Source organism: Gymnodraco acuticeps, unplaced genomic scaffold, assembly GCF_902827175.1.
Source record: "Gymnodraco acuticeps unplaced genomic scaffold, fGymAcu1.1, whole genome shotgun sequence".
NCBI classification, from domain to species: domain Eukaryota; kingdom Metazoa; phylum Chordata; class Actinopteri; order Perciformes; family Bathydraconidae; genus Gymnodraco; species Gymnodraco acuticeps.
This window is the reverse complement of record NW_022990109.1, coordinates 322,249-388,058: the sequence shown is the minus strand read 5'-3', so window position 1 is coordinate 388,058 and position 65,810 is coordinate 322,249. Positions and strand designations below refer to the sequence as shown.

Here is a 65,810-nt window from a genome sequence, read left to right as displayed (position 1 = left end):
AGATCGTTGTCAGGCTCGACCTCCAGCTGTTTGAAGAGCCGTAAAAAAAAATATATATCAAAACCTGGACAGGATCAGACTGGACTGGATCGGACTGGAAAGTGAAAAAAAGACAAAATTAGAGACTGGATTAGACTGGACTGGAGTATTTCTTTTTTTTTTGTGCGAGCTGTTTATAGCATTAGTCTCATTTGCTTTTAAAAGAACCAATTAAGAGCTTAACTACATTTACTATCAGTTTGTCATTTGATTAATTTGGTAATGTGCACCACCTACAACATTAACATGGGTTACTCAATGTTGCAACCCTGTTTTGTGTCAAAATTGAGTTGTAACCCCTCGATTAATCTAGTGTATCTAGTGCTTAATGTGTGCATTTTGCCAATATAACAGATTTATTTACCAAAAACTGAATGAGATTTCACATTATCTGCGCTGGCTGGTGTCTTGAACCATAAAAACAAGGCATACCAATATATAAATACATCTGTAAAGACATTCTTAACGAGCCTCAATGTCATTTAGCCATATTTTCTCTTAAACCGGAGTGGCATTAGCTGTCTAATTTGTAAAGTACTACGCTAAATGTACGTGCTAGTCATTAAAAACTAACACAGACAGCAGAGGGCAGTGTGCAAATGTTCCTCCTTTTAAATACATGTTTTTATCCAGTTTGCGCAAAGTAAAACGTTTCAAAACTACATATCAAGCTTTCTGAGATTAATATGAAGCTTAGAACCGGATATCTGCAGGTTCAGATGGAATCACTGCATCTCATTACATTACATTCAGCTGGTGCTTTTATCCAAAATCAACAATGACGAAACAAACAAAACAAAAAAGGAAAGATCCTGCAGCCACATTAACTTTTAATAAGTGCTACTGCATTTGTTTCAAATAGGCAAAAAATGTCATGACCTTTTGAAACGTGCGATGCAATTTTAGTTCTTAATTTGATTTTAGCAGGTCTTAAAAATGGTTTACTGGTTAGAGATCGTACCAGTTGTACAGATTCGCACCAAATGGGTGATTTTATTTTGCACTCCACTGATTTATTTTGCCTATTTCCAGTGCAGTCTACGTCTGTCCTCTTTCATTTGAATTGAATCCAGTCCAGTTTCTTCGATATCAGCCGGGTTTCTACTCCTCCTCTGCTTCAGCCTCACAGACACTCCAGTGACAATCCCAGCTCTCCTTTTAGTCCCTTAAAAAAACTAACCCTGTGTGTGTTAGTGTGTGAGTGTGTGAACGACTGTATGAGTGTTGATGTGCGGACAGGCTAATTTAAGGTACGATTCAGTGTACATTTTATTTTTATTTTCTAACGTCAGAGTCTCAGTCTTAAATGAAACTCCTCAGGCTTTCTGCTGTGAGTGACTGCATGTAAAGGGACTTCAATTTGAGCTTTCATTGAACACTTGCCATGTCGGAAAACAAAATATATGTACAGGTTTAATGAGAAACGATGCTAATAAGCTGGGGGAAAAAAAACGAAATGACAAGTGTCTAGTGTCCTTTTATCATGTTTCTAATATAATATAATATGCTGGAACAGGTGACAGCTAATATAAATTAAGGTACTGTAAAGAAAGATTTCACAATGCTGTTGTTAAAGTGGCCGTCGCTATATATGCAGGGGAGCTAAACCCTGAACATGCAAGGTACTACTGACATTTATTTGATAGGAAACAGCCTTTTGGACCATTTTACACTCTAACCCTGCGTTGGCACTCCCAGCACTTTTGAAACGCATACACTGTCGCTGGTATTCGAGCAGAGCAGGACTCAATGTTGCACAGCGGCCATTTTGAATAGTCAAAGTAGAAATTTGCTGACGTATAAAATAGCTCATACAGTAAATGTGTGTTTTGTTTGTTAAATTGGATCATTTGTTGTCAAAAAGCACTGGAATTTAAAGCAAACGGAGGAATTATTGTATTTGTGAGGGACTATTTTCAGTGGCGGATTAATCCACATTTAGCGTACTTGTAAATATTTGGTATAAAATTGGACGACAATGCAGCATCTACAGATGAAGAAGACAATATGTATATATAGAATATCATCTGCCCTATACTTTTTGGGCTATTTCTTGAATAAAACTGCAGATTATTAAACCGTTTTGAGAGTAAAAGCTGTAGTAGCTGCTTACAATTAGCACGAGGCTAGCTAGTAAGCTAAAGACTGCGGCAGCTCACTATAGCTAAAAGTATTCAAGTTTACAAATTCCTTCTCCAAAGTTTAAGGACTTATAGTTACCTCCTACAAGACGTTTGTGTATTTATTTTTTATTGTATTTAATGTGGAAACTACTGAAATTAAGAGCAAAGGATTAGCATAGCATGGGCCGAGGAAGAACCCATTACATTTTGGAGCAAACCATAATCACGGGGGTGGTTACATAGATGTTATTTAACTTATTTTACATTGGCATTTGGCCTTGATGGACGCCTGTGTTCTTTGAGTACCATTTTAATTTCTTATTTGTTTATAATGTTGAGTATAAAGCTTTTTTTTTGAGCTGTTGTTTACTATTGATGCCTCCAAATGGAGTTGTGTTGGTTTGTTCTGGAAAACGTGCCAATGGAAAGGAACCATGACCTTTCTAAAAGCAAATATAGTTGTATTGTTCTTTGAAAAATCACTATTTTGGACAATAAGGCATCTAACACATTCAATCACTTAATTTCCTTTGTCAAAAACACAGGAGTTTCTTTGAATGCAGCATCATTTCTCCACCATGAGTATTCAAAATGGCCGCTGCATTAGCCAGTTGGACAGGTAACGTTACTGTAGATATGATCATTAGCTAGTTAGCTAATTGGCTGCTTTTTAATTTAATGCCACGGTTACTGAATTCCCACTGAGACGACCAATAGTTACCTGAGTGACCAGCCACTGTCCAATCAGAAGTCAGCTTGACCTGAGGAAGGTGTGATCGAATGATTGTTTCCCCTGAAGATGAATTTGTCTTAAACCCCTCTTCCTCTTCTTCCTCCTCTTCCTCTTCTCCACACTGTACTGAAACTGATCCAGTTGCTGTCCACCCACCAGGTTGTGTACAATACTACTGCTATCTGAGAGTTAATATATGAGCGTACAGGAGGCCATAGAGACAGTCTGCTGTTAATTATCACTGTAGAAGAAGAGATGTACGTTGTTGTCTTTAATGTTCAGAATAAACTTCAGTTGGACCAAGACTGCAGCTGATTTATTACACACACACACACACACACACACACACACACACACACACACACACACACACACATTACTTCAGGGGACATTACATTGACTTACATGCACTGGAGACTTATCCTAACCTTAACCAACACATGCCTAACCCTAACCAAGTCTCCACCCTAAAAGTAATGATTCCACTTATGGGGACCTCCATTTTGTCCCCATAAGGGAAGCCAGTCCCCACACTTGACTGTATAAACAGATGTAGGTCCCCTCAAGGATAGTAATGTTAGGACACACACACACACAGTATACGTTTGTACATGAAGAATGAAGATCCATTTTATGTTGTACAAGACACAGTACAAATACACACAGGTGAACAAATGCGCATTTTGGAGAGACAGCCAGTCTAGGGGGAGGGGATATCTGCACATTTACCCTTTAAGACTGTGGTCTATATTTGTGGTTTATTTGGGAAATTATTTAGTTAGCTCACACATATACAGGAATAAGAAAGGAAATAATTGTATTTGTCCCAAAATCACATGTATTATGCCTTGATGTTTCTTTAGAAATTGTTTAAATGGAAAATCCTAGACATTTCCCCTTTTAGACTTCTACAAATTAATCGAGATAAACAAATCTCTGGTTAAAGGTGGGGTAGGTAATTTTGGAGAAACCAGCTCGAGTGCGCTAGAATTTGAAAATACACAACCGGAAAAAATCTGCTACTTCCTCACAGAGCCCCTCCTCCAACACACACGAACGCGCACGTGACCAATGAGGGCACGAGATAAGTTTGTGCCCAGATGGAAGGCTGACAGGCAGGTAGGCCATCCAGTTACTTTAGCCGGGCCGGCTCAGATGATTGGTCGTGCTTTTTACAGCGCCACGGCTTCCACAGATGATATTTTGTTATGGATTTTTTGTCAAAGCACTTAAAATATTCATTGCTATCGGGATGTTACGAGCATTCCATGGAATATAATATATAATATATATAATATAAGTGTCTCGAGCCGGTTTCTCAAACTTACCTACCCCACCTTTAAACCTAAACATGTAACAAATATTTATATTCTTATGCTGTTTATTGTTTTAGCTCTACATGATGCAGTGTGTATTTGTGTTTATCTTTTGCACAATTTAAAGTAAATCCTAAAAAAAATATATGACTGCAAAAGATTATTGGTAAAAGAAAAAAAAATCACATTAAATAAAAATGATTCATTATTAACAAAGAGCATTTACTCTTTATTACAAAAAATGGTAATAATTAAATAAACGAAAAGGTTTATATAGGCAATTATTTCCTATTCATTTATGTATCTTTATTTGTCCACAAGTATTTAAATGTAGTCATTTACTTAGTTAATTGACATTTTTGTTAGTATCTTTTTGGCACTACTATTGCTCCAGACCTTTTAGTGTTTGTTGACACATTCATTTTATAAAAAGGAACACACATGCAGGCTCTATGTATTTCCCAACCAAGGTCTATTTTGATTGACATGACACCTGCAGGGCTAAAAGAAGACTTACAGGATTTTGGGTCAGGTCTATTAACTGAAGTATGTATGTATGGGTCCAGAACATACTCATGTCCCACCCTCTTAATTTAATCAGGGAATAGTCCTTTCTGTAAACATGCAATAAACAAGAATAAAGGGGTGTGAGAAAGTGATCTTCTCGTGTTGTGCTGTCCATGCAGAGAAAGGGGGCGTTTCCTTTTCACAACACACAAAGCCACAAAAACGCCAGATGTTACCCACATTCCTTTCAAAATAAAAGCACCACATAGAATTGCAGTTAAGAAGTAAGTGAAAAACATTGAAGAAAATCCAATTCACCATTAATACTTTTTTAACGTTTCTACTTGAACATTTACTATAATTCTTAATATTTATTGTAATCTATGTCAAGGGCCGTAACGCTTTCAAAAAGACAGATTTTAGTTGAGGCTTTTATTTTGAAAAGCCTAACCGGAGCTAGTCCGTCTTTTTCTGTGTTTCTTGACATCAACATTTGGAGGTTTAAAGAACGGAGCTTTAAAAATGCTTTGAAAACACGGGACAGCTTAAACAAATATATTAGCTAGCTCGCAGATAACCCAACAAACAGCCGGTTAAAAGTCGATGTAATCATTTAAGGTCGACATTAAAAGAGCGTTGTATCTATGCGTTTAGATTATCTACCTAAATGCATTCATTGCGTTTGTTATTTTGGCATTTTGTGCAATTTTAATGCGTTAATATACTATGTTTGTGTGTTAAAATCGGTTAAAACAGAGTAAAACTGCCATGGTGGAGCACAGGGAGCTGCAGGACATTTAGTTCTTTCCCAGAGAGACATTCCTCCTCACTGTTTACCAAAGAGTTACACACTTATATTACACCTATATATATATTATTATTTAAACAATCATGGCTGCTGTATTGCTCAGAAGAGGAACAGGATTATGTGTAAGTATATTTGTTTATGTCCTATATGTTCATAACATGACTTTATGTTGACCTCATGTGTTAAACTATAGATAGCAATGACTTACGCCATAATAAAGTAACTTATGGGAAGTATATTCAATGCATTTAAGGTTATTGCACTTATTGCATGTTTAACTACACTAACACGGTGTGTCACCAAATGTAACATGTACATTTAGGGTACATTTCTCTCAAAGAAGAGAAGTAAGGCCCTTTAACATGAAAATAAGTGAATCTGAAAATGACATATGTACAGGATAAGAGTATACAGTTACATTACATATGCTGTATATTACAATTGACTAGGCTATCTAGAAACATAACCAATATATACGGTTTTATGTAAAATTAACAGTGTATTAAATTCTTAAAAGTCTAACAATACAAACTTGAGAAAATCAGGATTACCTTGTAAATAGTGTGTGTGTGTGTGTGTGTGTGTGTGTGTGTGTGTGTGTGTGTGTGTGTGTGTGTGTGTGTGTGTGTGTGTGTGTGGTGTGTGTGTGTGTGTGTGTGTGTGTGTGTGTGTGTGTGTGTGTGTGTGTGTGTGTGTGTGTGTGTGTGTGTGTGTGTGTGTGTGTGGTGTGTGTGTGTGGTGTGTGTGCAGTGTTTTCACAGGGAGTTGTGCAGAGTTGTATGGAGGTCACAAACTGCACTGTACAGCTTCAAATCTTCAGACAGAAATCCACCACGCAGGACACACATCAGTAAGACACCCAAACACACGTCTGTCTGTCTGTGTGTCTGTGTGTCTGTCTGTCTGTCTGTCTGTCTGTCTGTCTGTCTGTCTGTCTGTGTGTCTGTCTGTCTGTCTGTCTGTCTGTCTGTCTGTCTGTCTGTCTGTCTGTCTGTCTGTCTGTCTGTCTGTCTGTCTGTCTGTCTGTCTGTCTGTCCTGTCTGTCTGTCTGTCTGTCTGTGTGTCTGTGTGTCTGTCTGTCTGTCTGTCTGTCTGTCTGTCTGTCTGTCTGTCTGTCTGTCTGTCTGTCTGTCTGTCTGTCTGTCTGTCTGTCTGTCTGTCTCTCTGTCTGTCTGTCAGGTTTTACTTGTAATCCCCACAGTTATCATTGTATTTTATTCCTCCTACACCAATAATAAGGCTGTGTTCAAATAGTCCTTTTTGCTTAGGAGGTTTCCTTACTGAGTGAAATTATCAAGAATTGTTTTGACTATTATAATATATAAAATGCCACCGTGCTGTATAGGTAAACTTAGGAACAAAACATTGAGAGTTTACAAGTTTTGTACCAAGTGTTGGCAGAATTTATATTCCAATATCGACCATCAATGTCTTGATTAATTAACAAAGTTTCATGGAAAATGAACTGTTAGTGGATTCATGACCAAACACAAGTGTCTGTCAACAAATTAAATACATAAAATCTACTCGATGTGAATATTTCCTTAAAGCAATATCTAAAAGTGCTTTTTGGAACGACACTTTCCAGAAAACAGAGAACCTGGTACTTTTGTTTTTTATAAAGTTTAAATTATTGTCTTTTATTGTGATTGTAGTAATGTGTTTTTATTACATGTACAGCACTTTGGCTCGACCAAAAATCGCTTTTAAATCTACTATATAAATTAAACTTGATTTGATTTCAGAATGTCTTTTTCTACTGAAGTGATTTATTCTCATTTTGTATTTTCCTTTCCTCACAGAGAAGGCTAAGACTCAGCCTGCGGTGGACGTCTTTAAACTCCTGGAGCAAATCTTCTCTTACCGCAGGCCGGGATCAACGCCTCCTGCTGCTCAAGGTCAGCATTCAAGGAGTTGAGTAGAAAGCGAGGGGTGAGAAAGAAAAAAGCTTCAGTCATAGAAAACACTATCACATATTTATTTTATCTTGTCAACGAAGCAGAAAAAGCTGGTTTCGGATTTATACTGGATCATTTCTTCCAGTAGTGTAGAAATCAACGTTAAGAGGGTTTAGTTTCTGAACATTTGTACGAGTCACTTCTTTAAGACTTGTTCATGCATTATTTTTTACTACCTGTATTCCAGACATTGATGACATTACGTTTAGCTGAAGCTTTTATCCAAAGCGACTTATAATCAAAGCGATTTATTATGATGAGACAGATTCAACCCAGGCAAGATTCCTAAAACTGCATTTCTTTTAATGTTTTAAATTTAAACGTAATTAATTTCTCCATGACATTTATGAGAGGGACTGCTCGAAAGTAGGATATTTGGGATATCCATCGTAGCCAGGGTTTACGATCAGTTTTTGGGTGAGTTGTACTGAGGATCAAGTATCACAGCACCGACGGGTGAAAAATAGTGTTTAGGTAACACGGGGTGTTCAGGTAACACTTAAAGACTTTGTTATGGAACGCAAAGCAGAGTAGGGGGCTAGTACACCCTCCTGAGGGTCCGATTGTGGATGTCATGCGAGCATAACATGGTGAAAACAATCAGTCTAAATTAACAATCGGGACGGAAATGTTCGGATTTCCAAAGAGAGGTTCTGAGAATAAATTAAAAATCAAGAACCGAAATAATTGAACTATTCATATCTTAGACTGCACTGTAACTTTTATCTTTTAATGTTTATTTTATTAGCTTTTCTTTTTAATGACTGTTTTTAAATGCCTTTGTCTGAATGTCTTTCATTTTTGTAAAGCACCTTGAATTGCCTGGTGCTGAAAGGTGCTATATAAATAAACTTGCATCAGCTTCATATAATCCAAGGCTTTTGAATTACTACAACATATATATTTTTTTTAATCAGTCTGTATCTCGGCCATGTTAGATAAGGTTACAGTATGTACATTTTAGACAGGAACATATCGGAAAAGCACATTCAACTCCAAATAACATGTTAATGAGTTACTGAGTCAACACACTATTATTACCCTGAATCTGTCAAACATACTGCTTTGTTTCTGACATGTTTTTTCTATGTTTTCCCCCTTCTTCTTGCCCCTTTTATCTCATTGTGTTCCTCTTCTCCACTTCCCCGCAGCTCGACCTACCACACCTCCCACCACCACCTCAAATGTTCCTAATTGTTCAAAGAGAGAACCAGCAGTCTCTCTTGTTTCTTCTACTACCAAACAAGTTTCTGATGATCTTTCCAAAGTGACTGTTCCTGCTAGCAGCACAACATCTGCAGCATTAGCATCAAACACTTCTGCAATAGAAAGCCACACTTTGACTGAAGCAAAGGAAACTAAAGAGGAAACTGACTCAGTCCTGCTCTCATCAGCACACTCACAAGAGACGAACATGGAGACGTCATCTTCTTCAGCTCTTACTGTAGAAACCTCGATAGAAACTGCATTAAAATCAGTAGAGCCTGAAATATCTCCTGTCGAAACACTAGAAGTTAGAGCTGTGTTTGCAATAGATGCTCCAGCTGAAAAAGTGACAGACTCGGAGGTCTCATACAGTACCAAGGAAGAACTTATATCAGGAACAACAGAATCAGTAGAAATAATCAATTCTCCCGTGGAAACACTAGAAACTGGAGCTGCCGTTTCTGAAATGACTCAAAAAGTAGAAACTAACACCACAGACTTGGGTTTTGGTAACCTCTCACACACTGCTGAAGAAATACCTTTAATAGAAACAACAGAATCACCAATAGAAGCCAACCATGTTGCTTTGGAATCACTAGAAACTATACCTCATGTTGTTGAGGGTCCAGTAGAGCCTACAATAGACGTCACAGTACATCTAGCATCTCCAAATGTAGAAACCCAAAGCACAGACTCGGGTTCTGTTAACCTCTGGCACACAGATCAAGAAGAAACGTTAATAGAAACCACTCATTTTAATTTGGAAACAATAGATACTCAAGCTGCTGTAGGTTCAATAGAAACAACAATAGAGGACAAAGCAGACACAACAACTCAACAAATACAAATCCACTTTCCCGTAGAAACACTAGAAACTGAAGCTGCTGTTCTTGAGCATCCAGTACAGAGTTCAATAGATGTCACAGTACATGCTGTAGAAACCAAAAGCACAGACTCAGGAGTCTCATCCAGCACCAAAGAAGAACCTTTAATAGAAACAATAGAACCAGTAGCAGCCATACATGTCCCATTGGAACCAATAGAAACTAAAACTGCTGATGCTGAAGGGTCAGTAGAAACTACTCTGGAAATGCAAACCAACAGCACAGACTTGGGTCTTGTTAATCTCTCACACACTACCAAGGAAGAACCTTTAATAGAAACAATGGAAGCCCACAATCTTTCATTTGTAACACTCGAAACTGAAGCTGCTGTTTCAGAACATCCAGTCGAAACTACAGTAGATGTCACAGCACAAGTAGAGGACCTAAAAGTAGAAACCCAAAGCACAGACTCTGGTCTTGATGACCTCTCGTACACTGCCAAAGAAGAAGCATTAATAGAAAGGACAGTAGAGACCAGTACCTCTGCTTTTTCTGAAGGTCCAATTGAGCCCACAATAGAAACTGAAGAAGCTGGAAACCTCTCACATGCTGCCTTAATCCTAAATGCACAAGACACCTTGCCTTTGAATAATGAATCGAATGTAGAATCATGCTTGGTGAATGTAGACGAGGCTCTGATAGCGTCTTTAAAAAACAAAGAGCACATCCCAACAACATTTTTCGTCGAAGGAGAACTGCTGAAGGAGATTGGAGCGAATGACAAAGCTGCTGTGACAGAAACGGAGAATTTAAGCGACGACGAGCGAGACGTTTTAACCCAAGTTCCTTCCTCTTTTTCGGAGGATCTTCATGGGTTAAAAGGAACTAGTGGCATGTTAGTGAAGGAGCTTCTCTGTCATGTTCCTGCTGAGCTTTCCAAAACTCCTGAAGCAAAAGGAGAGCACACAGAGGAGGAAGAAGCCATGACGCTGGAATCGATAACTTTATCAAAAGTCATGGAGGGATTCGGAGGTCTTGAAGCTCTGTTAGAAACAAGGAATGCACTGGAGGAACAAGCTGAGGTACTCGCCAAAGAGGAGGAGATGAGAGTTGAGACCACACAAGAGGACGTTGTTGTTTACGAGGACACGTCAGAGGAACACATTTTAACGCTGGATTCTATCTCTGAAGCTACAGATGCAATAGAAGCTGAGACCGCTGTCATGCTGGAGGCCATACTTGGTCTTAAACAAGCAGCGAGGCAGCAGGAAGAACGGCAAAATGGTGAATCTATTGTCCAGGAAGCAGAAAAGGAGTCCGTAGGGCAGCAAGCGAGCGTGTTGGACGCTATGGCTGAAGTTGAGGCGTCTCTGGAAACGCTGGAGAACGAGTCTCTGAGCGAAACCACCGATCATCTGGAGATAGAAGCTGATTGTGGAGAGGTGGAGGATATGGAGGCGACTGAGACTCTGAAGATGTCTGAAGATCTGCAGATAGATGTCCTGACGGAGGAGCGGTTCATTTCTGTTTCTGGACACGAGGAAGGAGTAGGCCCTGTTGGTCAGGAGGTCATAAGAGCGGATATTTTGGAGGGTAAGTTCGACTCCTGAAGTTGTAGAGGAACAGGTAGAAGCAAATGAAAAGGGGAGTAGTAAGAAGATACTAGAGATGCAACGATGAATCTGCTGAACGTTGGAAAAGGCGGTTTTTTGACGTGTTTTATTATCATTTCTGCATGACTGTTTGTGTAAGGATTTTACAACCTAGATAACAGCGAGTCATCTTCAAGGATTCAAGGCTTTTTGTCACGACCTTAACACAAACTGGAGAACCCAAATGCACGACCCAGAGACAGTCTTGAATGTAGCAAAACATTTCTTTTTAATTTCTAACAGAAAATCCCTTTTAACAGAGTAGGTACTGGATTAAACAAAAAGCGCTCACAAGGAGGAAAAAAGAAAAGGTAACAAAAAGAGAATTTAAGATGAACTTAAAGGTGGGGTAGGTAAGTTTGAGAAACCGGCTCGAGATACACTTTTTGTTATATTCCATGGAATGCTCTTAACATCCCGATAGCAATGAATATCTGAAAAATGTACCTACCCCACCTTTAAGTCTGCAAAAAATAACAAAATAACAAAACCTGACTAGACTGGAAATGATCCTCTCCTGGCTGAAGCCTGGCACGACCATCCATGGAAACAAACCAGACGAACTGACAGGGGGGAGACAGGACTATTTAAACATGAGGTGAGTGGGAACAGGTGGAAGGCAGACGCTGACAAGGGCGGGAAAAACACATGGGGAGGAAGTAAAAGGGCCTGAAATGAGAGACAAGAGGTAAGTACAAAATAAAACAGGAAATGGAAAATGAGACATGACAATAAACACAGAGACTGACTAGAGAGGAAATGACATAAATAGACAGACATGGCACATAAACATAACTAACTAATTTGAGGAGACACAACACTTTTATTGTCATTCGTACTTAGCTACAGTGTAGATATGTCAATGACAATCTGAGGTCCCAGGCTCCTCCAACAGAGCAACACAATGAAACGGATACAATAGTTAAAATAGTGCAAGTAAATACAAATAAAATAGGGTAGAATCTTGTGAGATTTGGCAGCTGTTTCCTCCTGATAGAAGTCTTTAAATGGTGTTCTTTGACTCCAAAAGACTCTGAGATGGACCCTTTAGAAATACATGTCTTGATTGGAAATGAGACACAACAGGTTTTTGTTAAGCTGTCAAAGAGATTTGGACTGAAACCAAATGAGATGCTTTGCCCTTATCTCTCCTCTCCATTGTTTTAACAAAACAGCTGCTGTAGTTACGGAAGATTTGAAGATGGAGGAGGAAACACACACTGGAGCCCTGAGTGATGAATACGCCTCAGGAACACATGCAGGTGAATACACTTAGAGAAACATGCAGACACAATCACAGCTATAGATCATTCAGAACAAATTACAGAATGTTTTTGGGATTCAACCACCCCATGTGGGTGCTGGAAAGGGTGTCAGATGCTGTGAGTCAATCAGACCCACATTGTTTGAAGCATACTGAGGCCTTCGCTGTATCAAAGTGTTTTATTTGCCTAACTTGACCTATTTCATGAATGTACTTAATTTGCTAAAACCATAAACTTTCTGTCTTTCATTTTTGTAAAGCACTTTGAATTGCCTTGTGTTGAAAGGTGCTGTATAAATGCTGTTGCCTTACTTTGATAATTTAATAATTTAACTAACTAATCATAATCTGGAGTTTTTCAGAATTGTATATTATTGTTTCGTTATAGTTTTGGGTTTTAAAGGTCACCTATTTAGGCAATAATATAGGTCTCAGATTGTCAGATATATATATATAAAAAACATGTCTATGAAGTGTTTTGCTCAAAATACCAAACAGATCACCCATTCTAGCCATGCCTCATATCCCTCTATTTCACTTCCTGTTTCAAAAGTGCTGATTTGGGGTATAAAGCTTTACAAAATAAAAAAATAGATACAAAAAATAAAAGAGGAGGGGTCTGAGCTCATGCGGGACCCGGCAGCTACTGTCTAAACTAAATGCTGCCGTGATGAAACGACATATCATGGATTATCAAGGATTCTCTCTGAAACAGTTTGGAGCTCAAAGGCTTTCTCTCTTGCCGGTTATACCACAAGGTGAGTTCCTTTTTACTTCCTGCTTCTTCACACACATGCTCTCCAGTACAGGTTAGCTCTGAGTGTTAGCGATGCTAATGTAAACACAGACCATATTACGTCCAAAACAGTGGGGCATTGTTTCTGATAGCAACGTTTCTGATTGGGCCGTGGGTCCACATTTTAGATATTACGTCATATCGGACGCAAATCTGGATCAGCTCCGTTGTTCCCCGTTTTTAGAGATTTGGGTACGGAGGAAAAGAGAGAGGGTTTTATTTCCTGACGCTGCGTGAGTTCCCCGACACACCGGGGACACATGTTGATGTATAACAGACATCAAGCAGTGGATTTTGCATGATAGGTCCCCTTTATTAATAGTATTGTTTTTATGTGTTTTTCAGATTTAGATCCGGTACAGAGACTTTTCCTTGAGAAGATCAGAGAATACAACAACATGCACAGGTAGATTGATTGATTGAAAATAAGCAAATACAAGTTAAATTTCCAATTGAAGATAAAACTAAATATAACATCGATATTCATATTAACATAAGAAGTTAGAAAATAAGTAAAATTGTATGGGCTCAGAACAGTCTCATAATACACACATGCACACAGAAGGATTCAAACTTGTATTTCCGGATCCATACTTGTGTTTTTCAATGCACACACAAATGTATTCCGTTTCATATACATGTAAATAAAATCCAAATACAGAAAAAAGTTTTATATATGTATTTTTGATCCTCACTTATTAGTTTCCCGTTTGAATCCTCTGAACCTGCAAACACAAACAGCTTTCTGTGCACGGATCGCTTTGCATTCGTGTGTGGGTTTTTTGAGACTCCCCTGACGGTCAGCCGATTCGTACTTGTAATTGTTTCTATCTATAGCCAATCAGATGTCTCCTTCATTCTAAGCCAATCACATGAGCGCGCCCCCACGAGGGTAAGATTACTTCATATACGCATTTTGCGCAGGCCGGTCAGCTCGCTAAACAGAGGGCGGAGCATCAGGTGATTATGCAGAGCAGCGTGTCTCCATCAGACTCAGCAGCTGATCTGATCTCTCTCTTTCGTCCGGTTATACTTCACTCGCGTTTATGTCCATATCGATCAGATCCAGCTCTCCTGATCGGCCTTTATAGAGAGCACCGATCAAACTATTAAGAGTGAATATCGGCCGATAATGACCGGCGGGGCTCCCCCGCGTTAACAGGTCACTGTCTAGCACTGGCTTCGTAGTGCACTGATCGATTAGGCTAAACTAACCTGTAGCTGCTCCCTCCACACTCACAACAACTTCATACAGACATAAATAAAGCAGCTGTATTCGCCATACAGGAAACACACATTTAAAACGGTTTTGCCTGCCGTTTTTGTGTATACAAGCATTCATCAATGGTTCTGAAAGTGGCGCTGTACCTTAATAATATAAAGGCTTGTATTTGCGTGCATTTCCTGTTCGGAAAGTGGCGCTGTACTGAGAGTGGAGGGTGTCCTGAGATTAGCGCCTGCAGGCAGGCTCCATGGAGCTGTCAGCTCCGGACTGCGCAAAATGCGTACATGAAGCGCTACGTCATGAACGCAATAAATCTACCCTCGTGGGGGCACGCTCATGTGATTGGCTTAGAATTGAGGAGACATCTGATTGGCTATAGATAGAAATAATTACAAGTACGAATCGGGTGAGCGTCAGGGGAGTCTCAAAAAACCCACACACGAATGCACAGCGATCCGTGCACAGAAAGCTGTTTGTGTTTGCAGGTTCAGAGGTTTTAAACGGAAAACAAATAAGTGAGGATCAAAAATACATATGTAAAACCTTTTTCTGTATTTGGATTTTATTTACATGTATATGAAACGGAATACATTTGTGTGTGCATTGAAAAACACAAGTGCGGATCATGAAATACAAGTGTGAATCCTTCTGTGCGCATGTGTTTATTATGAGACTGTTCTGAGCCCATAAAATTGTGCACATGTAATAACATGTATAACATGTATGTTCCAATATAAACATTGGGGGAAATATCCAATAAGCTAACAAGGTGAGAAACAGATTAAGGACACACACACACACACACACACACACACACACACACACACACACACACACACACACACACACACACACACACACACACACACACACACACACACACACACACACACACACACACACACCACACACACACACACACACACACACACACACACACACACACACACACACACACTTGTACTGTTGTAATATATTCATCCTCATCCGTTTTGAAGTTATTTTGTATATATTGACTGTTGTGCCTCTTAATGTGTGTAAACAGTATGTGTCTATGTTTGATTATGTATGTGTATATAATATATATATATATAAGTGGGTGTATGTCGTTCCTTGGGATTGTAAGAAACAGCATTTCTATCTCCCTGTCTGTATCACACGAACAGAAGATTGACATTAAAGTTGATTTTGACTTTTTCCTCTTCCTCTCTACAGGCTGAATGAGGAAGATCCAGATTACGATAAACATCTTTCAGAAGAGAGAGCGAAGCTGCAGAGGTTTTACGGAGGAGGAGATCTGAACAGCTTCCCTCAGTTCAGCTTCAGCGGTGAGAGAGAGCCTCATTCACAGAGACAAATGTACTTTATGCACGAGATGTAGAGGTGTTGAAAATGTGTCAGTGTCAAGATATTCCAGAACATACTTAAATGTGTTTAAAGCGTTGATTGAACATAGCAGCTATTGTTTATGGCATGTAAATGTATTTTAATATCTTCTTCTTTCAGACAGAACATGCAACTCAAAGTGCTTCATGATAAAATATAAAACAACAAATACAATTTTACAGGACTAAAACTGACAAAAAGGTCATTTTAAAATAATTTTAAAATGAATAAATCCAAGTTAAAAGAATGAAATACCATAAATACAAATGCAAAGTATAGAAAATAACATTATAATTATAAAAGCTTAAAAACTAAGGCTATAGTATAACTCCAAATTAAAAGATCCATCCATCTTCTCCCGCTTATCCGTGGTCGGGTCGCCAAGGTATAGTTCCAGCAGAGAGCCCCAAACGTTCCTTTCCCCACATCAACCAGCTCTGACTGGGGGATCCCAAGGCGCTCCCAGGCCAGCGAAGAGATATAATCCCTCCACCTGGTCCTAGGTCTACCCCTCGGTCTCCTCCCAGCTGGACGTGCCTGGAACACCTCCCTAGGGAGGCGCCCAGGTGGCATCCTTACTAGGCGCCCGAACCACCTCAACTGGCTCCTTTCGACGCGAAGGAGGAGCGGTTCAACTCCGAGTCCCTCCCTGATGAACGAACTTCTCACCTTATCCCTAATGGAGACACCAGCCACCCTGCGGAGAAAACCCATCTCGGCCGCTTGTATCCGCGATCTCGTTCTTTTGGTCATGACCCATCCTTCATGACCATAGGTGAGGGGAGGAAGGGAAATGGCCCGGTAGACAGAGAGCTTTGCCTTCTGGCTCAGCTCCCTTTTCGTCACAACGGTGCGGTAAAGCGACTGCAGTACCGCTCCCGCTGCTCCGATTCTCCGGCCCATCTCACGCTCCATTGTTCCCTCACTCGAGAACAAGACCCCGAGATACTTGAACTCCTTCACTTGGGGTAAGGACTCATTCCCTACTTGGAGTGGACAGTCCATCGGTTTCCTGCTGAGAACCATGACTTCAGATTTGGAGGTGCTGATCCTCATCCCAGCCGCTTCACACTCGGTTGCGAACTGATCCAGTGAGTGCTGAAGGTCGCAGACCGATGAAGCCATTAGAACCACATCATCTGCAAAAAGCAGTGGTGCAATCCTTAGTCCACCGAACTGCAGACCCCCTCCCCCATGACTACGCCTCGAAATCCTAACCATGAATATTACAAACAGGATTGGTGACAAAGCGCAGCCCTGGCGGAGGCCAACCCTCACCGGAAATGTGTCCGACTTACTGCCGAGGACCCGGACACAGCTCTCGCTTTGGGAGTACAGAGATTGGATGGCCCTGAGTAGAGACCCCCTCACCCCATACTCCCGCAGCACGTCCCACAGTAACTCCCTGGGAACTCGGTCATACGCCTTCTCCAAGTCTACAAAACACATGTAGACCGGATAAGCGTACTCCCAAGCCCCCTCCAGGATCCTTGCGAGAGTAAAAAGCTGATCCGTCGTTTCACGACCAGGACGGAATCCGCATTGTTCCTCCTCAATCTGAGGTCCGACAATCGGCCTGACCCTCCTTTCAAATTAAAAGAGATTACGTAAATAGGATTAGATGCTATAAACTACCTATAACATCTTTGAAATGCAGCAAAAAGAAAGCAAATGTACAATGATCTTAAACAACTCAACGTTTTTATAGATTTACAGCATTTAAAGTTAGTTATAGTCTTTTGGAGATAGTTTAGTTTTTTCGGAGGGATGTTCGATTAAACAAAACACATTTTCCAAGATATCACAATGACAAACGTTATGGCTGATAATACAATTACTTACTGAGATTATGAATTGTATTTCTTAATATGCATGTTTCACTGCAAGGACTCCTTAAAATATATACAGTGGTGAATATAAATGAATGTATCTTGAAAAGTATCTTAAATATTTTCTGCTGTTTTCTCTTTAGAGCCCGAAATGGACAAGGACTCCAAATGATCCACGACGTCTTCCTCCTACACTTCTTTAACGAACGTCTCTGACAGTTACCACATGTGAGAACAGATTTGAGGCTAGAAGAAGCACATGTTTGTTTGTGTGCCTTTAAAAGGATAATGTAATCTTGTTTGTCTGTACTGTGCAATAATGATAGTAACAAATGATATATTATATTTTATTAAAGCAACACTTTCAAAAGAGAACATGTTTTCTGATTCACAGGATGTGTGTGTGTGTGTGTGTGTGTGTGTGTGTGTGTGTGTGTGTGTGTGTGTGTGTGTGTATGTGTGTGGGTGTGTGTGGTGTGAGTGAATTGCAATGAACGTGTAGCATAAAACAGAAAAGGCCTGGATGAACAACAACACACACACATTTTTTCCATGATCTCACATGCATTTGGCTATATTTCATGTGTTGGCACACACACACACACACACACACACACACACACACACACACACACACACACACACACACACACACACACACACACACACACACACACACACACACACACACACACACACACACACACACACACACACACACACACACACACACACACACACACACACACACACACACACACACACACACACACACACACACACACACACACACACACACACACACACACACACACACACACACACACACACACACACACACACACACACACACACACAAATGGTGAGCTTAGCCACATAACAACATGCTATAAAATGCCATTTTAAAATATTTTATCATTTATTTTTCTCTTCTTTAGAGAGAAGACACATCTGAGTGGTAGATTCATTTGTATATATGATTCGGCATAGTTATTTAATAAGCCTATGTAATTCATACAGAACACAGCGCATACTAATCACCATCAAAGGCATGACTCACATAATACATATTTATTTATTTCCTGATGTATTTATGTACTCTCTTATTTTTTAACTGTTTATTTCAGCTTTATTTATTTCCAAAATGTCACTTTTATCACTGGATTTTCTTTTACTTTTTTATTATTTTTATATATTTTGTATGCATACATTAACTCATGCTTATTTATTATGTCTTTATTCTCATGGCATTCTCAGTCCTCCATAGATTGTAGTGTACAGTGTGTAGAATAGTAAGTGATATGATTATAGACACAATTGTGTTTAGGGCACTTTAACTGCTTTACTGAAGGCATATTGGTTTCGTATAAAATCAATATTTACTTACCTTTGTTGCAGTTCATCTGTACTGAACACATAATAAACTCCAAAGATTTAATCATTGACCTTATCACATGAGTGCAGCACCGCCGCACGCTTTTATCCAATCACAGTCGGAGCTTGAAGCGTATCTCGGCGCTGATTCGCCGAACCGCCTGTCCGTCATGTGTTTAGGGCGTTGCCTTTCTCGGCAGCTGTCAGATGCAGAGCTTCTCCTCTAAAACGGCCGAAAACACGGCAGGACAGATGAATATTGGACACTTGTGAACAAAAACAGTCTTTTAGAAACAAAGGTAAGCACTTAATTTCTTAACAAGTCGTTTTTAGTGATATATAAATGCCAGGTGTTGATGATAAAGCTTCTAACGGTTATTATTCCTGATGTTTTTAGCACCTAGCTAGTGCTAACGGTCACCTGGCAGTTACAATGGAGCAGTTGGATTTGTAGGCTGTTTATCGCATGGATATTAAGTGACGTAACATTGCCGTTAAATAATAAAATAGAGCATTACATGAACCGTTACTGAGCTAACTGTTTCGTTCAGCAAAGGGTTAGAAGGGGGGCACCATGAGACTGTTTATCATCCAGAAACACCCTTATTTACATTAAATATTAATATAATCTGCCTTGTTTTGGGCTCCCTGTAGTGGGAAGTAGGGCTTCACAATTAATCGAAATGTTGTCAAAGTCTCACCATGGACTATTTTTTAATTATATTGATATAGTGTTTAAAAAAGGAGAATTCAGCAGAGTATAAGGGGCACTATGAGAGACTGTTTACCTGGCAGAAACAGCCTATTTGACCGTATATATTAATATAATCTGCCTTTCTTTGGATTCCCTGTAGTGGGGAAGTGTTGTACAATTTATCGAAATGTATAATCATAATATGTTTCTGTTATATTGAGAATAAAGTGTTCCCTTTGTCACTTGTCATACCAATACTACACATATTTTATTGTATTCTATTTCTATAATTTATCTATATTCCATGTACATATTGCTATTGTTATAATAGTTGTATTAAAATAGATTTGTATCTTTATTTGTTGGTCCTTTTCTTACAGTGTAGCTTCTTTAACTGTGTTTATTGTATTTATGTATGCACCAAATACATCAAGGCAAATCCCTTGTATGTGTTAACCTTGCGTATTTTTGTATGCCGACCCGGAAGCGAGCATCTCCCTGGTTCCCTTGACAAAAAGCCAATGGGATTTTTCCATTGGCTTTTGGAATATTGCAGAAAATAAGCTTTGTGGCCAACACATGTTTATGATACTTACACATTTTGTTAAGCAGGAAAACCTCTTTGTGTTAACACTGTTTTTAGGAGCGTTGTACATCGCCACTCATTGTACATCCCTTGTTTCCTCCAGAGTGCTGATCCTCCCCAACCATCTAGCGGACCATCGGACCCCCATCATATCCTCATCATGGAGGCCGCCAACAGCTACGTGCTCATCCACGGGAAGAACATATCCCAAAATACCCTGGCAGGCTCTGCAGCCGGGCCCCACATGTCCATCGATAAGCTGTTCCCGGCTCTCCTCGAGTGCTTTGGCATCATATTGTGTGGCTACATAGCTGGCAGGTAGGCAAAAGCAGTTAACACAATCTCACAGTAAACACAATCTCACAATTTAAAGGGATTATTATAACGCCGATACCTTTAGTGAACAGACTTGCAAGTGATAACTACAACAGTGTTTGTTTCTCTCTGTCACAAGACTTAAATCGCACTTAATTCAAACTCAACACAAACAAAGTAAGTCTAGCGAAAGCCTTCCTGTCTTTCTACTGTTACGACAATCACCACCTTTGTTTTTGTCCACAAACAAACCCCTAATCCACCCAGTTAAATATGAAAATATACGACACGGAGTAGTCTTTCATAGTCTTTTAAGTTGGTGTCACATAATTAGCTAGCATTTCAAGTTTTTGCTATATGCTGGAATGACCAAATCAACATATAAATAGTTATCCGTGAACAACATCTGTGTGTTTATGGCTAATTCTTCCATTTGACCCTACAGGGCAGATATCATCACACAGAGCCAGGCGAAGGGTTTGGGGGCCTTTGTGTCTAAATTCGCTCTTCCAGCTCTGCTCTTTAAAAACATGGTGCTGCTGGACTTTGGAGACGTCATCTGGGCGTTTCTATGGAGCGTCCTGGTCGCTAAGGTTGGTGTCTGACTGTCTGTTTATGTATCTTATTTAATTCACTTAATTAAAAAAATAGCAACCTGTATTCAAGGTCATACAATAAGGCATGTTTTGTTTTCTTTACACTGCCTGTAAATACATACATAGTACATGTAGTGACAAACCAATAACAAGTACACAATATATGTTTTTACTTTCTTTGTTATATCATGGTGTAGGATTTTAAGAAGTCATGTGATTATAACCTACATTTGAGGCTCCTCTCCTGCAACCTAATTTAATTTGTTTTTGTTTCATTGGACTTTTATGTATTTTATTGTTATATTAAGTATGTTGCAGTGTTGGAGAAGCATGCGATTTAAGATTTCCATAGCCCAAACAATTCTGTAGCTGTTGTGTGTATAAACAATAAAGCCTTTGAATGTTTGCATGCTGTGTGTAGGTGACGGTGTTTGCGCTGGTGTGTGTTCTGACTCTGATGGTGGCCAGTCCAGAGTGCAGATACAGCAAGGCGGGTCTATACGCCATCTTTGCTACGCAGAGCAATGACTTCGCCTTAGGATACCCCATAGGTGAGGAAGACACTGATGCTTTCTACTCAAATGCTCTTGAAAATACAGTTTTTAAAGGTCCCCTATCATACAGTTTTTCATCAATATATCACAGGTGTCAGATATATCCAGAGCATGTCTCTGATTGGCTGAAACACCAAGCAGATCATTGCAGCATTACCCATAATCCCCTCTGTTTCAGCCCTGTTTCCAAAGTGCTGATTCTCTGTCTGTTACTTTAGATGAAAATAAGGAGCCCCTCCCCACGCCCCTCTGAGAGACATTTGGTTACAAAGAACTCAATGGTGCTCTAGAGGAGATTCAGGTGATAAGGTGGGGGGGGGGGTTACCTTGGTTGCTGATTGGCTAATGGTTACTCAAGCCAAAATATCGTTATGACATCATAAAGTGGCCAAAATCTGATCAGCTCATTTTCAGACAGGTTTTTATAGAAATGGATCAAAAAGAGAGAGAATCTTTGTTCCTGAAACTTTCAGAGTCTCTTTACATTACATTGCATTTAGCTGTCGCTTTTATCCAAAGAGACTTACAATAAGTGCGTTCGACCAACAAAATACAAAATTGAAGAAAACAGAATCATATAAGTACATCGGGTTTCATAGAGCAAAAACATTTCAAGTGCTACTCAACTGGCTTTAGATAAGCCAGTCCTTTATTAGTATATAAGTGCTTTGTTAATAGTTCTATTGCTCGAGGTGGAGTCGAAAGAGATGAGTTTTCAGTCTGCGCCGGAAGATGTGCAAGCTATCTGCTGTCCTGATGTCAATGGGGAGCTCATTCCACCATCCTGGAGCCAGGATAGCAAACCCACGTGTTTCTGCTGATGGGAACTTGGGTCCCTCTCGCAGTGCGGGTGCAGCGAGCTGTTTGGCTGATGCAGAGCGTAGTGCACGCGCTGGGGTGTACGGTTTAACCATGTCCTGGATGTAGAAAGGGCCAGATCCATTCACAGCATGGTACGCAAGTACCATTGTCTTGAAGTGGATTCTAGCAGTTACCGGAAGCCAGTGAAGGGAGCGGAGGAGCGGAGTGGTGTGGGAACATTTAGGAAGGTTGAAGACCAGACGAGCCGCTGCATTCTGGATGAGCTGCAGAGGTCGGATGGCACATGCAGGTAGACCAGCCAGGAGGGAGTTGCAGTAGTCTAGGCGTGAGATGACGAGAGCCTGGACCAGAACCTGAGTCGCTTTCTGTGTCAGCTGGGGACGTATCTTCCTGATGTTGTAAAGCGTGTATCTGCAGCAGCGGGTTGTAGCAGCGATGTTTGCAGTGAAGGACAGGTTGTTATCTAGGGTCACACCCAGATTCCTTGCAGTCTGAGTCGGGGAAACAACAGAGGTGTCGATGTTGATTGTTAGGTCAAGAGTGGGACAATCTTTTCCCGGGAGGAAGAGCAGCTCAGTCTTGTCAAGGTTGAGCTTGAGGTGGTGAGCAGACATCCACTGAGAGATGTCAGCTAGACAAGCAGAGATGCGTGCGACGACCTGGGTCTCTGAGCGGGGGAAAGGACAGAATTAATTGGGTGTCGTCAGCGTAGCAGTGGTATGAAAAACCATGCGGGCTAATGACTGATCCGAGCGAGTTTGTGTACAAGGAGAAGAGGAGGGAACCGAGAACAGAGCCCTGAGGGACCCCTGTAGTTAATTAACAAGGTTCGGACTCCGACCCTCTCCAAGTAACCCTGTAGGTACGGTCTTTCAGGTATGAGGTGAGGAGGGAAAGTGCAGAGCCTGAAACTCCAAGTTCTTGGAGAGTGCGAAGGAGGATCTGATGATTCACCGTGTCGAATGCAGCAGACAGGTCCAACAGGATGATGACAGAGGAGAGGGAGGCTGCTTTAGCTGTGTGCAGTTCCTCAGTGACAGCAAGGAGAGCAGTTTCTGTGGAGTGACCTGCCTTGAAACCAGACTGGTGCGGATCCAGAAGGTTGTTCTGATGGAGATAACAGGAGAGTTGTTTAAAGACAGCGCGTTCAAGTGATTTAGACAGGAACGGGAGGAGAGAGACAGGCCTGTAGTTTATAACATCAGACGGGTTGAGAGTGGGTTTCTTTAGGAGAGGGTTTACTCTTGCCTCCTTGAGACTGTTTGGAAAGTGACCAGAAGTTAGAGAAGTGTTGATGAAATGGGTGAGAAATGGTAGAATATCAGGAGCGATAGTCTGAAGGAGGTGTGAGGGGATAGGGTCCAGAGGACAGGTGGTAGCGTCCTACCACCTGTCCTCTGGACCCTATCCCCTCACACCTCCTTCAGAGGTAGAGGTAATGAGGGTAAGAACCTCACTTGGAGAGAGAGAGGGGAAAAGGAGGTCAGTGTGTGGTGGAAGGAGGGTCTGGTGACCCAGCGGTGAGTAAAGGTGAGTCAGAAAAAGAAGAGCGAATATCATCAACCTTTTTTTCAAAGTGGGTAACAAAGTCTCTTGACAGAAGTGAGGAGGGGGGAGGGGCTTCGGGAGGGTCCAAGAGGGTGGAGAAGATGGAAAATAGTTTTTTGGGATTGGAATAGGAAGATTGGATCTTATCTTGAAAGAAAGTGCTTTTTGCCTGAGAGATCGAAGCAGAGAAAGAGGAGAGGAGAGCCTGATAGGTTAAGAGGTCGTCACGGTGTTTGGATTTCCACCATTTCCGCTCTGCTGCCCGAAGGACGGTTCTATTAGCACGCAGTGCGTCATTTAGCCAGGGAGCAGAAGGGGACTGACGAGCCTGCCGAGATGTGAGAGGACAGAGAGAGTCCAGAGAGGATGAGAGAGTAGAGAGGAGAGTTTCTGCAGCAGAGTTTGGAAGTAGGAGTTGGAACGAGTCAGAGGAAGGGAGGGCTGAGAGAACCGATGAGGCAAAGGTAGAGGGGGAGAGGGAACGAAGGTTACGGCGGACAGGTGCAGGATGAGAAGAGATTAGTTTGTTATGTTTGGAAAGGGGTAGAGAGAATGAAATGAAGAAGTGATCGGATGTGTGGAGCGGGTTTACAGAGAGGTTAGAAGTAGAGCAGTTCCTTGAGAATATGAGATCAAGGACATTGCCAGCTTTATGAGTCGGTGGGGACGGAGACAGTGAGAAAGCAAAGGCGGTTAACAGAGATGTTAGTTCGTCTATCTTCCCTGTCTGGAGGTTGAAGTCTCCGAGAAGTACAGCGGGAGGGCCAGTTTCAGGGATGTGTGAGAGGAGATTATCTAATTCCTCCAAGAAGTCCCCCAAGGCGCCTGGTGGACGGTAGAGAACAACAATGGTTAATTGTATAGGATGGGTTACTGTGACGGCATGGAATTCAAAGGTGGAAGGAGTGAAGTTAGGTAGCTTGAAGAGGGAAAAGCTCCATTTGGGAGAGAGCAGGAGACCAGTGCCACCTCCTCTGCCAGTGGGTCTGGGTGTATGGGAGAAGGAATATGCAGTGGAGAGAGCTGCTGGGGTGGATGTGTTGAATGGAGTAATCCACGTCTCAGTGAGAGCAAGGAAATCCAGGGACTGCAGGGAAGCGTAGCCAGAGATGAAGTCAGCCTTAGGAACAGCTGACTGGCAGTTCCACAGGCCACCTGAAACTAGATGTTGGATCTCAGTGGAGCATGTGGGATAGACGAGAGCAGGCCGGTTATATCGATTACGAGATACACGGGGCCAGTGATAATTGCGAGAAGACACATGAACAGGAATGGAGAAAATACACATGATTATAGCATGAGGGGATAAACAACCAAATAAAATAAAACACCAGCGATACTTAGCTCAATCAAAGTAGGATTTGCCTCCTCTTTGCCTCCCTCGTGACTCCCGCAGGACTCTAATGTCTTTGTCTGACGCTCCAGGAACGTGCTACTTAAAATGGACACCTGATTGCTGTGTTCTCACAGCTGTGGGGCCATGTCCCTTTAATTAGTTCACTCTCTGCAGCTGGTGGCCCTCAAAAGGAAATCTAGACTGGCTCCCTCCTGAGTTGTTATTGTCTTTTCAGTGGCCCAATGGTTTTACAATTACATTAAACCCTAAGTTATAAAGTTATGAGTTTAACCCTTAATACAGTTACACCTACTCAATAAAGCTCTTGGTATTCTACAAATGTTTAAATCAACTACAGAGCATTGATACACACACTGAAACAGAGAAGTCTAAAAACAGAATGTTACTCACACAATTCTAGAAGTCACCAGTTGTTATCCTGTCAAAATCGAGTTGCACACAGAGGGGACACATGTTGATGTAGAAGAGACATGAAGAAGAGGGGACACATGTTGATGAAGAAGAGACATGAAGAAGAGGGGACACATGTTGATGTAGAAGAGACATGAAGAAGAGGGGACACATGTTGATGTAGAAGAGACATGAAGAAGAGGGGACACATGTTGATGTAGAAGAGACATGAAGAAGAGGGGACACATGTTGATGTAGAAGAGACATGAAGAAGAGGGGACACATGTTGATGTAGAAGAGACATGAAGAAAAGGGGACACATGTTGATGTAGAAGAGACATGAAGAAGAGGGGACACATGTTGATGTAGAAGAGACATGAAGAAGAGGGGACACATGTTGATGTAGAAGAGACATGAAGAAGAGGGGACACATGTTGATGTAGAAGAGACGTGAAGAAGAGGGGACACATGTTGATGTAGAAGAGACATGAAGAAGAGGGGACACGTGTTGATGTAGAAGAGACATGGAGAAGAGGGGACACATGTTGATGTAGAAGAGACATGAAGAAGAGGGGACACATGTTGATGTAGAAGAGACATGAAGAAGAGGGGACACATGTTGATGTAGAAGAGACATGAAGAAGAGGGGACACATGTTGATGTAGAAGAGACATGAAGAAGAGGGGACACATGTTGATGTAGAAGAGACATGAAGAAGAGGGGACACATGTTGATGTAGAAGAGACATGAAGAAGAGGGGACACATGTTGATGTAGAAGAGACATGAAGAAGAGGGGACACATGTTGATGTAGAAGAGACATGAAGAAAAGGGGACACATGTTGATGTAGAAGAGACATGAAGAAGAGGGGACACGTGTTGATGTAGAAGAGACATGAAGAAGAGGGGACACGTGTTGATGTAGAAGAGACATGAAGAAGAGGGGACACATGGTGATGTAGAAGAGACATGAAGAAGAGGGGACACATGTTGATGTAGAAGAGACATGAAGAAGAGGGGACACATGTTGATGTAGAAGAGACATGAAGAAGAGGGGACACATGTTGATGTAGAAGAGACATGAAGAAGAGGGGACACATGTTGATGTAGAAGAGACATGAAGAAAAGGGGACACATGTTGATGTAGAAGAGACATGAAGAAGAGGGGACACATGTTGATGTAGAAGAGACATGAAGAAGAGGGGACACATGGTGATGTAGAAGAGACATGAAGAAGAGGGGACACATGTTGATGTAGAAGAGACATGAAGAAGAGGGGACACATGGTGATGTAGAAGAGACATGAAGAAGAGGGGACACATGTTGATGTAGAAGAGACATGAAGAAGAGGGGACACATGTTGATGGAGAGACATGAAGAAGAGGGGACACATGTTGATGAAGAAGAGACATGAGGAAGAGGGGACACATGTTGATGTAGAAGAGACATGAAGAAGAGGGGACACATGTTGATGTGGAAGAGACATGAAGGAGAGGGGACACATGTTGATGTAGAAGAGACATGGAGAAGAGGGGACACATGTTGATGTAGAAGAGACATGAAGAAAAGGGGACACATGTTGATGTAGAAGAGACATGAAGAAGAGGGGACACATGGTGATGTAGAAGAGACATGAAGAAGAGGGGACACATGTTAATGTAGAAGAGACATGAAGAAGAGGGGACACATGTTGATGTAGAAGAGACATGAAGAAGAGGGGACACATGTTGATGTAGAAGAGACATGAAGAAGAGGGGACACATGTTGATGTAGAAGAGACATGAAGAAGAGGGGACACATGTTGATGTAGAAGAGACATGGAGAAGAGGGGACACATGTTGATGTAGAAGAGACATGAATAAGAGGGGACACATGTTGATGTAGAAGAGACATGAATAAGAGGGGACACATGTTGATGTAGAAGAGACATGAATAAGAGGGGACACATGTTGATGTAGAAGAGACATGAAGAAGAGGGGACACATGTTGATGTAGAAGAGACATGAAGAAGAGGGGACACATGTTGATGTAGAAGAGACATGAATAAGAGGGGACACATGTTGATGTAGAAGAGACATGAAGAAGAGGGGACACATGTTGATGTAGAAGAGACATGAAGAAGAGGGGACACATGTTGATGTAGAAGAGACATGAAGAAGAGGGACCATGTGATGAGAAGAGACTGAGAGAGGACACATGTTGATGAAGAAGAGACATGAGGAAGAGGGGACACATGTTGATGTAGAAGAGACATGAAGAAGAGGGGACACATGTTGATGTAGAAGAGACATGAAGAAGAGGGGACACATGTTGATGTAGAAGAGACATGAAGAAGAGGGGACACATGTTGATGTAGAAGAGACATGAAGAAGAGGGGACACATGTTGATGTGGAAGAGACATGAAGAAGAGGGGACACATGTTGATGTAGAAGAGACATGAAGAAGAGGGGACACATGTTGATGTAGAGGAGACATGAAGAAGAGGGGACACATGTTGATGTAGAAGAGACATGAAGAAGAGGGGACACATGATGATGTAGAAGAGACATGAAGAAGAGGGGACACATGTTGATGTAGAATAGACATGAAGAAGAGGGGACACATGTTGATGTAGAAGAGACATGAAGAGGGGACACATGTTGATGTAGAAGAGACATGAAGAAGAGGGGACACATGTTGATGTAGAAGAGACATGAAGAAGAGGGGACACATGTTGATGAAGAAGAGACATGAGGAAGAGGGGACACATGTTGATGTAGAAGAGACATGAAGAAGAGGGGACACTTGTTGATGAAGAAGAGACATGAGGAAGAGGGGACACATGTTGATGTAGAAGAGACATGAAGAAGAGGGGACACATGTTGATGTAGAAGAGACATGAAGAAGAGGGGACACATGGTGATGTAGAAGAGACATGAAGAAGAGGGGACACATGGTGATGTAGAAGAGACATGAACAAGTGGATTTTGCACAATAGGTGAGCTTTCAAGTCTCCTTTTCTCTGTGTTTCTAGTTGATGCTTTGTATCGGAGCACTTATCCAGAGTACCTGCAGTACATCTATCTGGTTGCCCCGGTTTCTCTCATGCTGCTCAATCCCATCGGCTTCGCTCTGTGTGAGGTGCAGAAGTGGAAGCAGACCAACCATTCACACAGCACTAAGCGCATCGTGGGAGTCGTAGTCCTACAGGTAATGTGTGTGAACAGTGGTGCAGTGATGTTGTAGGCTGTAAGCTAGCATCGTAAGGGTTTCTTTGGACAGTCGGCATTTGAAGTTCTGAATATTGCTGAATATAAGTTTAGCAAACACATGTTTATGAAAGTACAGGTTTTGTTAAGCTGAACCTTCTCCACATATTAACACTCCTTTATGATTTTTGAAGTCAAAAGTTAACGTTAGGCTATAAAGGAACTATAGCACGGTCACTTGACTTGACTTCACCACCGCTAATGTTGGGCGTGATGACGTTTAGTTTAATTTAGACACTTGTTTGAGATCGACCCTATTTCAGGCTAACAACCAAAAACTGAATTACAAAAACTAGTTAGACAAAGTTACACCTAAAGATTTTACCCACCATTTTTTGTGGTCCTTCTGAAGTATGGCCGTATATATTCTGAAGATGCTATGGAACTTAATTTGAGTCAGATCATTTTCATTTTGGAACAATCTAACACTCATATACTTACTTATGGTTTATTCATTGCCAGTTTTGTGTTTATCTTTGTTAAGCCTGCTATAATCTTGTGTTCATCCGCCTTCTTTTCCCTAACTTTTAATGTATTTGAAGTGTTGTTGAATGTATGCCTTTTTGTTTTTATGTAAGTTGATCACTCCCTCTCTCTGCCCCCCCTGCAGGTGATGAAGAACCCAATAGTGTTCATGGTGATAATAGGGATCCTCTCCCACTTTGCACTCGGCCAGCAGATCCCCGCCGTGCTCTCTCAGTTCATCGACGGCCTGGCCAACTCTTTTGGAGGAGCGGCTCTGTTTTACCTCGGCCTCACTATGGTAGTTTCTTTTGGTTGATCACATTACATTTTGATTGACTACTGTAAAGTCAGCAGTAGTTTTTTTTAGCTAAGTGTAATTTGAATGACCTTGGATGAGATTTCAACAATGTTGACCCCTTTTGTTAATGCAAAGGGTAATACATTTTTTGTATGAACCAAAACTCTGGGTTTCCGGTCCTACGACGCTGGTTCTCTTTTTAGCGGGCTAGATCTCCATGGTAACTTATGCTGAGCGGCTAGCCTGCTCCGGAGCAGGTTAGGTTCCAGGCTAAGAGATCAACTTAGTGAAAGCACCGCCTGCTGACCAATCAGAGCTCAGTGTGCGGAGTTTAAAGCGATCAAGTCATATTACAGGAGAAAGGAAATACAGAAAAGCTGCCGTTGCAGGAAAGACAGAAATCCCCGACTGTGTGAACGTGAACATTAATAGAATGTCACCTCCATCTTCAGAGCAATCTGACTATTATAACATTAGCGTTAAGAAAGCTTACTTGAATATCTGCCACAACATAAGTAACCGGATCAGAGTAACATTAAGTACAGTCCGCGGCATATCACTTCATAATGTATCATATATTTCCTGATCTGAGTCAGCTGAGCCGTATCTGGCCGTGCAACACTCACAGTGTCACATACTGTATGCAGAAGGATTATTTTAAGCAACACATTAAGTTGACGAAACACTCGAGTCAAATGTAATTAAAGTCAGATCGTGTCTTAGACGGGGCAGTGATATCATAAACCTGTTAATGTACGCATTCAAACACTTGTTCTGTTACCAGCTGTATTCACCTTGCAGGTGCAGCTCTGTGGCTTTGATCCTGGATCAAGTGTTTAAGTCATGGATGTTTAAAGTTTAACTTCTTCATATGTCTAATATTATAGTTCACTTTTCATTCTGGAAGTATGACCCTGCGTTGTCAGTACGCTTCTCCATGTTTGTGATTGGTCAAATGTTGCTAGCCCCGCCCCTTTTATGTGTGCACCTAACTAGAAAGGGCAAAGCTGGCTCGAGTTAACGAGTTGATAACCAGCGTCGTAGGACCGCTTAGCGAGAGCGCGTTTGTTTTGGATTAGGTAAACCGGGTAACTCAAACATATCCAGGTTATGTTGAACCGGCTTCGTAGTACAGGCCTCTGGAGTAAAGTGTGCAGAGCCTACCTATGATGCTGTATTTCTGTTTGTCGTTCAAGGTTTCAAGGCTTTTATTAGTCATACGAACATAGCTACAGTGTAGTTATGACGATGAAAATCTTAGGTCACAGACTCCTCCAACAGAGCAACACAATTAAACAGATACACAAAAAGAAGTAAATAGTAAATACAAAAGGAAAAATAGTAAAAAAAAAATGAAATAATGATTGGAATGATATATTAGATAAATAATTCCTAAGTAGCAGCCAGATTAATGTTATGATGTTGTTTGAAGTGTAGGTGTTTAATAGTCTGTGGGATGAAACTGTCCCTGCCTTTCACCCATGTAAATGTTATAATCTGCATCATTTCCATTTCAGCATCAGTTAGTAATTTCTCTTTGTCTCTCGCAGGTCGGCCAGCTTAGGAAACTCACCAGAGACACCGGAGTCGCCTTGATTCTCCTCATCACAGCCAAACTGTAAGCAGGACTGGGATTGGGTTAATGTGTGATTTGAATGTGGGGGTGGCTTTAATTGCAGTACACCGGATAATCAAAAGTGTTAAAGTATAGCGAGGCAATGTTCGCTGGAACCGCTCAATATAGTGTATTTCTGCCCAGTGCAATGACACCACCAACTACGGCTTTAAAAAAAATATTTCCATTTTTATAAGCTTCATAAAGGGACTATTTCTTGCACAAGTGGTGTGCCACAATATTTCCATACACCCCTAAGTTACCCTCAATAACTATGACTGCCTTAACAGCTGGTCTTTGATGAAGTTGTATATGTTTGTGTGTGTCTCTCTGCAGCCTGGTGATGCCTCTGGTGTGTAAAGACATGGTGGATATTCTGGATGTTGGAGTGAACAGCACCAGCTCCAATCACACCAGTCTGTCTAACTTTGCTTTCCTGTATGGAGTCTTCCCAACGGCACCCAGTGTGGCCATCTATGCTGCACACTACAACCTCGAGCTAGAGGTGGTAAGTACTGTTGATGCTGTGATCAAACTTAAAACAGCAGTTAAATACACCGAGGCAATTCAAAGTGCTTCACATAGCAGGGTGTCCGCGGGGTCTTAAAAAGCATTACAAGTTGATAAATACATTTAGCGAAAATTAAGACTATTTTTTTTTTTTTTTTTTTTTTTTTAATATTTTTATTCACATGTAAAAAAAGAAAAAAAAGTGTAACAGTGCATTACAGCAATTAAGGCATTTTCATTTTTTCCCTCCCAAAAGAACCCTTACTCACTTTCCCTTAACCCCGCCCCATCCCAACCACCCCTCTCCCGGAGCACTGAGGCAACAGTACATCAATACAATACAAAATGATAGATACAATAATATACATATACATACATACATACATACTAACACATATCCAGGGATGTCACATGGGCTGCCTATGTGGTGGACAGGGGAGTAATCATATCAGAATTATAGACGGATAAATAAAGGGAGAATCCCTACAGCGACACCATATCAGGGGGAAGACGGTCTACATAGCTGATCAGTGGCCTCCAATGAGCGTAAAACTTATCTGAGGAACCCCGGAGAGTAAACTTAATTTTTTCCAACTTTAGAAGAGACATAGTATCACTCAGCCACATTTGAAAAGAGGGAGGTAAAGGAGATTTCCACAAAAGAAGGATTTTCCTACGAGCAATCAAGGAGGTAAAGGCGATGACATTGGTTTGAGTGTTTGTAATGTTGATTCCATCTGGGGGCCTACCGAAAACAGCTACATGAGGGGATGGAGAGATTTTTAGACCTACAATTTCAGAAATACATTCGAAGAAAGATTGCCAGAAGCTAGATAATTTAGGGCACGACCAGAACATGTGAGTCAGGTCGCAGGGGGCCTGGGAGCATCTATCACACCGGTCATCCAATCTATCTGGATAAATCCTGGAGAGCTTAGCCTTGCTATAATGTAGTCTATGGAGAACTTTAAACTGTATTAGGCTGAGTCTAGCGCAACTGGAGGATGAGTTAACGGCTCTCAGGGCCTTCTTCCAAAAGTCATCAGAGAAGGTGAACTGTAGTTCCTTTTCCCAATTAGTTCTAATCTTGTTAATGGCAGATTCATCAACCGGAGAAAAAAGATCATAAAAGTAAGAGACATGGCGCCTAGACAAAGTTCTTGCTCTAAGTACAAGATCCACTCCACTGGGAGGCAGGGATTGAGGGAATTGTGGAGAGTGGGTCTTAGCAAAATCCCTTAGTTGAAAGTATCTAAAGAAATCAGATCCTCTTAGATTAAAGGCAACCCGTAGTTGGTCAAAACTGGCAAACAGGCTATCAATGTATAACTCCCCTATGCAGCGGAGGCCTTCCCTCTTCAAGTGAGAAAATCGGGGGTCAATTGTGGCTGGTAAAAATAGATGGTTGTTACAGACAGGAGTTGCTTGAGGAAGAGTAAGCCAACCAAAGTGACGTCTAACTTGTGCCCAGATCTTTAAAGTGCCAATTACAACGGGGTTAGATGTGAATTGTGAGGGGGAAAGGGGCAGAGTGCTACACGCGAGGGCTTGAAGTGACGTGGATCGACATGAGTTGGCCTCCACAAGACACCAGTCACTCTGGGGTGAAGTGAACCAGAGCATGATCTTGTGTGTGTTTGTGGCCCAGTAGTAACCCATAAGGTTAGGTAAACCAAGCCCACCCAGGAACCTGTCCCTCTGCAGTAATGGTCTACTAGCTCTTGCATGTTTACCAGCCCAAATAAATGAGGAAATCATATTATCAATAGCAGTGAAAAAAGATTTAGGCAAAAAAATAGGTAGGCATTGGAACATGTATAGATATCTGGGCAGTACATTCATTTTTATTGTCTGAACTCTTCCTGCTAAAGAGAGTGCCAGATGGCCCCACCTCTGCAGGTCAGATTTGACTGTTGCCGTCAGGACAGTAAGATTTTGTTCCCGTAGCGCACTAAAAGACTGCGTGATTGCAATGCCCAGATATTTAAACCCTGAGTTGGATATTCTAAAAGGCAACGACAACGGAGGTAATTCTGTAGCCAATTGGTTGATAGGGAAACATTCACTCTTTTGGATGTTTAATTTGTATCCTGAAAATGAACCAAAAGTGGTCAAAAGTGAGAGAATGTGTGGAGTACTAGCTATAGGATCGCGCACATACAGAAGGAGGTCGTCAGCATATAACGAGACCCTGTGTTCGATATCCCCTCTCTGAATCCCCTTAATTCCTCTCTCTGCTTTTAGAGCAATCGACAATGGCTCGATAGCAATTGCAAATAGTAGTGGGGAGAGCGGACACCCCTGACGCGTCCCGCGAAAAAGAGGAAAGAATTTGGAGCGCTGGGTGTTCGTACATACAGAGGAGTGAGGAGAAGAGTACAGAAGTCTAACCCAGGAGACGAGGCCTGGACCAAAGCCCAGCTGTTGAAGGACAGAAAACAGATAGGCCCACTCAACCCTGTCGAAGGCCTTCTCAGCATCAAGAGATATGACAACCTCCGGTTCAGCAGGAGAAGGCGGGCTGTGGATGACGCTGAGAAGTCTTCGGACATTTGTGAAGGAGTGCCTCCCCCCTATGAATCCTGTCTGATCTTCCGAAATGATGGAGGGTATAATAGATTCCAACCGGCGAGCAAAAATCTTCGCAAGTATTTTCACATCTACAGACAGGAGCGAGATTGGGCGATATGATGCACAGCTCAACGGGTCCTTACCCTTCTTAAAGATCAGAGAGATAGAGGCTTGCATAAGGGTAGGCGGCAGTGAGCCTTGGACGTACGACGAATTAAACATATCTAATAATAATGGGGAAAGTTGATTTGAGAATTTTTTGTAGAATTCTACCGGGTATCCGTCAGGTCCCGGTGATTTGCCACTATTCATGGACTGTATTGCCTCTTTAATCTCAGCAAGCTGCAGGTTGGCATCTAGTGTCTGTTGGTCGTTAGTCGAAATCTTGGGCATATCCAATTTATCCAAAAATGTATGTAGCTGATCTTCGTTATCAGGGGATTCAGACGTGTAGAGACGAGAGTAGTAGGTTTTAAAGATGTTATTAATCTCTCCCGGGTCAGAAGTGAGAGAGCCCAACCCGTCCCGAATCTGGGTGATTTGGTTCGAGGCCACCCTAGCCTTTAGTTGGTGGGCCAGGAGACGGCCAGCTTTATCACCATGTTCATATATAGACCCTCGTGAGTGTAGAAGGAGTCGTTCAGCCTCTCTTGTTAGGAGAAGGTCAAGTTCTGTTTGGAGCCCCATCCGTTCTTTAGATAGATCAGGTGATTGAGTGGAAAATAGTTGGTTGTCTAGATTAATGATAGATTCTTCCAGTTCTCTTTGGCGTGCTCTACGAAGTTTATTAACATGAGACGTATGCGAGATGATCTTACCCCTAAGAAAAGCTTTAAGGGTTTCCCAGAGTAGGGACGCAGAGGTCTCTTCATTTTGGTTGGTCTCACAGAAGAATGCAATTGATTCCGAAATACACTCACAAAAGGCTGCATCAGAAAGTAAAAGAGGGTCAAGACGCCAGAATCTAAATTCCTTAGGCTTATGATCAAAGTGAAGGTCCAGGATCACAGTTGAATGATCTGATACAGTTATCGGTGAGTATTGAACGGAGACAATCGACGAAATAAATGTTTTATCAACAATAAAATAATCTATGCGAGAGTATGAACGATGTGCATGGGAAAAGAAAGAGTATTGCCTAGCCGAGGGGTGTAAAAATCTCCACGGGTCGACGTAGCCATAGTGGTCCATAAAAGCAGAGAGAGTCTGTGCCGTTTTAGAGGGCGCCACAGTTCTGGAACTAGATCTGTCTAGTGTTGGGTCTATAACACAATTCATATCTCCTCCCAGTATCAATAGATGGGAATTCAAATTGGGGATGGTGGAGAATAGCGATTTCACAAAATTATGATCATCCCAATTGGGAGCATACACAGAAACTAAGATGACCGGCTTCTGATAGAGAGTACCAGAAATGATGACATAACGTCCATTTGGATCTAAAATTGTATTAGTAGGGGTGAAATTTACTTTTTTCCGAATTAAAATGGCTGTGCCCCTTGTCTTTAGGTTAAATTGTGAATGAAACATTTGTCCAATCCACGGCCTATTCAGCTTTCGCTGATCAGATTTACAGAGATGTGTCTCTTGTATAAACATTATATCCGCCTTCAGGTTTTTAAGATGTGTCATAATCTTTGTGCGTTTCACCGAAGCATTCAACCCACCAGTGTTCAAAGAGAGTATCCTGACCGCCTGTCCACCACCAGTCCCTGTACCAGTTATATTAGCCATGACACTGCATACAGCATCGAAGGTGTAAGATCAGCCTTAGAACATCCACAACTAAAAATGGAGAGAACAGTGTACATAAAGATGACAAAAGAGAATGTAAATGAAACAGCTGCCTCAAACAAATGGAAACCTGTAGCCCCATCAAGATAAATGCCCCACCCTCTCCCGCCCTCTCCCTCCCATCCTCTACTCCCTCCCACCTCCTCCCATGCCCTAGACCCCCTCCCTCCCACCCCTGAGCTCCATCTGCCAATGAAATTGGCAATAACTTCCCTACCTGAATCATCTCTCCTTCTTCAAGGTGTCTCAGTACCCACATCATGCAGATACAACCTCCTTAGTAAGTGTAACAATTGTGAACAGCAAATGTTAACAAGAACATTGCAAAAGTGCAAGAACATCCCGGGTATAGTGTAAATACAAAAATGAAAACAATTAAATTAAATTAAAATAGATGTAAACATGTCACATCGTCTGCTGACTTGGCCGAGCAACGTTAGTTATAAAAGAAATGACGTCCCAACAGAACGACGGCTGTAAAGTGCCCAGAAACAATTGTGAACAGCATGAGTTAACAAGGACATTCGAAAAAGTGCAAAAAACACCCCGGGTATATAGTGTAAATATACAAATGTAATCATACAAAAAATAAATGTAGACAACATGTCGCATTGTGCGCTGTCATGGCTAGGTAACGTTAGATTATACAATCAATTGTGTCCCAACATAACGGTTGTAACGTACCCAGTCCACCATCAATGCAGCGCCAGCGCGGTTTAGCCTAGCCCAGCTTAGCTCAGCCACCACTAGCCTAGCACAACATCAGTGGTTAGTTAGCCGGCTCGCGTTCATAGCCAGCTGCAAAGGCTACAGCCTCCAGGGGCGAGGGGAACCTTTTCTTAGCCCCACTTCCAAGTGTGATCTGCAGGCGAGCAGGGAACAGAAGAGCCGGTCTGAGGCCTAGGTTGTACAGCTTTGACATGATGTCTCGGTATTTCGCCCGCTGTTCGAGAACCTCCTGTGTGAAGTCCTCGTAGATCTGCACTGGTGTCCCACGGTAGCGGAGATCCCCTCGTCTCTTGCGGGCCTCCCGGACAATCAGGTCCTTTACTTGGTAGCGATGCAGCCGCAATATCACAGGTCGCGGTCTCGTCCCTGGCTGCGGCCTAGCAGCCGGCGCTCTGTGTGCACGGTCCAGCTCGGGAGGGGATGAGAGAGTTTCATTGCCTAGTAGCTCCACCAAACATTCAGAAAAGAAGGTTGTAGGCCGGGGTCCCTCAATAGACTCAGGAAGTCCAATGATTCTAATGTTATTTCTGCGGCTCCGACCTTCCAGATCTGCGGTCTTCGCAGCTAGCTTAGCATTGCTATCTGCTAATACCGCACACTTCTCCTCGAGTATACGGAGTCGCTGATCTTGCAGATTGGCATTGGTCTCAAGAGAGTCTATCTGTTCCCCGTGTTCTGCTACTGTGGTCTGCGTTTGGTTCAGCTTCGCCTCCAGTACCGCAAAGGCAGCTTTGAAGTCAGCTGAAATGCTAGCTCTGTGCTCTTCAAGCAGGCTAATTATGCTAGCCATGTCCGCGCCAGCAACTTCACTTGCACTTGAGACAGCAGTTTCGGTCTTTTTTGCCTGTTTCGTCTCCGTTTTCAACGCAGGTTTCGGCATCACATCGGATTGTTCTGATTTATAGTCCAAATTATGTTCACACAATACGGGTTTAACTCAACTTCGGTGGTTTTAAATTAAATGTAGAAAGTAAAATCGTGGGAGAACGAGACAACGCAGCCCTCACATGTTCGTCCAACCGGAAGTCCCTTTTTGTCGAAAATTAAGACTATTAAACGGCATTTTCCAAGGTGTTCCATTTTGTCATTCTTTCCCTTCAGTTACTGCACATGTTGTGGTAAATTATTAAGATGTTATCTAATTTTGCTAACGAAAAAACACATTTTGATATTCCCCTCCTTTCCCTTTCCTCAGGTAACATCCGGGATGGTGATCAGTACGTTTCTGTCGGCTCCCATCATCTACGTGTCGGCATGGTTACTAACGATCCCTCTGATGGACCCCGCCCCCCTGGTGACTGAACTGCAAAACGTTAGCTTCAACATTAGCATCGTTAGCCTGCTAGCACTGGTGAGTGTGTTTGCTGAATCTAAAAATACGACTACTGTATGAATAAAAAAATGCAAAACATGTTTGTCAGACACACACACACACACACACACACACACACACACACACACACACACACACATGCATACATTCACATACCACACACACACACACACACACACACACACACACACATGCATACATTCACATACCACACACACACACACACACACACACACACACACACACACGCATACATACATACATTCACATACCACACACACACACACACACACACACACACACCCACACATACATTCACATACCATACACACACACACACACACACACACACATACATTCACATACCACACACACACACACACACACACACACACACACACACACACACACACACATACATACATACATTCACATACCACACACACACACACACACACACACACGCACACATACATACATACATACATACATACATACCACACACACACACACACACACACACACACACACACCCACACACACACACACACACACACATGTTCTGCTTCTTCCTGCACTGTATACTATTTGTTATTCGGTATGTTTGTGTTAGTAGTAAGCAGTAAGCTTAACAGTAAGCACATAATGAATAATGTGTGTGCCTGTGTCTCCCCTCAGGTGTGGACCATAGTGGTGATGTTGCTGAGCAGGAAGTTCAACAGACTCCCTCACCTCTTTGCCTTAAATCTCTTCCTCGCTCAGGTCAGTCACATCTCAAGTACTTTATAAACACAATATTGATATCAAGTCGTGTACAGCATGTGATGTTAAACAGAAATAACAATGGCTCCTCATATTCACTTGTGTACTCTCCTGTAGTTTTTGGTGTGTGTCAGTATGATCCTGTGGAACTTCTTGGCGACACAAGATGACAATCTGCTGGGAAAGATCCTCACCTTCAGTCTGCTCTACGGCTCTCTGTACAGCACCTACATCTGGACAGGTGAACAGAATACTATTTTAAGCTACATTCAACAATATTTAGCTATTTAGATATTAAACGGTTACCATCACAGATAATAAGAATCTCTTTTATTGCAAACCCCCTCACACACAAGCATGTACATACTTGCAAAACGCCCCACCCCTTAAAACACACAAACACTTGCAGACAGCTTGAAATGAGTTCCCAGGGATGTGGATGCTGTTTTCGTCACTAAGACTTCATACTCTTCATAATGCATGCATGTACACACTGGTGTTTTAAATGTTTTTTTTATTTTGATATTTTTTCAGGTTTAATCCCTCTGTGTCTCGCTCTGACAAACAGAAATGATCTGCTGAGACTCAGACCAGGAATCTTCATGGCTTTGGGTTGGGGGTAAGTCAAGACTCCTCACTACTTTTTATATAAATACTTATACACTTCAATTGGTTTGTAAAAGTGTACTTGTGCCACAGTTATTTACGTTGACTGAGATAAAAATATATTTGTGTGTGTGTGTGTGTGTGTGTGTGTGTGTGTGTGTGTGTGTGTGTGTGTGTGTGTGTGTGTGTGTGTGTGTGTGTGTGTGTGTGTGTGTGTGTGTGTGTGTGTGTGTGTGTGTGTGTGTGTGTGTGTGTGTGTGTGTGTGTGTGTGTGTGTGTGTGTGTGTGTGTGTGTGTGTGTGTGTGTGTGTGTGTGTGTGTGTGTGTGTGTGTGTGTGTGTGTGGTGTGTGTGTGTGTGTGTGTGTGTGTGTGTGTGTGTGTGTGTGTGTGTGTGTGTGTGTGTGTGTGTGTGTGTGTGTGTGTGTAGGGTTCCCTTCCTGATGGTGGGAGGTCTTCTGTTATTAGGAGAAAGGACTGATTCTATAGACTCTGCCTTCTTCTACGGTAGAGCTCAGGTTAGTTTGTTTTGACTTCTGTCTTCTCATTTCTTTCTGAAGAAAACATACTTTTATTAATCCCACAAAAGTTCTACTGTGAGTATATACAGTACAAGTACACACATTCAAACGGCACCAATACACTTTAGGTCATACATCCACACATGCAAAACCAGGAGGTCCCAGGAACTGGCACACCTTCAGCTACACATTTTGTATTTGTCTTGTCTATCATGTTTTATAATTGTTTGTGTGATAGACATGATGTTTTTAGTGTTTGTCGATTGTTACGTACCTGCCTCAGGACTGCAGATGCAAATGAGCTATTATCTATAATCTGGCATCTCTTCTCTTTTCTGAGATTAATGTATTTGTATGCAAGGTCCTTGTTGAAATAAATACATAATACTAGGACTTGAAACAGTGACCATCTGTTTCCCAAGCCAAGTCCCTACACCCTGAGATACTGACATAGTCCCTATTCAAATGTGTCAGGGAATCATTTGCCCTGCATGTCCTCCTTTGCCCTCTGACACATACCACACACACACACACACACACACACACACACACACACACACACGCTCACTAACTCACTCGCTCAGATGACTCCGAGCCATAAGCGACAACCAAAGTTGTGTCCCTCAGCTGTTTAGTCTAACTATTGAAGAATGTTGATTACCCTCAGCAAACTAGTTAACACCTCCTACCAGAGAGGAGAACCCTCAGAATTGATGGTGGCATCTCAACCGTGTGGTCAAACCGTGGCCCGTGACTTGTCTTGTACATCTTAACTTGTACTTATTGTGATGGAAACTTCTGAAGCAATGGAGAGTCAGGACTCAGAGAGACACGAGGAGAGCTGGAGCTTTGATGGCAAACACTGACGGTTTATTTGGAGTTACGAGTTGACACAACGGTTTCCAAACCAATTCTGAAGACCTCTTTCTGCTGCTCGAGGTTTTAACTAGTTCAGCTCTCGTCCATAGGAAAGAATGTGCGCCTACGTCCCTGAACAGTAAACGACCTCATGGCGGCTTGTGCTCGGTCATAGACTGGCAACAACAATGCGCCCAAGCTGCGCCTCCTTAAGAGATAGCAGCAATACCCAAGGCCGTAGACCTATGCTGTGGGAAAGGAGACAGTGAGAGGAGAAAATTATGAACTGGGTCGAAGGTTGAATACCTAAGCTAATGATTCCCCAACACTTATAATAAAGAAACTTAAGTCGTATGGGAAAGTCTCCTGAGAAAAGGAATTATTTTCATGAATGATTTAGTAGATAGCACAGGTAATTTAATTTCATATCAGTGTTTTCGCTGTATGTTTGGTCAGATATGTGATTTCCTTCACTTTAACCAACTGCTTTCAGCGATTCCAACTAACTGGAAACATAAATTAAAAAAAGATGGAAACCGACAACAGGTCTGTACACCTCACACAAGAAGTCAGAAATGGCTATCAAAAATGAAAATAAATAAAATAATTTATAATCACTGTTTACAGAGCAAGGGCCTTACTTCTTTTCCTCATGCGGTCTGTTCTTTCTGGGAAGAAGAATTTAATATTCTGATATACAAAACAACAATTGATTCCTATTCAAGAATCTTCCAACTGAAGATCTTTTACAAGATTATCGCTACAAAAAAACAACTCAACGCTTTTAATATCAAACCAATTTGTAGATTCTGTGAGGAGGAAGAGGAAGACCAGATGCACTTATTTTTTTATGACCATACGTTGCAAGACTGTGGACTGAGATTCAAAATTGGCTTAAGACACTTTATATTGATTTTGCATTTACTCCCTTTGGTCTTTTGTTTGGGCTTTTGGACGAGGACAATACACAGTTGATGAATACTTATTTTTAAAGCTCAATCAAGGGGAAATCTGAATTTAAGGTGTGTGAAAAGTAGGCAAGGCAAGTTTAGTTATATAGCACCTTTCAACACAAGGCAATTCAAAGTGCTTTACGAAAGACATTAAGAAAATGCATTTAAAATCAGTCATTAAAAAGAAAAGATAATAAAATAAACATTAAAAGAAAAAGTACATGGATAAAAGTTACAGTGCAGTTTAAGATGTGAACAGTTCAATTAAACATTAAAAGAAAAAGTACATGGATAAAAGTTACAGTGCAGTTTAAGATGTGAACAGTTCAATTAAAAGCAGCGACAAAAAGAAAAGTCTTTAGTCTGGATTTAAAAGTAGTCAGAGTTGCAGCGGACCTGCAGTTAAGTAGATTAAAAACACAATTTATTTTGGAAAGGATGATTGCCACAAAGAGTCAAAGGGTGGCTCAACACACCATGAAATCGGAAACAATCAGCTCGAGCGAAGAGTGGGATAAAAAGGAATAATAAATGCTTTTGATGATATTGGACTGTCAACTGTTTATGAAATGTTGAAGTGACCAACTGACTGTATTTTGTTGTTTTTGTCTGAGATAGGAATGTCTCTTGTTGTTATTGTAATGTCCATGTTTTGTGTCTGTAGCCTGTATAATAAAGACAAAAAATAAACGTAAGTAGTGCATGAAGTTGAATCCTGTCTTCTCTCCTCAGATAATCAGCTCCACGGTGGTGCTGGCGGTCAGCCTGCTGCTCGGAGCGATCTCTCTGATGGGGCTCAGCCAGGGGGAGAGGGAGCAGAGCGGCTACGAGGCCCTGAACAGAGCCGCTGTGACGGGCCTCAGCGAAGAGCCCAGGACCAACGGTGGCCTGGAAGATCCACAACAACAACAACAACAACAACAAGGGACGATTACCTCACCGGCCTACAGTTCCAACTCAGGTAAGACACATTCAAACATATTTATTTTTACTTAAACCGATATATTCCTGCACTTTAACTGTATCTGCATATTGAAGTATGAATGCTTGTTGTTTGTGTGTTGTCTTCTCCTGAATGTTGTACGTCTCTTGTGTGTTTTTTGTATTGGCACCTTATAAAAAGGAGTATGAAGGAGGGATTGGTTATTTTTGCGTCATTATAATCATTATAATAAATATATATTAAATGATAATGGTGGGATTTCTTAAGAGGGTCTGTACCAAACAAATATGTTTTGTAAAATGCAATTTATATGTCAGGGTACCTCTGCAGCACCGCAACAGTTAATTCAAAAACAAATATTGTGCATCGTGCTAATTGAAGTACTGCATTGGTCCATATTGTGGTTTTCGAATAATTGTGCAGGACAAACTTAAAAGATGTGTGTTGTCTTCTGTTGTGTTTTCAGAGCCCCACGGTTTCTCTCCTCTCCAGCCAATCCCTGACATGATAGCCAGCACGCAGACAGAGCTGTCCAACGGCACAGGTACAAAATATGAATAACAACAAATTCCTTGTAAACATATAAACATTTTCAAAGTGCAATAAAAGCTTTGCAGTCATTGGGAAGTATTCTTAAAAAAATCATGATGTGAGGATATTTTAAAGGTCCCCTATGATACTGTTTTTCATCAATATATTACAGGTCTCAGATATATCCAGAGCCTGTCTCTGATTGGCTGAAACACCAAACAGATCATTGCAGCATTACCCATAATCCCCTCTGTTTCAGCCCTGTTTCCAAAGTGCTGATTCTCTGTCTGTTACTTTAGATGAAAATAAGGAGCCCCTCCCCATGCCCCTCTGAGAGATATTTGGTTACAAAGAACTCAATAGTGCTCTAGGAGGAGATTCAGGTGATAAGGGGGGGGTTACCTTGGTTGCTGATTGGCTAATGGTTACACAAGACAAAACATCGTTATGACATCACAAAGCGGCCAAAATCTGATCATCTCATTTTCAGACAGGTTTTTATAGAAATGGATCAAAAAGAGAGAGAATCTTTGTTCCTGAAACTTTCAGAGTCTCTCTCCACAGAGGGGACACATGTTGATGTAGAAGAGACATGAAGAAGAGGGGACACATGTTGATGTAGAAGAGACATGAAGAAGAGGGGACACATGTTGATGTAGAAGAGACATGAAGAAGAGGGGACACATGTTGATGTAGAAGAGACATGAAGAAGAGGGGACACATGTTGATGTAGAAGAGACATGAAGAAGAGGGGACACATGTTGATGTAGAAGAGACATGAAGAAGAGGGACACATGTTGATGTAGAAGAGACATGGAGAAGAGGGGACACATGTTGATGTAGGAGAGACATGGAGAAGAGGGGACACATGTTGATGTAGAAGAGACATGGAGAAGAGGGGACACATGTTGATGTAGAAGAGACATGGAGAAGAGGGGACACATGTTGATGTAGAAGAGACATGGAGAGAGGGGACACATGTTGATGTAGAAGAGACATGAAGAAGAGGGGACACATGTTGATGTAGAAGAGACATGGAGAAGAGGGGACACATGTTGATGTAGAAGAGACATGGAGAAGAGGGGACACATGTTGATGTAGAAGAGACATGGAGAAGAGGGGACACATGTTGATGTAGAGAGACATGGAGAAGAGGGACACGTGTTGATGTAGAAGAGACATGAAGAAGAGGGGACACGTGTTGATGTAGAAGAGACATGAAGAAGAGGGGGACACGTGTTGATGTAGAAGAGACATGAAGAAGAGGGGACACATGTTGATGTAGAAGAGACATGAAGAAGAGGGGACACATGTTGATGTAGAAGAGACATGAAGAAGAGGGGGACACATGTTGATGTAGAAGAGACATGAAGAAGAGGGGACACATGTTGATGTAGAAGAGACATGAAGAAGAGGGGACACATGTGATGTAGAAGAGACATGAAGAAGAGGGGACACATGTTGATGTAGAAGAGACATGAAGAAGAGGGGACACATGCTGATGTAGAAGAGACATGAAGAAGAGGGGACACATGCTGATGTAGAAGAGACATGAAGAAGAGGGGACACATGTTGATGTAGAAGAGACATGAAGAAGAGGGGACACATGTTGATGTAGAAGAGACATGAAGAAGAGGGGACACATGCCGATGTAGAAGAGACATGAAGAAGAGGGGACACATGTTGATGTAGAAGAGACATGAAGAAGAGGGGACACATGCTGATGTAGAAGAGACATGAAGAAGAGGGGACACATGTTGATGTAGAAGAGACATGAAGAAGAGGGGACACATGTTGATGTAGAAGAGACATGAAGAAGAGGGGACACATGTTGATGTAGAAGAGACATGAAGAAGAGGGGACACATGTTGATGTAGAAGAGACATGAAGAAGAGGGGGACACATGTTGATGTAGAAGAGACATGAAGAAGAGGGGACACATGCTGATGTAGAAGAGGTAGAGGAGACATGAAGAAGAGGGGACACATGTTGATGTAGAAGAGACATGAAGAAGAGGGGACACATGTTGATGTAGAAGAGACATGAAGAAGAGGGGACACATGCTGATGTAGAAGAGACATGAGGAAGAGGGGACACATGTTGATGTAGAAGAGACATGAAGAAGAGGGGACACATGTTGATGTAGAAGAGACATGAAGAAGAGGGGACACATGTTGATGTAGAAGAGACATGAGGAAGAGGGGACACATGTTGATGGAGAAGAGACATGAACAAGTGGATTTTGCACAATAGGTGACCTTTAATTTATATGTTTCATTCCCTCTCCAGGCCACAGTGGGGCGCTGTTTGACGGGCTGCCGAGCTCCTCCTCTGAGCAGCCGCTGAACCTGCCCCCCCCCGGGCTGCAGCCCACTGACGACAAACAGACGGTCAGACACGCTCTGCTCTGCCTGCTGCTGTTCGTCAGCCTGCTAGCGGTGAGAAAACACAGTCATTTAAACCATGTTGGGAAAATCCTGAGTGTCCTCTTCCAACATGAGAGTCCACATGATAACAAAGGTATCCCAACTGTAGCTGTGAACATGACAGGATGTGTGATTACCTAGAAGAGCATCAGGACTGTTTGAGGCATATGATAGCTATGTGATTAACATGATGATTCAGCCTCTATGGAGAGAGACATCAAGCATGCTCATTTCTGACGTGGAGCTAATCTGAAGTAAACATTGAATACTGCTTTCTACTCCTCCATCTTGTGACTGTAACTCCCTCTCTTGGATATCAGCATGTGAAGGACACTGTTCAGGAACTAGTTGATGCTCTGTATGTGATGACTCCTTCCATTTGGAGAGGATCACAAACACATGGATCCTGAGGTTGAAGCCAGGATTTTGAAAAAAGTCAATTTTTGTTAGAAAAAGTCAGAATTTTGAGAGAAAAGTCAGGATTTTGAAAAAAGTCAGACATTTTGGATTTTGAGGGGAAAAAAGTCAGGATTTCGAAAAAAATGTTTTGAGAAAAAGTTACATTTTTGAGAAAAAGTCAATTTTTTTGAGAAAAATTCAACATTTTTTGAAAAAGTCAGAATTTTCAAAAAAAGTCAGATTTTTTTCAATTTTGAGAAAAACTCAGTATTTTGTTCAGGACAGGATGTATGATAATAAGAACCAGAACCTCCATCTTGTGACTGTGTAACTCCCTCTCTTGGATATCAGCATGTGAAGGACACTGTTCAGGAACTAGTTGATGCTCTGTATGTGATGACTACTTCCATTCTGGAGAGGATCACAGATACATGAGATTTTGAGAAAAAGGGAGAATTTTGAGAAAAAGTCAGGATTTGGAGATTTTGAGAAAAAGCCAGGATTTTGTACATGACAGGATGTATGATTCCCTAGAACAGTGCTTCTCAAAGTGTGGTCTGTGGACCACTGGTGGTCCGTGAGCGCCCCCTAGTGGTCCGTGAGTATATTGGTAACATTTGAAATAAATAAATACATTTAAGTTTTCCGCACTCCGAGCGAGCTTAAGTTTCACTTTCGATCGCATGATATAGCCCAGTGCAGCACCTTCGTCACATGTTGCCACTTGTTTGTACCATTTTCAGGCGATTTGTAATCTGTTCTAGAAAAACGATGTGTTTCTGGATATTTGTGGAGTTAGGTGGTCCTTGGTATGAAAAAGTTTGAGAAACATTGCCCTAGAAGAACCGGTATTCCTCCATCTTGTGACTGTGTAACTGATGACTACTTCCATTCTTGAGAGGATCATAAATATATAGATCCTGATATTGAAGCTCAAGCCGGTGACGAGTGATATTTTTCTAACAAACCGCAATACAGTGGTGCAGGAATGAGTCTTAATGCCAGTCAAAATGAGTTGTCTTCCTCTGTGTGTGTGTAGAATCTGTCCAGCTGTCTGTGGTGGCTGTTCAACAAAGATCCAGGAAGACTCTACCTGGAGCTGCAGTTCTTCTGTGCCGTGGCAAACTATGGACAGGTACCACTGAGTGTAGAGTGTCTGTGCGTTAAATATGTCAACATGACCTGATTTGAGCCCAAAAAACAACTATAACTAACATTCCTCTTCCTCTTTGTCTCAGGGCTTCCTGTCCTTTGGGATCTTCGGTCTGGACAGACATCTCATCATCCTGCCCTTCAAGAAGAAGTGAGTGTTAGAGCTATAAGGAGCTCAGAGCTAATGTATAGATTATCAGAATCCAATCCAACTTGATTTATATAGCACCTTTAAAAACAAGAGTTGACCAAAGTGCTGTACATCAATAATTATATATAAAAAGCAGCATAAATACATTTAGACAAAACCGATCGGACAAAACAAACTAATGTAAAAGCACGAGACAATAAAAACCCTACTTATAGCAACAGACTGAAAACCCTCATACATGAACGAAACGTTTTAAAACACAACTACATAGAAAACCCGAGTGTGTGTGTGTGTGTGTGACCTAGCATTACTATCCTTGTGGGGACCTACATCTGTTTACACAGTCACGTGTGGGGACTGGCTTCCCTTATGGGGACAAAATGGAGGTCCCCATGAGGGGAATCATTAATTTTAGGGTGAAGACTTGGTTAAGGTTAAGGGTTAGGATTAGGCATGTGTTGGTTATGGTTAAGGTTAGGATAAGTCTCCAGGAAATGCATGTAAGTCAATGTAATGTCCCCTGAAGTGATGTATACATGGTGTGTGTCAGGTTTCTGTGGCTGTGGCAGGGCAGGGAGGCGGAGGATTTGAGTCCCTCAGGTGTACCGGAGGAAGTCAGACTCACCTGTACGCAGTTTGTCCGATACCACAAAGACCAGTGTGTTCAGGACATAGTTCACACACGCAGGTAAGAGTGCTGCTCTGGGTTTTGTATTATGTGTCGTTCAGTGTGTGTGTTCTCTGTGGAAAGCATGTGCAAATATGTGGTGAAAAATGACATTCTTACTGCTTGTTGGATTCATTTTTCTGTCAATTGAGTGGCATTTGAGAAAATGAGCATGTTCTTTTGTATTCCTTGATTTTGTTCTCTTTTGGCTGTGTCCCTGCAACATGAATTGTGATTACTTTCCACAATGACTTTTCTCTGCATCCTCTTTGCATGTCATCCATCAGTTGATCTGTTTTGCTGCACTTACTGATGTTCTCTAACCACAAAGTAATGATCCTGTTCAAAACAAATTCAAGTTGATTACACATTCATACTGTATGTTGTAAATGTGTAATTTTGCAGAAATCTTACAATATTTTAAAGGGGCCCTATCACGCTTTTTGGGGTTTTCCCTATCCAGTAGTTATTTAGGTTTTTGAGACATGTCACAGGAGAGACACAATACTGATATACACCTGAACATCAGCAGGAGAGGACTCTTTAAAGTAGAGACACTACATACTGATATACACCTGAACATCAGCAGGAGAGGACTCTTTAAAGTAGAGACACTACATACTGATATACAACCTGAACATCAGCAGGAGAGGACTCTTTAAAGTAGAGACACTACATACTGATATGCACCTGAACATCAGCAGGAGAGGACTCTTTAAAGTAGAGACACTACATACTGATATACACCTGAACATCAGCAGGAGAGGACTCTTTAAAGTAGAGACACTACATACTGATATACACCTGAACATCAGCAGGAGAGGACTCTTTAAAGTAGAGACACTACATACTGATATACACCTGAACATCAGCAGGAGAGGACTCTTTAAAGTAGAGACACTACATACTGATATGCACCTGAACATCAGCAGGAGAGGACTCTTTAAAGTAGAGACACTACATACTGATATACACCTGAACATCAGCAGGAGAGGAGTCTTTAAAGTAGAGACACTACATACTGATATGCACCTGAACATCAGCAGGAGAGGACTCTTTAAAGTAGAGACACTACATACTGATATACACCTGAACATCAGCAGGAGAGGACTCTTTAAAGCAGAGACACTACATACTGATATACACCTGAACATCAGCAGGAGAGGACTCTTTAAAGTAGAGACACTACATACTGATATACACCTGAACATCAGCAGGAGAGGACTCTTTAAAGCAGAGACACTACATACTGATATACACCTGAACATCAGCAGGAGAGGACTCTTTAAAGTAGAGACACTACATATACACCTGAACATCAGTACAATAGGGCCCCTTTAAAAAAACACCTCTACTCACTAAAACATTGAGTTTCTGTTTGTTTTGACTCTTTTCTTTTATCGTAACATAAACGTCTACCCACTATTCTTTGCTGCTCTTTATTAACCGTATATACTTTCTTCCTTCCTGCTTCCCTTTGCCTGCCCTGTTTTTCCTTCCTTCTCTAAAAGAGGCTCAGGGGAAAGTGTGAGCGGCTCCACCGGTGAATCCTTCCTCTAATAATGACAGGTTTGAAGAACCACAGGAGGAAGGTGGGGCTTTGAGACATTCCCCCTCCCATCGTCCTCTTCATCAGGAGATTCCAGATGAAACCAGCGCCCAACTCGAGAGTAAAAACCAAGCACATGTTTCCATCTCTGAGGAGCAGATTCCCCCGTCTACTGACACAGATAATCCTCCCCTCCTACGCCAGCATGATCTCCATCTACACGCCACCATTGACAGTGCGTTTCGAGGCAGTGATTTAGTGGACTGGCTGGTTTCGAGGGGCTTGTGTTCGGAGAGGACGGACGCCATGTTGTACGGAGTTCGTCTCCAGCAGGGAGGAGTGTTGGATCGACAGCACAGATTCAGAGACGAGCCCTCGCTGATGTACCGCTTCACAGACGAGTAGGGGCTACATCATGTGAGAGGGAGCGAGAGGGCTGCACAATTTATTCAAAAGTGATCGTGATATGGACTAGTCGTGCGATATCAAATCAACATTTATTATAGCCCCAAATCACAAGAAATGTACAAATACAAACGTCATAGCATAAAAATGATAAAAACATTATACGACATGACACATCAACATAAGTCTTGCCATGTGACTGAAGTGATGGTAATAATAATGCATTTTATTTATATAGCGCTTTTCACAACTCAAAGATGCTTTACAGTATGAGGGAGGGGAGACAAACAAGGACAGGCAAACAAGTAAGTACAAAATAAAAAGGCAGTCAAGAGGAAGTTGATTGAGAGGGGGGGGGTGTGTATAATGATGATGGAAACTAGGTGATGGATATTAGTTTGCAAGGAAGACACAGATGGCTTTTGAGTTTGCTTTCAAAGGAGTCAACGGAAATAGCTTAGCGGACGATTCCAAAGGAGAGGTGCTCTGAATGAAAAGGCTCTGATATCAAACTAGCAGGAAGAAAAACATCTGCTTATAGCGGCTGGATTTGTTTTCCTTTGACTCCAGAAAGTTCAACCCTTCTGTGAATCAGAGGTAAATCAAAGCGTCTAAATCCAAATTGCATCTTGTGCGGTCCACTACCGACTTGATGATACCAAAACCACGACAGTCCAAGTAAATCAAATATATAACTAGGCTGGCACGTGTTATCACAATCTGAAACGTATATGAATACACGCTTACAGACATCCCTGCTTTAAGGCACATGTCTGCCTAAACAATAACAAACATGGCCTCAGAATAATCCAAAAACATCAGTATATAAATCAATATTTACTAAATTACAAAAATAGTGGTATCCATTAAACTGAAATTCAGTCTTGCCAACAAACCCAGAAATAAATATATGCTAAATATTTGTTAAATAACACTTTGAATGAAGAATTGTGGACAAAACAGATATGTGTGGTACAACACAATATTCGTTCAATGTAGTTCTCAATGATGATTGGAATATCCTGAATCATATCGCAAATAGTTATTTTTTCCAAATTGTGCAGCCCTATTGGTGGAGGTGTTATATTTAAAGTTCATGTATTCATGGTGTCGGCCTCTTGCTTGTCCACTCCCTGTCGCCAAAATGTAAAACCACCAGGTCCTGTGAGGCTTTATTTGCACCTCCTTGAATAATGGTAATACACACGATAACTGACAACGAAACAAGCGCTCCCTTTCTCTCGGCTCCGGAACAGCTCCATTTGAATTAAGGACTAATAACACTTCTCTAAATTGAAGTGGCGTTGATCATAGTTGTATCACTGATCCTATACAAGATGTGACGAGTGTTCTTTCTGGGTTCCTGCGAGCCAGCCAACTTCACGTCTTCATTACGTGAAGGACAAGCGTTCACGTTCATCGGCCTCATTTCGTTTCCTTTGAGCGAGGAGCTTCTCACTGAAAGGCTTTCCTGCTCGCTCCGTTTGATCTTGTTTTCGTTCAGATGACATTCAATCATCTTGCCTGTTTTCCAGTATTAGATATTTTGCACGTTGCGTCTTTGAACCACTCCGGTCTACAGTATGTTCCCGCATGAACAGACGGACTTCTGCTCGGCACTGAACATCTTTGCACTGACTGATAATGTCCTGTGATGATGCTGCGAGATGAGATTTTGTGTTATATTTGCATCGTCAATTTAAAACGTTTATTGAGGACTACCTGTGGTTATGCCATTTGATAAATTCATGGTGGAACATTTGCACAGATGTCTGCAAGCCAAACCTGGCACAAGGGATTTAATACATTAGTCTATTTTGGGACACAGATCCAAAACAAATTACCAAGATTCCTCCAGAGTGTAAGAGATAAGAGAGATCGTACTTCTCTCTTGTCTTACACTGTGGAGGAAGTGTAGTGAGAAACATTCCCCACACATCTTTATCTAAAACAGGTCTGTTGGAGTTGTTTGTTTTGTGTTGTTACATTTTGATATCACTGATACAACTACAGTCCCAAACGGGCTCCTAACTACGGTGTCCGACACGTGCCAACACGCTACGACGACCCAAAACATTTCCATTATGAGAAACTTGAGGAAACATGCAACGCGTTTATTGAAACCGCTGCAAGAAGCTCGAACGGACCCCAAAGGACAGTTAGACGTTTCTCCTAATGGACGGTTTTGACGCTGTTGAAACTCGTTTGCACCCGAAGTACCTAATGTACCTAATGTACGCAAATCTGTCCTAAAAATGGTGAGTGTAAGTCATTCCCTTTGCTGAGTTGTTTCCAGATGTTTCGGCTCCTACACTTCACTTCTGTTTGCCTGTTAGGTTGCTGCTGATTTGTGATGCTACTGTGAAATGTGCAGTGTGTTGCAGACGAGGGATGGATGGGGAGACATGCACATATGAGCAGAGAGGACTGTTTGCTGTATCTTTCACATACCTCAAAGCTGACTTTATAAATCAAAAGGCAGCCAGATTTAAACACACACACACACACACACACACACACACACACACACACACACACACACACACACACACACACACACACACACACACACACACACACACACACACACACACACGGGCGGTGGTGGCGAAGTCGATAGGGACTTGGCTTGGCAACTGGAAGGTCACCAGTTCAAGTCCCGGCAAGACCAAGTGCTACCGAGGTGTCCCTGAGCAAGGCACCGTTCCCCACACTGCTCCCCGGGCGCCGTTCAAAATGGCAGCACACTGCTCCTAACATGGGGGTGGATGGGTCAAATGCAGAGAAACAATTTCCCCACGGGGATTAATAAAAGTCCATCTTACACACACACACACACACACACACACACACGTAAGATGTCCAGTGTTTTAAACGTGTATTCCCCTCAAAAAATGTTGTCATTTCTACCTGCATTCACAAATTACTAAATCGTAAAAATGTCAAATTCCTGCATTTAAAGTCTAACTTAATGCCATTAGTGTCGGCATCAAAATGTACTTAAAAAAACAAAAATAAAAGTACTCGTTTTGGGGAATCGTATATTAAATTACTAGACTATGATTTTTGATTCAATAATGTGTTCTCACTGTTAAAGGTGGAGCTAATTTCAATTACTGTTATGTACTACTGGAGTAAAAAGTAGAATAAAATGAAAATACTTGAGTACAAATATGTCAAAATTGTACAATACTTAAGTTAGTGTACTTTTACATCCCGCAACTGCCTTTCACACGAAGTAAAATGTCCAATAAAAGGACATTGATGTGCTCTCTTCATCGAAACGCCTCTCAGAAACGATGTGCATGTATTTCCTTCTGAGTGTTTTCTGCACACTGACTCCACATTTAACACCAGGTCGTTGTGTTTACTGAGTGCCTGCATATACCTGTGTGTGTTTGAGAGTGTGTGTGTGTGATTCCATGAGGTGTGAAAGTGTGTCGTTGCTTTGTGTATCTGTTGATGTTTTAATGTGTTGCTGTAAAGTCAATCAGGGTGAACCACTACGAGAGAGTTACAAATAAAAAACTGTCTGCATCCAAAATCACTTCGTCTCGACACTTATTGAGGATTGAAATGATTCAAAACTGGCAGCTGAAGACAGAACAGAAAACCCTGCATTGTTCACAAAATGTTGGTTTTATTTATATATTTATTTTAAAGATTGTGTCTCCCCTGAGCAGATTAGAGGAGAACCAAATCTCTCCGGAGACCTTCAGGTACACAAAGTCGTTTTTTAAAACTTAATGCAACAGTGAAAAAACATTGTTTTACTCTCCAAGGTATTCATAGACTGTGCTGATGAAAGAATATCTTTTTATTCGGGACTTGTTTTACATTCAACACCCTAAAAAGTGGAGCCATGAAGCTCACAGAGCGAAAAGCAAGAGCAGTGACACTGGATAAATCCTGACCTCCAGAATACAGGATTTGAACTTAAAACAATGTTTTCTTTTACAAAAGATAGAAAAGATCTGTTAAAATATGGTTGCAGATTGTCCCTTGTGCGCTGAAGCTTTTCTTTGATAACAATTCTCTATAAACTCTAATTTAAAAATAAATAAATAGCACAATTCTTAAACAGCAAATCAGTAACACTGATAGCAACACATGTCAAGGTGCATTACTACATATTAAAGGCTCTGTATTTACACATTCTCTCACGACAGTCTCCAATTAAAACAAGAAAAAAGGACCTCAGTGTTCGCTAACTTCCACTAGCTACATGTGTCAAACTCAAGGCCCGGGGGCCAAATCAGGCCCTTGGTGGATTTAATTTCGGCCCGCAGGATCATTTCTAATCACTACGCACACCTTCCCTCCATCCTGAGGGTCTCCTCCGCTCAGAGCCTGAGCCCAAACATTGATGACCTTGCACCCAAGATGAGATGCCAAGTATCTGAGCTAGCATCACAGAGCAGCACACTGAGTTTAATGGATGTTTCCTTCTGCACTTTCTCTCACGACAACAGGGCATGTTTGGTTTCTCTTTGAGGGGAATAGTTTTGTTGAAGCTGTCGTTGGCCTGTGGGAAAATGTACTCATAAGAAATGACTCTGGAAAAGCTGCAGATAGAGCCATAAGAAATGAATGCAGCTGATTATTTAATGTTTAATGTTGTTTTTATAGGCAATCATTTAAGCTTTGTTAGTTCCAGGTTTAATATGTGCAATAAGTTCATTTCAATAAGTTCTGCAATAAACATTGAACCAGTCCGGCTCTCCACTAGTACCCATTTTTAAATATTGGCCCACTGTGTTTTTGAGTTTGACCCCCCTGAGCTAAACAAATACATCCATATAGTATCCACACACATTGAAACACACACTCTTCACAGCATCCTACAGTAAAATAAAATCCATGTAAACAAGGTCAGAAAAGCATCAAAATAGAGACAACAATGAAAATATATTGCCCTCGTTGTGCACAGCTCGTGTTAAACGCACCTGTTTAAGACATGTGTAAGTACTTCAATTATAATGGAGATATTTAAACAATAACATATTCAAAAAAATAAATATGTTTCACGCAATTCCTGGCACCAAAACAGCTGCAAACATTCAGTGAGAGAAGGGTAACGTGAGGAGGAGAGACATTGTTTTGCTGGTTAATTGTAAATTACCTTTAAGGGTCTTTAAGGTGTAGTGACGTCGAAATGTAAAAAACAATACAGAAAGAATCAGGTTAAAGCTATGATAGGAGGCATTTTGTTGCATCTTGTCAGTGAAAAATGTATAACTATTCCACAATATATAAATGGAGAGAGGAGAGAGAAATAAAACAATTGTTCTTAATTGTTATTTTTAAGGGGCTTAACTTTAGAGTTGACACATCTAAAAACCCTCTGCATTCCCACACAGGTGTTTTCAGTTCTTCATTTACCTATAAGAATAACGTATGTGTATTATTTCCTGCACTGACAGGAGCTACAGAGCTGACAGGAGACTCAGGGAGACGTCAAGTAGGCTATACATGTCTTCTTGGATTAACTGAAGACAGCTTTAAAATACAATGTTCTCATGTCAAGACATTCGCAGTGATTTCATTCATTTGAAAGCTGCTGTGCCACCAATCGTCATTACAGTGTATGTCATACAGTAGGATGTGACGGATTAGGGCACTAACCTCAACTTTTAAGACCTTGTTTTTACTTAATGTAAAGAGTGTATGGCCTATTGGCGAATATATGTTTTGGCATCGAGAGATCTTTAGGGAACTGAGAACTGAATTTCTGATAGAATACAAAAGAAAATATCAAAACGTCTCGTGTTTGTATCGTCATATACATCCTTCCCAGAATCCCCGTTCCTTCTGCTCCTTCCTGATCTGACCCTGGCTGTCTCTGATCATTATGTGAAAAGAAAGGCTTCATAAATGTTGGTGGTGGCAGAACATCTCGGTCGTTTTGTCTGTCAATCCTCCTTGATCAAGCTTCAGTATCGTAAGACATCAGTTTCCAGTTTATTGCTCCTTCTCAGAATCATCGTTCCTTCCTGATCTGATCCTCTCGGTCCATGCCGTCCACCCTGAGGTGAGCCTCTCCGTAGCGTTTGATCACGGCTCCGGGCAGCAGAGCCATGAGGGCGATGGCTAACAGCTGAGCCAGAGTCGCCCAGGAGAAGATATCGTCCAGAGAGGAGATCTCCGACAGGATGGAGCCCGTTCGGACACAGATGAAGTTATAGGGGATCAAACCTGGAGGAGAAAACAGGAAGTGAGGGTCATTTATTGTGTGAGATCATGATTCACCACAAGTTTGAACGACTAGTATTTACTTAGTATTTGGGGGGAATTAAACCATTACACGTGTGGTGGTGATCTATTAAAGAAATGCATGACAATATTTTAAGAGATATCTAATTTGGTGTAAAGGCACATGTATGACGAACGTTCGGCATTCGTTTTTTAAGGTGTGGTAAAAACGACATTTTGCCGAAGCATAGAAACGTTTCTTAAGGTTGCTGAGGAGTGGGAGATAGCGGACAGGATCACAATTGTAGGAAGAGAAAGGGCTTGCAGTTAGATAGCAGCAGAGATAATATACCCTGTTTAGTGCACATCACAGCGGCTTTGTCAATGCTTTAGCTGAGTGTCGGAAACATTGTCGGACTTCATGTCAATAATTCAGCAAATCATCAAAACTATGTTCAAATTAAAGGTCACCTATCATGCTATTTTTAGTCAATAGCATAGGTCTCAGATATATACAAATATATAAAAAACATGTCTATGAAGCAGAGGTTGCGCTAGACCTTTTCGCTGTCCGTCATTTTGACGGACAGGATCGTAAAAGTTCCGTCAAAATCCAGAATTACCCGTCGGCCTTTACACAACTCTGACGGGGGGGGGGGGGGGGGAAGCATGCTCGTGAACTGTCAACGGGGGGGGGGGACAGTTCACATGCGCCGTGTTATGCATGGCTGCTGCACCTCGCATGCACAGCGTAAAGCCAAAACTCACAGACATTGCAATGATTCGTACGGCACAGTGAGGTTTGGAAACGGTATGATTTCCTTTTTGGAGGGCATGCATAACACGGCATAACACCAGAGCCTTGCTGCGGGGACACTTTGGCACTGTTCTGAGTTTGTTCTAATCTGTCAAAAATGACGGACTGCTTTCAGATTTGTCCGTCATTGTTAAAAAAAATCCATCATAGACGGAAAATATTCGGTTAATGCGACTTCTGCTATGAAGTGTTTTGTGTATAAATAAAATAAACTTGCCTTTTGCTCAAAATACCAAACAGATCACCCATTCTAGCCACGCCTCATATCCCTCTATTTCACTTCCTGTTTCAAAAGTGCTGATTTGGGGATAACGCTTTAAAAAATAATTGATAAAAAAGGAGGGGTCTGAGCTCACGCGGGACCCGGCAGTTACTGTCTAAACTAAATGCTGCCGTGATGAAACGCCATATCATGGATTATCAAGGATTCTCTCTGAAACAGTTTGGAGCTCAAAGGCTTTCTCTCTTGCCGGTTATACCACAAGGTGAGTTCCTTTTTACTTCCTGCTTCTTCACACACATGCTCTCCAGTACAGGTTAGCTCTGAGTGTTAGCGATGCTAATGTAAACACCGACCATATTACGTCCAAAACAGTCGGGCATTGTTTCTGATAGCAACGTTTCTGATTGGGCCGTGGGTCCACATTTCAGATATTACGTCATATCGGACGCAAATCTGGATCAGCTTCGTTGTTCCCCGTTTTTAGAGATTTGGGTACGGAGGAAAAGAGAGAGGGTTTTATTTTCTGACGCTGCGTGAGTTCCCTGACGCACCGGGGACACATTGATGTATAAAAGACATCAAAAAGTGCATTTTGCATGATAGGTCCCCTTTAAGTTTACAATACAGTTTTTACTGATGTTGAGTGGTTTCCAGTAAGAACACATGTAGCTTGTGCCAATTCCTTTCTAATCTTTCACTGCCATGCACTTATTGGTAAATATATAGAACTACAGCTGACATTTTAAACCTAGTATTGTACAACCTGTGCAATACACTTTAAATTAAACCTCATTCAATACCAGAAATCATCCGTTTGTCTCTGCGTAAGATCACTTCACCCCTCACCTGTGTAATAATGGCAAATGTAAAATAGGACAAAGGAACATGTAATTGCTAAATTGGGGTCGTATTTGGTAATGTGGTTTATTTCCGTTGGTTGTTTTAACATATTAAGGTTTCCAGATTAAGTGAGTGCTTCTTCTTCTTCTTTCGTGTAACGTCAGAGGTCCAACTCGGTGTCGTGTAGCCATGCCCGCATCTCTGGTCCTAAGTCGAAGAGGCTGGCTTCCGAGGGCGGTCAATATAAAGGGCAGGTGGTTATTATGTGTTCGGCAGTCTGTTCAGGGTCACCGCACTCGCATGCAGAACTGTCTGCCAGGCCCCACTTCTTCATTGATGTTTTGAAGCGACCGACCCCAGTTCGTAGGCGGGTTAGTGTGGTCCATTGCCGGCGTGGTAGGTCGTCTCCTCCTATGGCGCCATCTCCTGGGTCCCAGATGTAGCAATGGATGCGGGAGGGCCCGGCTAGCTCCCACTCCTGCCTCCAAGCAGCCGCCAACCATGCATCTCTGGAGAGGTCATCAGAGGTGGATTGAGAATCTCTTGTGCTGCCTTGTTGTCGGGAGGCGGGACTTGAGCCTACTTAGAGGCGCTGCTGTCGTTGTCGTGTTATGCAGGATGTGCCAGTCATGCTTTTGGGCTTTCCTGGCCAGGGCGAGGGTGGCAGCCTCCCGTCGGAGGCCGGCCGGCCGGAGCTATTCCCGCGAGGACTGTTAAGAGGGACACAGGGGTAGGCTTCAAGCATCCAGTTATAATCCTGAGGGCGTTGTTGATGACCACGTCAACCTTACTTGCGTGAGGGCTTCTGCTCCAGGCTGGGGCGCAGTATTCCTCTGCAGAGAAGACCAGGGCTTGGGTCGATAATCGCAGCGTCTTAGTGCAGGCTCCCCAGGTTGTTCCAGCGAGGCGGCAGATCAGCGCGACCCTTGATGGTTAGTGCTAATGTGTTAACCTTGACACACTTAGTCTTCATAGTGTGTGTTTTTAGAGTGTGTGTTTTTAGAGTGTGTGTATAGTCTCACCTATTAACGCAGAGAAGAAGAAAATGGGCATCGGGATGTTGAGGACGGGACACGTGATGTTCAGGAACCAGTTAGGAGTCATGGGGAAGAAACGGAGGAAAAGGAGGAAGAAGAACAAACTGCTACGATTTTCTTCCACCTGACAGAGAGGAGAGGAAGAGAGGGAGGAAGAGAAGGAGGAGGGAGGAAGAGAAGGAGGAGGGAGGAAGAGAAGGAGGAAAAGAGGGAGAAAATGAAGGGGAAAATAGATGAAAGCAGAAACAGAGGTTCTCCAGGCTACTCTCCAACGTTGCCTCTGTGTGAGCAGGTTAGCTCGTTTACGTTAGCACGGCTACTCTTCTAATCCACTGACTGGATGAACTGACCTTCCTCTGCAGCAGAGACACCTTGTCGGGGAAGAAGTGAACAACGTGCTGCTTCCCGAACGCTGAGGAGAGCAGGAAGCAGAAGGTGGAGCCCACTGTGGTCAGAAGGCAGGCCAACACAAGACCCTCCCAGGGCCCAAAGATCGCTCCGGCTAACATGTTCTGGAGAGGGGAGGGATGGAGAGAAGTCATTAATGTCAACTGAGCAGAGAGCGTCGTTCCTCTGAGTGTGGAATCAGGGTGAGGATCTGGAAACCTGTTGCTCTCCCTCGAGGTTCCATTTCCCCCACATTAACTCTGAGTGTTTCCTTGTCTGATGTGAGGGTCTTAGGACAGACGGTGTCATATTGACTGGCGTACAGAACGAGTTATTCGGTCTAATCGTATTAAGTCATGGGACCCTATCTCAGATTATTTAGATTCAAGATTCAAGGCGTTATTGTCATGTGCACAGTAGCTACAGTGTAGATATGGCAATGAAAAACTCAAGTCACAGATGATATGGCAACAATTCATATTCGCTGTTCAGGACATAGCGGGGGTCAGAGACAAAGTTAATACTGTATTATGGTAAGTTATTGAAGGGTTGTCCTATGATCTTTGTGTAGATTTGACCTCCAACCTCTCCTCAGTGTGTGTGTGTGTGTGTGTGTGTGTGTGTGTGTGTGTGTGTGTGTGTGTGTGTGTGTGTGTGTGTGTTAATGTGTCTCACCAGAAAGGAGGATCCAGGTATACCAAAGGACTGTTTGTAGAGATACGCGCTGCAGAACAGCAGCAGCACGTAACTGTAATGTTCTCGTTTATAAAGCTTCAGCATCTCAGCGAGCTCCCGCAGAGAGTCCAGGTCCGACGGGAACTTCAGACTGGAGGGAGAAACGGGTCAACACTTGGTAACTTAGGTTTTTCAACACATTTGTAAAACCTGTTTACATTTGCTTGTTGTTTTTTTCACAGCAGCCTGTTAACAAGCATTACTCAAGAGTTGAACATATAATAAACTAAGAAAAACTCTGATTTCTATGTCTATGTGTGTGTGTGTGTGTGTGTGTGTGTGTGTGTGTGTGTGTGTGTGTGTGTGTGTGTGTGTGTGTGTGTGTGTGTGTGTGTGTGTGTGTGTGTGTGTGTGTTGGGGGGCAGTAACAGGATACATTTGATTGAGGGACAGAAATAGAGCCGCCACACACAGACACACACACACACACACACACACACACGTCTGAAACTCAAGATGCCCACTTCCTCTGTCACCTGCTCTGACTTCAGTATTACTCGTTCTCATTGGTCAGTGGAAAAACATGCTGCTCTGTGATTGGTCAGCAGCTCGATGATGCGTTAGCCCTCAGATACGTGAAACTGAATGAAAGGGAAATGTGTCGCTGTGGGCACCTTTTATTTCGCTTACGCATAACCCCATGATAAATTATGGCTGTGCACATGATTACACACACACACACACACACACACACACACACACACACACACACACACACACACACACACACACACACACACACACACACACACACACAGGTCCTGCTCTCTTGGCCTCGGAGTGTCGTGGTCTGCGTTATTCTAGCGTCCCTAGACAACCTTTACTGTCTGGCACATGGCAACACACACACATACACACACACACCCATGCACAGGAGTAATGAGATATGTTCAATATGTACTAAGGAGAGGGAACGTAAGGAGAGGAGATGATGCAATCAAACACATTTCATATTTTAGTGCTGTACTGACGTGGTTTTATTATAATGTTGAATATTTTACAGATCTGTATCTCATCAGAGATTCTCCACAGGTTATTGGCGTCTTTTAAGGGTGTGATATTCCATTGACTAAAGATTGAATTGAAACATATTTGAATTAGCCTTTACCTTTACTTACAGTGATCCTATAATAATGGTTTCACATTTCCACAGTGTTTTAAGGTAAATATGAAGGTGTTACAAGATCATAAGGGTAATCAGCAACAGTGGGACTTTCTCATTCATACAATTGTGTGTTTTGTTGCCTTTCCTCTTGTTGTGTTGCTTCTAAAATAACTCCTAACTGCATCTGAATTGCTCACATTGAATGAAGCAAACATGTATTTAGTATTGGGGGTATACGTTTTAAAACCATGGTAGCCAGATTATGTTAATCTATAGGGGAAAGAAACCACACTTCAATACAGGAGAAAAGGTCATCTATATACAGAAATCTACCACTGAATTATCATAAAACTTTGCAAAATATACCATAATTTCTGTGTTTTTGTGTCAGTAGAGTGTCTACTTTATAGGTAGGCCAACAAGTAACAACAGTTATTAAAATATTCTAGAGCAATCCTCTCATTACCAGCTTTTTTCACAACTAAACATATTTATTTTTTACGTGTAAACATGGACAAGCTAATACAATGGAATAATAAACAACCTGATCCGAGAGAGACTCAAATCCCTTTATAATCACATTGTACTCACACATGGCATTTTAAATGTAATTACTACTAAAAAACGACTATGCACACTTTATTATGCATCTGTTTATATTTCTTTAGTGTGTTCTAGTTGAATCTGTATATGTTTGTATTGGTTACTCTATGCAATGCCTCGTTTTTGTGCTGCTGTACCAAAATGATTTCCCAATTTGTGATGAAGGAAATAATAGTCAAAATGTGGGTAATGTCACTTCATATATTTAAATGTGATTTCTTCTCCACTTTACCAACTGTATATTCAATGCATTTTAAAGTTGCATAGTGTATTCCCATTGGCCCTACCTGTACTCCTCCACCGTCTCTTCCTCCCCCTCAGAGGCCGGCTGAAGGCGCTTGGTTCCCGGGGGGAGATGAGTGGACAGCAGGTAGAGAAAGAAACTCGCAGCCGCCACAAGGGCACCAAGTCCGACTAAAGAGCGCATGTTTCCCCCCTGTGGAAACTCCCTGGAAACTGTATTTATAACAGGATGGGGAAAAAGAAAGTCGACGTGTTGCGGTTCAGTTGGAAGACACCGAGGAAAGGGGGTGTCGCGTACCGGGGGAAAACGCGCAAATGCCGGCTGACATTCTGGCTGAGATCGGCTGGAGGATCACATGGCAACTTTTTAAAAGTCGAGGGGAAAACCAGTGTTGTTTAAAAACGCACACACAGCAGGTGTTTCCCTTCTCATCCTCTTCGGTTTCCTCCCTTCAGATCTTGTTTCGAAACTTGCTCCAAATGACGGATATTAAAAGTTATTTTACTGAACTTTGTGAGCGCACAGCTGCTGTGTGTTGTGGACGGTCTGATCATGTATTTACACGATTGAGCCACTAGAGGGCGACATGGTAAAGGCCATGTGTTAATGTAATTATGCAGGGGTCTTATTTATAGATCAGGATCCTTTTAGGCATCACTGTACTACATATACATATAGGAAAATACATCAAATTGTACTAGAACACATTTAAAGTGAAATATAAACTTCACTGGTCTTGACAATTTATTTGACATATTTTAAATGGGAGAATGAAATTAAACTAACTGATCTCCAAAAACAGTAAGATGACTGGACTGGACAACCAATTTATAGTTCTCATTATTCACAACTAACCATTATATTGAAACATGTTTCCCTTTGTCATGGGATTTATGTAATATTTAAAACATTGAAGAAGACTTGCTCAAGATTAGCAGAAAAAGAGGTATAAACGTTATACCCCTTTTTCTGCTAATCTTGAGACACATGTACTTTATACTATAAAGTACATGAGTATGAAGAAGAAGAAACAGTGGAACTTTTCAAATGTAATGCGACTTTATGGATGCATCTGATTCTGCAGTGAGACACCAACGAAGAAGAAGATTAGCAGCAGAACACGTGCAGAAAGGTGAGTGAATCATGACATATAACTCTGTTATAATATATGGTGCAAGCTCGTTTTTTTTAGTGTGTCTGTGGCTGCATCCGCTGTGATGTTAACGGGATGTTTATTTATGTCTCTTAGACTTAATGTGTTATTCTGTATTCCAAAATGTGGAGACGCCGCGGTGTACTGCTGTTCTGCTCAGGCTGCAAAGTGTATTTATTGTAGGAATTGTGCAGGAATCATTATTTGGCTCTTATGTTGACATGTTAAAGTATATGTTTCCGCTCCATGTAGCTACTGTAAGGAGACTTTTGAGCTACTTGCACTTTACTGGAGTATTTTACATGCATGCTACTCCATGATGTGTAAACTGATTTTGCACTTGTGTGTTTTTGGCTGCACATACTTTGCACCTGCTGTGGTGTGCTGCTGGCTTTTCATGTGTTTTTTTGTTATGAATTGTCTGAGTTTTGCCCTCTTTCTGTTTTATTGCAGCCTAAGCTAAGAAATAATATAACTGCGATTTTTCTGACAGATATTGCGATATTTGTTTTTAAGCGACCCAACAGAAGTTTGTTGTAAAACGCGGCCTGTTAACTGTGTTCTTATTCTCAGCGTCCAGGAAAGAGAAGCTTAAAAAGGAGACTAAATGGAGTCTCTGGAGGTTCAACATTGGTACTTTAATTAATAAAAAAGGCGCGGTAAAGTCACAAACAGGATATGGTTCGACGGGAGAGAAAGTCTGCAGCTTTCTCTCCCAGGGGGTGGCCGTGCAGAAGAGAGCTTACAAGCATTCGTCCTTCCCGCTTGCTCGCTGTTCGCTCCTCCTCTCTGTGAGCTGTAGTGACGTAAGGGACTTCCCCCTCTTGTTCGTCTGTGTCCGATATCGCGTTAAACAGAGGATTTCGACATTTTACATTCATTGCTTACTTCCACATGCCTTTTCTCCTCCTTATCTCTTTCATAACTTTATATGTAATACATGTTAACGGCGTCAATAGCCACTTTAATGATACTAATGGGCGGTAGTCCCGGATGTCGTCATGAAGGATTTTCAGAATAAAAGCTTAACTGGTTGTGCACAAGAACTTCTGGTTTTTCAGTATAAAACAGCATTTACACTGACGGTATGTTTAGGGTACATTATGCTATCAAAACATTGATTTTAATTTCTAACAGGCCATAACTCCGGCTAGGAAGGTCGCATCAACGTGCTCCCGTCTCTAGCACCCCCGCAGCCCGAGCTACGAGTGAAAGAACTAAACTTACATGAAACTTCCGTTGCTTTAAAGTCAAGATTCAGTTTAAGATTCACCCTGAAATAGAAACATGTGATGGAGCATTACTAACCTGACTCAGATGCTTTCACCAAACCATCTAAAGCTCCATTGGAAGCCATTTGGAAAAGGCAGGCACTTTCAAAAGCACTTGCCAGGTGATTGGATCAATCTGTCTATCCCTTCTATCATGGGCCACTTCTGATTGGTTAACAATGACTGGTACATGTGGAGCACAGCACTTCTGATTGGTGTGGATGACTGACACAAGAAGAACACAAACATAAATAAATCGCAGGCTTTGCGATTTGATAATTGCATCATTTCAAATCGCGATTTCGATGTAAAATCGATGAATCGTTCAGCCCTACCCTGTACTTTATTCCTCTACGTTGCAGTTTACGTTTTTACAATACAACAGAAAGCTTTACATGATGAGATATGACGAGGGTGTTTTGAGTTGACTTCACAATTAGTGCCACGCAGATTCAAATAAGAGTTCAGATTTATTTGATCTCCTCTACAGAAGAAAAATGATTACCAAAATCTCTAATACATATCATAACAGCAGTTCCTAATATATACATGACGTCTGTGTGACATAAAGAGAGGAAGGATGTAAAACACTGATTTACAGACGATGCACGAACAATAGTGTTAAAGTCATGACATGTGATGAACAATCTCTAGTTTCCAATACGTTTAATGAACAAATACTATAACACTTACAACCCTGAAGATCTTTACTTTCCCTATCAGCTAATAAAGCATTAACAGCTCTCACGTTACACCACATGGAAAAGTAAACCCAGGTGATTCTGGATTATTAATTCAATGTTTTTTTCGAGTGTGT

General features: G+C 41.8%; 4 protein-coding genes across 8 annotated transcripts in view; 2 read left to right on the top strand and 2 right to left on the bottom strand.

The window, feature by feature from the left end:
• The first annotated feature begins 5,223 nt into the window (after window positions 1-5,223).
• On the top strand, window positions 5,224-18,041 carry LOC117546306 (cell wall protein DAN4-like). Of its 4 annotated transcripts, none has more exons than XM_034216494.1 (8): window positions 5,224-5,648; window positions 6,277-6,376; window positions 7,329-7,424; window positions 8,636-11,107; window positions 12,342-12,428; window positions 13,572-13,632; window positions 15,667-15,779; window positions 17,810-18,041. In XM_034216494.1, the coding sequence occupies exons 1-8, from the start codon at window positions 5,610-5,612 to the stop codon at window positions 17,836-17,838; spliced, it is 2,997 nt and encodes a 998-aa protein (XP_034072385.1). In that variant the 5' UTR covers window positions 5,224-5,609; the 3' UTR covers window positions 17,839-18,041. The 4 variants fall into 4 exon arrangements, with proteins under 4 accessions (XP_034072385.1, XP_034072384.1, XP_034072386.1 ...); XM_034216493.1 differs by having other exon boundaries at window positions 7,329-7,439; XM_034216495.1 differs by having other exon boundaries at window positions 7,329-7,458.
• A 1,152-nt stretch (window positions 18,042-19,193) lies between these two features.
• Window positions 19,194-51,069, top strand: gpr155b (G protein-coupled receptor 155b). 2 transcript variants are annotated; one of them, XM_034216500.1, is made up of 20 exons: window positions 19,194-19,339; window positions 20,424-20,638; window positions 21,081-21,228; window positions 21,653-21,782; window positions 28,916-29,091; window positions 29,761-29,913; window positions 31,464-31,531; window positions 31,865-32,036; window positions 38,328-38,483; window positions 39,144-39,227; window positions 39,345-39,468; window positions 39,762-39,846; window positions 40,262-40,349; window positions 42,896-43,124; window positions 43,573-43,650; window positions 45,927-46,075; window positions 47,502-47,597; window positions 47,701-47,765; window positions 48,316-48,453; window positions 50,002-51,069. In XM_034216500.1, exons 2-20 carry the CDS (start codon window positions 20,481-20,483, stop codon window positions 50,384-50,386), a joined length of 2,682 nt encoding a protein of 893 aa, XP_034072391.1. In that variant the 5' UTR covers window positions 19,194-19,339; window positions 20,424-20,480; the 3' UTR covers window positions 50,387-51,069. The 2 variants fall into 2 exon arrangements, with proteins under 2 accessions (XP_034072391.1, XP_034072392.1); XM_034216501.1 differs by having other exon boundaries at window positions 49,944-50,290.
• Window positions 51,070-55,067: 3,998 nt separating this feature from the next.
• LOC117546308 (transmembrane protein 41A-B-like) lies at window positions 55,068-63,250 on the bottom strand. The gene is made up of 5 exons (XM_034216497.1): window positions 62,613-63,250; window positions 60,558-60,708; window positions 59,846-60,007; window positions 59,481-59,619; window positions 55,068-56,581 (listed from the first exon to the last, which is right to left on the bottom strand). The coding sequence occupies exons 1-5, from the start codon at window positions 62,750-62,752 to the stop codon at window positions 56,367-56,369; spliced, it is 807 nt and encodes a 268-aa protein (XP_034072388.1). The 5' UTR covers window positions 62,753-63,250; the 3' UTR covers window positions 55,068-56,366.
• Window positions 63,251-65,444: 2,194 nt separating this feature from the next.
• The window catches only part of bean1 (brain expressed, associated with NEDD4, 1), a gene marked incomplete at its 5' end in the record, with an annotated part of 15,280 nt that continues 14,914 nt past the window's right edge, over window positions 65,445-65,810 (bottom strand). Inside the window, one exon of the mRNA XM_034216499.1 lies at window positions 65,445-65,810. This exon is cut by the window's right edge and continues 3,094 nt beyond it.

Excerpts from the sequence above, each read along its gene's own strand:
- LOC117546306 (XM_034216493.1), top strand. The coding sequence starts at position 5,610 with ATGGCTGCTGTATTGCTCAGAAGAGGAACAGGATTATGT. Across the intron at positions 6,377-7,328 it reads ACCACGCAGGACACACATCA|AGAAGGCTAAGACTCAGCCT; the intron begins GTAAGACACCCA and ends CTTTCCTCACAG. Across the intron at positions 13,633-15,666 it reads GAATACAACAACATGCACAG|GCTGAATGAGGAAGATCCAG; the intron begins GTAGATTGATTG and ends TCCTCTCTACAG.
- gpr155b (XM_034216500.1), top strand. The coding sequence starts at position 20,481 with ATGGAGGCCGCCAACAGCTACGTGCTCATCCACGGGAAGAACATATCC. Across the intron at positions 38,484-39,143 it reads TCGTTAGCCTGCTAGCACTG|GTGTGGACCATAGTGGTGAT; the intron begins GTGAGTGTGTTT and ends GTCTCCCCTCAG. Across the intron at positions 47,766-48,315 it reads ATCCTGCCCTTCAAGAAGAA|GTTTCTGTGGCTGTGGCAGG; the intron begins GTGAGTGTTAGA and ends GGTGTGTGTCAG.
- LOC117546308 (XM_034216497.1), bottom strand. The coding sequence starts at position 62,752 with ATGCGCTCTTTAGTCGGACTTGGTGCCCTTGTGGCGGCTGCGAGTTTC. Across the intron at positions 60,709-62,612 it reads GAGACGGTGGAGGAGTACAG|TCTGAAGTTCCCGTCGGACC; the intron begins GTAGGGCCAATG and ends TTCTCCCTCCAG. Across the intron at positions 59,620-59,845 it reads TGTCTCTGCTGCAGAGGAAG|GTGGAAGAAAATCGTAGCAG; the intron begins GTCAGTTCATCC and ends CCTCTCTGTCAG.